Source organism: Xenopus laevis, chromosome 7S, assembly GCF_017654675.1.
Source record: "Xenopus laevis strain J_2021 chromosome 7S, Xenopus_laevis_v10.1, whole genome shotgun sequence".
Taxonomy (NCBI): domain Eukaryota; kingdom Metazoa; phylum Chordata; class Amphibia; order Anura; family Pipidae; genus Xenopus; species Xenopus laevis.
The window spans coordinates 39,812,433-39,864,926 of record NC_054384.1 but is presented as its reverse complement, the minus strand read 5'-3'; the positions used below and the strand labels follow the sequence as shown (position 1 = coordinate 39,864,926).

Sequence of the window (52,494 nt, the reverse complement as noted above, 5' to 3'; positions counted from 1 at the left end):
CTACCAGCCCTTTTTCTTTAAAAGCTTGTATCACGTTAAATGCTTTACACTTGATAAAGGGCTGGTAGCCTGAAACATGTTGTGTAAAATAAAAAACACTTAGCTGCAAGTTCTGCCTTGATTGCTTTCTCTCAGATCCTACTACTTGATTAAGCTTTCACACCTGGAGCTGGGGTGTTTTCACTGAGCCTATAGCCATACCCTATCCCAGTCACCTCTACATTGTTCATACTTTTTTATTTACATCATAATTCATGCACAGTTCATGCATAGCAGATCAGCTGGCATAAACTCGTGGGCCATGATTGCGGGTCTCTCAGAGTATCTTGTGTGGTTAAAGCATAGTTTGCCTATGCAATGTGCCTCATAGATATGGCCACCAGGCCAAGAGCATCAAAGCAAAGTTTTATCTTTGCACACAGATCCCAGACCTGTCACAGATTCCTTCATCTTAGGCTGGATGCTCTAGTCCAACTAGAGTATCCTAAATAGGCTATCTGCTTTGGTGCCCTTTCACTGAAGTCCTGTAATATCTTGGGGTATCCTGCAGTACTTTAAAAGATTGGTTAGTACAGATATTATAAACAGCAAGAAGCAAGAAGTGGAACTAGAAATGTCTGGCAGACTAGTGATCATGGATGTGCTCTTGAGCCCATCTTTCCTATTTTCAGGCCAGCCACTTGCCTAAACAACAACTTCTCCTTCTAGTTCCCACACATATGTACTTTCATACCAGGCACATGGCTAAGATAAAACACAGATACTTTGAGTGATATTTTGGATCAGACTTCTTGCAGAGGTCATCCTGCTTGATAAATTAAGGGAGGAAAGATAACATAGTCAATGACATCTTTCTCTTGCTTTGATGCTTCTTCTCATTTATCTGGATGACATTGGTTGGCATCTGCTATTTTCAACCTCCACCAAACAATAACGTTTATCAAAGTTTAGTCAAAGATTGCAGGAAATCCAAATCTTTTCCAGCAGGATTTGGACAAAACCAAGTGCCTGGCCAAACCGAATCAGAACCCTTAAAATTGTGTGACTTTTAAGCACATGTAGAATATATAGTAACTAGGCAGCAAGCCACTAGGGTGCACCCAATGTGAAATATTCAATTCAAAATGCATGCTGAATAGGTAATGTCAGCTACCCAATAAGTGAAAGGATTAAAAAGTGTGCCCACTCCTATTAATTCAACTTCAGCCATTTATCCTTCACTGATTAATATAACAGATTCTGGAGAAGCTGTGCTCATCCTTTACCTTCCCAATAACTATGTGCTTTATATTTATACATTGAGTTTGACCACAACCCAGTTTCAATGCAACATCTTTGAAGAGCACACCTACAACCAGATTACATACCTATATATACTTCAGGTCCAAAGTACCCTAGCAACCTTGCATTGATTTAAATAAGAGACTGCAATATGAATAGGAGAGGGCCTGAATAGAAAGAGCAGTAATGAAAAGGAGCAATAACAATACATTTGAAACCGTACAGAGCATTTGGTTTTTTAGAAGGGGTCAGCGATGCCCATTTGAAATCTGCAAAGAGTCAGAAGAAAAAGGCAAATAACTATAAAACTATAAAAATTAATAATGAAAACCAATTGAAAGTTGCTTAGAATTTACCATTAAGGAATACATGTACTGTCAATATGTATTGACCTGATTCTCACTTCCCGATCATGAAGTATCAAGCTAGTTATCAGGAGAAAGAAAGATGGCTGGTCTAATGTTCTTCTGGTTAGGAAAAACATTATAAACCTCAGATAACTTTTCTCACATCTTTCCTAACCAGAAGAATATCAGACCAGCCCTCTTTCTTTCTCTTGACAACTTCAGAAACTTTAGAGGCCAGTATTAATATGAGCAAGGATCTATACTTACACACCTACAACAAGATTACATACCTATATATACTTCAGGTCCAAAGTACCCTAGCAACCTTGCATTGATTTAAATAAGAGACTGCAATATGAATAGGAGAGGGCCTGAATAGAAAGAGGAGTAATGAAAAGGAGCAATAACAATACATTTGAAACCGTACAGAGCATTTGGTTTTTTAGAAGGGGTCAGCGATGCCCATTTGAAAGCTGCAAAGAGTCAGAAGAAAAAGGCAAATAACTATAAAACTATAAAAATGAATAATGAAAACCAATTGAAAGTTGCTTAGAATTTACCATTAAGGAATACATGTACTGTCAATATGTATTGACCTGATTCTCACTTCCCGATCATGAAGTATCAAGCTAGTTATCAGGAGAAAGAAAGATGGCTGGTCTAATGTTCTTCTGGTTAGGAAAAACATTATAAACCTCAGATAACTTTTCTCACATCTTTCCTAACCAGAAGAATATCAGACCAGCCCTCTTTCTTTCTCTTGACAACTTCAGAAACTTTAGAGGCCAGTATTAATATGAGCAAGGATCTATACTTTGGACCTCTATTCCTTAATGGTATTAAAACATTTAAACATTAAATAAAGCATATAGGATTGTTCAGCCATCAACATATATTTATGCAGCTTATTTGCCATCAAGCAATATTACTGTTTTTTTATTATGGAAAAAAAGAATAAAATTAAAAAAAAAAGTATTTTGCTTCCCTAGCTAAAATGTATTTGGACTTATTTTCTTTACTTTAAGATAAATATAGACTTGATTATGCATGGTAGATATATTTAGTCCATAGGTGTAGCCACATTTATGGTCATTTACATGAACATCTTTCAGTATTTTATCAAAACTCACAAATAGTCGTAATTACAAGCTTTGTCATTCCAGTAGCCATCTGTGTAAATTTTAACACAAGACACTGCTCCTTGACAATTGCGTTCATATACTCCCCAATTTCACCACAGCCTGGACGACTTCAAAATAGCAGTTGTTAAAGACAATTTCAAAACAGAAAATGAATGAAAAGTATGGAAATACAAACTTAGGCAAACTTTTAAAGGTCTGAAGACAGGGCTGAAATTAGGCCATGGAATTTTGGCTAATTACCTACACTAGGAACTATTGTATAAAAAAAATCTGTGGAGAGAACAAACTACTACTGTAATCTTCAATCCATCATATTATTGTATATGTGCCTTCCCTTTTGTTTCTCACAGTTTTTTGTGTGTACAAAATGATTTTGACCCGCAGATTTGTTGCAAAGACCGCACACCAATATTATTTTCTGCAAAATAGTGATTTTGTTTAGTACATTAATGGATTAATGTAGTAAATAAAATCACTATTTTGAAGAAAATAATATTGGTGTGCGGGTCTTTGCAACAAATCTGCGGGTCAAAATCATTGATATATATCTATATCTGTGTGTGTGTAAATCACAGCCAACATAGCTTCTTTGTAATTAGCTTTGAAGAAGGAACTGAAATGTTCTGAAAGCTTGCTATGGTTGTCATCTTAGCTAGCCAATACAAGTACCACCTTGTCCCCACTTTTTCAACTGGCTAACAAGGTACTGAACACTTTACATGGCACCTTAATAACATTGGGATATCTTGTTAAAATGTTGAATAAACTTGTTGTTAAAAATAGCAGTATCATGATATACAGCTAAGCCAAGATTAATATATCTACAATAACATATCTAAATATGAAGAGAGAAATATACAGAGAGAGAAAGGAAAAAGAGTGAGCAGTGTTTTACCTGGAGGTCCAATATCTCCTTTTAGTCCTTTTTCACCTTGTTTTCCAGGTGCACCCATAGATCCAAAAAGGCCCTCCAGGAAGAGATGGTCTTCGCGACAGCATTTGCCAGCAGCAAAACATGGAAATTTGCCACAAACCCATGCCTGCTGAATTTATTCGTGCATCACTAGGCAGTATTAGCTGCGAAACTGCGGCAAAAATTAGGCGGCAAAAAATTTGCTGTGTCAATATTGTCACGCGCATAAAAATTGTCGCTTATTCGGACACCCATTGACTTTAATACATTTGGACAATAAAGTCGTGCATATAAAAATTGACAATCACGTCAAAATTTTTTTGACGCCCATTGAGTTCAATGCATTTCGCAATTTTTTTCGCTGTTTCACAAATTTCACAACTGCATCTGATACATCAAAACAGACGCAACTGCATGTTTAAATCAGATACATTTTCGCCAAATATTTTCAAAGTCTGTCCAGTGTGTGGCATTTGAGTTCGTGGCATTACTAGTTATTCAAACTAGTAATAAACTATCATACCCTATAGTTACTTATATTTTGAAAGCAACAAAGAGAATTCAGCAAATGGTGGCTATCTCCCTACCTGCATCACTTTTAGGTCCATTGGCACCATCTATACCATCTCCTCCCTTTAAACCTGGAAGCCCTTGTACCACAGAGCACAAGGCTGGCATTTCAGAGCCAGCCTTGGATGACAGAGTCAGGAATACAGCAGTGATCACAGCAATCTGTGCAGATGTCTCATTTGATTACCCTAGAAAGAAAAGCAGCAGTTAATTAGTAAAATTAGCTCTATGAAATGTAATGAATTGACCTTTGCAAAACATTTACAGTAATATCTGTGTCGAATTTTAGTAGATTAGGTTGTTAGAAAGTAAAACCCTTACCTTTCACACAGTCTATTATTTATACTGTTTGGACATATCACAAGGAACTTAGTCCAGTTAAAGGTCAGTGACAGGCCATTTGCAAAAAGATAAGTATACACAACATTATGAAATTGTGTTTTGGGTTTTATTTTCACATAACTTATTTTCTAGAATCTTGCAGTACTGTAATGCTACCTGAAAACCACAGTATATCAAATTATTCACTCCATTTGTACATACTGTAAAATAGGGTTTTTCAAAAATTAATTGAAAGGAGCAGAGCTGTGGAGTCAGAGGCAATTTTCGGTATCCAAAGCTGGAGTGTCCTAAAATCCTAATAACTTTCAATTGCAATAATAAAAATGCAATATGCAATGTACTATTGATTGTACTATTGGATATTTGGTTGGGGTACTGTTAAGGACAGGGAGGACCACATATCATACGTTCAATATGGTACCAGTATTAAATGTATGTTTGCAAATAAAAGCAGTCTGACTGGTAAAATGGGAGAGATGGAGGTGCTGGTGCTGGAGGGGAAATATGATCTGATTGATGTAACCAAAACATGGCATTTAATATCAGCGCCTATAGTCTGTTTCGGAGGGACAGGCAATAGAAAAGGAGGAGGGGTATGTCTGTTTGTTAGGCAGGATTTAAAAATAAGAAAGGGGGCGATAAAGCTGATAAAGGAAGAGGTGATGTTAGAAAATGAGGGGGATGAAGTCTTATGGGTGGAGCACTTCAGCGCTTGTAAAGGGTCCAGCAAATTAATTGTAGGAGTATGCTATAGACCCCCTAATGTAAGTGAGGAGGAGGAGGAGGCTAAGCTCCTGATGCAAAAAGAAAAGGCTGCTAGTTTGGGGAAAGTAGTAATAATGTGGGATTTTAATTACCTAGATATTGACTGGAGTAACAGTACTGCCAGGACAGTTAATGGGAACAAGTTTATAAACTTGTTGCATGACAATTTTACAGCACAAGTTGTTGAGGAGCCAACCAGAAAAAGATCTATTCTGGATCTAATGATCTCTAATAACCCAGAACGTATAGCAAATGTGCAAGTAATTCAACCCCCGGGTAATAGTGACCATAATGTGATCCCATTTAATGTCTGGTGCAAAAAACAAATATACACTGTGACAACAAAAACCCTGAATCTCAGAAAAGCTAATTTTAGTGCCTTAAGGCCTGTCATTCAGAGCATTGATTGGGGTATTATGTTTTCAGCTAAAAACACAGATCAAAAATGGTTTTCATTTAAAATTATATTAAATCATTACTGTTCTCTAGCACTAAGTATCACCATATGTGGTTTAATATACTGTAGAAGAAAAGAAGTTAATAGGAAAGAAGAGAAAGGCATTTAAAAACTACAAGTCTGTGGGGACAAAAGCTGCATTTAATGAATATAAACACTATAATAAATGTTGTAAAATATCAATCCAGAAGGCAAATATAGGAAATGAGGAGTGCATTGCAGCTGAGGACAAGACTAACCCCAAAAAGTTTTTTTTTTATATTAATAGTAAAAAGATGCAGGATGAGAGTATTGATCCCTTAAAAAATTGTACCAGTATGGTTGTAACATATACAGACAAGGCAAATGTGCTAAATCAGTTTTTTCTCTCCAATGTACACAATAGAGTTCCTAGGCTCACTTCATAGCTTCACTGTTGGCTTAACTCAATCTAGTCAGTAGCTCAGGATATGATTCATAAAACTTAAATATGTTCACGAAAAAATTCACCATGAGGCTTGTTTCGCTTTGCACGACAAAACAAGAAAAGACATATAACAAAAAAAGATGCACATTCACATAAATATATGATTTATACATTTTAATGTGGTATACAAAGCACCTGGGCATTATGTGTTGGTGGTCAGATTTATTATTAACTGTGCCTGTGTTAGTAAGCTAGTAGTAATATATAATCAACAGAATGTACTTTTTGTATCAGACATAAAATTAAAGACATGGTTTTAAGAACCCCCTCAGGGCCCACCAGAAACCGTTGCAAAAATCGCCTTGGGAGGGGGGTGGGTGGTTCCGGCTGCGCTGCCCGCACCTGGGCCCCACATCATTTAGTTACATTACTGGTATCACAGAGTGGCAATCCCTGTTTTCCATACAAAAATCAAAACACCTAACATATACCAAAGACCCTATCTCTTAAATATATATTCTGCATAATAATAAGCAATTAAACATAGAATTCAAAAAATCAGGTGGATATGACAAGGTGCAAAATTTTTAACAGTAACATAGCAAACAAGCAGCATGTAGCATCTACTGGTCAGCTTTGTTTGCTTACTGTGGGTAACTAGGTTATTAGACTTGGGCCTACTGCACCTTTTACATAACCACATTAAGACCATATTCACTTGGAATTGCCTTGGAAGCTAAAGTGAAGATGGTTTGGTAAATATTTGAGCATTAATCTTAGGGAAATATTCATAATGTGCCATTGTTGTGTCCATGGGTCCCCCACACTACATTAAGGACCCCTGCCAGACATGAGTTGATGCCACAAACGCCTCCCCAGGTGTTCCTTTTATTACTCAGTTGTGAGCATGATTTTAGGGAAATCAGGGGGTAGCGCCAATAGTTTAGAGTAGTTAATGGGGCTGGGTTAGCCGGGCCCACATATTTTTTTCCTGTTGTCCCTCAGCCCAGCTTTGGGATTCCATTTAACCATCACATCATTTGTTACCTTTCTTAAAGTCTGTCAAAGGTGCTGCAATTGTGGCAAAATTTGGATTAAACCTTCTGTAATATCCCATAATACCCAGAAATACTCTGACCTGTTATAGGTTGTGCACTGGGGTTTAGTGATAAGCAAATCTTTTCACCAGGCATGCATTTGCAGTGAAATTCCACCAATTATTCGCTGTGACAAAAAAGTTGCTGAGACAAAAATGTCTCCACAAGAAAAAAACGTCCATTATCTATAATGCATTTGGAGTGAGAAAAAAAGTTGTTGCACATAAATATGTTGCCCCCTATTTTCAAACGTATTGCCGTTTCACAAATGTTTTAGCAGTTTTACGAATTTTTTGCCGAATCGGTATAGTACAGATTTGCTCATTTCTACTGGGGGTTAATGACCCACCTTCCAATACCTAAGACCCAATAACCTTTTTATAGCCCATCACTAATGGCCTGTATTCTCAGCTTTTCTAACCGCAGTGCTATTTAGACACCTTAGGAAACAGTATATATAACAATATATAAAAGTTATGATGATATGTGGAGGCTTATTTATTAAAGATCAGATTTTAGTGATTTTAGAGGTTTTTGATAACACAACTAAACTCACAAACTTAAAACTATGAACAGTGTGAGATTAATTAAAAATCAGAATAAAAAAGTAGGAACAAAAAAAGTGCTTATCTATGCATTCAAAAATAAAAATATCTCAAAAATATTTAGTTTTTTGTACAATTTCGAGTGGAGAAAAAAAATCAGAAAACCTCTAAAAGTCTGAATTGAGTTAAATTAGTCCAAAAGGATCAGCCCCCTTTGACTTCTATAGCACCTCAACAACTTTTACTTGGCAAAGTTTTGTTTTAGAGGTTTTCGTGTTTTTTTTTCACTTAATAAATCTCGCAGAGATTCGTGGAAAAAATTTAAAATTGGACTTAAAAATTAGACTTAAAAATTAAACACTGAATTCACTGGGGAATAGTAAGTCCTTGTGTGCCAAACCTGCTTGGGTGCTCACTGTGAGATAAAGTGCAAATTGCCAAATAATTTACTGCAATCTCCTCCAAAGGTAGTAAATTAGCAGTCCGTATATAGTGCGGGAGCCTCCTCTAAATATAGATGATTTTTTTAAATACACATACAACTCCAATTAAATGCAAGAGTATTTGAACACCACAAGAAGTACTGTATATACTGTAGCTGTTTCTCTGAGAGTCTCTACTACTCATGTTTACTGCAGAGCTACACTTCCCCTTTACATAAGTACATTGGGAACTTTCTCCCACCTTTAGGCCAGGATGTTGGTCCTAGTTCTAACGTGGAGAAGTCCACCCTTGTATAGATCCAAACTATACAGAAAACAACACTTTTTGCAGATCACCAGGGTTATGGATGCATCTATGCTTGCATACACTCTTAATTCTTTCTCATATGTGGCCACCCACATGCACAGTAACTTTAGTAATACATAGCAAAAAGAACAACAACACTTCATACTGTCTGTTCACTTGCACAACAAAATCTAAGCTTGGCTGAATCATCTAAAGAACTCTAGCAATTTACCTAAGAAAGAAAAGAATCAAGGTTTGGTTATGCAAACTGCAGACCTCAACACAACACAGATACCTTGAATGGACCATATGGCAGAAAACTGAATAACTGTAGCTGAAATGGAACAAAACACCACCAATACAATGTAAAAGATGGATAAATTCCACCTATGCCATTAATAAATATACACAAAACACTTTTTTTCTTACTGTTGCATCTTTTCTTTGTTAAATAAATGATGAAAAAGTAAATCACGTTTTCTGATATGAATTTTCTCACAAGATTAAAATAACTAATTTCTAAACAATATTACTTTTATCAATTAAATATAGTACAATATTTATTGACGCCTCAATTGGTGAGATTTCACATTCCTTTTCTTTGAAAGTAGACAATTATATATTGCTTAAAGGAGAAGGAAAGGTTAAAACTAAGTAAGCCTTATCAGAAAGGCCCATCTAAATATACCAGTAAACCCCCAAAGTAGTGCTGCTCTGAGTCCCCTGTCAAAAGAAACACAGCATTTCTTTCCTTCTATTGTGTACACATGGGCTTCTGTATCAGACTTCCTGCCTTCAGCTTAAACCTCATTGCCCTGGGCAAGAGCATGCTCAGTTTGCTCCTCTTCCCCCCCCTCCCTTCTCTACTGTAATCTGAGCCTAGAGCAGGCAGAGACTCAGGCAGGAAGTGATGTCACACCACATTAATACTGCAGCTCCTATACTAAACAAACAGAGAGTTTCTAGAGGTTTTTACTCAGGTATGGTAAAACATTCTACAGAATAAATATAGCATTCTAGCTTGCACTGCTGCAGCTAATCTATTGGCAATAAAATGCCTAGGTAGCTTTCCTTAAGTTAAAGTATGTAGATGATTAGAAATGTGTGCAGAACACTTTGTGTTTGAATAAGTCACATTAGAAACTTGATGAGAGTGTTACTATTTGCTATAGCAACAGTAAATACTTGAATTTTAGTTAAGTATACCCCTAATTAAATGTCAAACCTTAGTGAATGCCAACAATATTTTCTTTCATTTAACTTATGAAAGCCAATGACATTTTTTGTTAAACCTATTTCAAATGTATGCAGCCACAACCTATACTGAGATGCTATGATGTGCCTCTTTTATTATCTATTGCAGGAAGTAAAACATCATTTCTGACTTGAGTTGTATATATTCTATGCCTGGTGAAAATGAAGAAATTATAACTTTGAAATGACATATCCAAATACCTGTGAGTACTGAATATGTGGTTTATATATTGACCTTTGTACAATGAACTCTTATTGAAGGATGTTAATAAAGTGGAGAAATGCTGATGACTTAGACATATTCAAGTCATTGGTGAATTGCTACTGTGAAGGGCCAAATGTACTCATCAGACACCCCTAGGCCCACCGCTGCTCATCACCCCCACCACCTTCCCCTTGATACGTTCACATGCACACATTTTCTTCTTCAGGTCCAGTAAATTAAAGACTGGTGCTGGGGAAATTTAAAAACTATCAAATCAATTTATAACAGTTTACAGGTTCGGCGACCCCCCCTCCCAGAGCTGCTTTAGAATGTGAAAAATTACACTTTACACTTCAATATTAGAAAAAAGGTCACACATAGAAAATAGAAAGTCATTGGAAAAAGTTGTTTTTTCTGGTGATCTATCTGAAAACAACTAGTTGTTTGAAGGTGAACGACCCCTTTAATATACAAGTTAAAAAGCAAAGGACCAAGTACAGAGCCCTGCGGTACTCTGCTAACAGCGCTTGTCCAATTAGAAAATGTCCTATTTACCACCACTCTTTGTAATCTATCTTTTAGTCAGTACTCTGTCCATGTACAAATACTATGTTCCAGACCAACATTCCTTAATTTATCCAGTGACCTTCTGTGTGGCACTGTATCAAATGTTTAACATAACATCCACTGCCTTCTCAGAATCGATGTCCCTGCTCACCTTCTCATAAAAGGAAATTAAATGAGTCTGGCAATATCTATTATGCATAAAACCATGCTGGCACAAACAGCTATTATTATGACCAGTATAAATCCAGGTGTGAACAATAGAGGTGTCAAATGTGTAAACAATGCAGGGGGGATTACAGGTGTGAACAATGCAGGAATTCCTGGTGTAAATTTGAGGTGAAAACAATGCAGGAGCCAGTTAATGTCTGTCGTGATACCTTTTAATGCTTACATTAGGTAAGAGGTCACAACAGGCACTTTCATGTAGGGGGCCACACAAAGGGGGGTTGTGGGTCACATCCGCCAGTTGGACAGCACTGGAACTTTAGGGGGTATAAATTTATTTTGCTGTTTGGCCCTCTAACTTTTATTTGAACATTTTGTGCTCCTACACTGCTAATAAAAAACGCATTGCAGTTTGAAACATATTGACTGGAGCTGTTTTGATTCAACTGTTTTTTGTATAAAATATAGTAGAAACATAATATATTTTATACATGATAGTTCACCAGAAATAAAGACTTTTTCCAATTACTTTTTTATTTTCTATGTGTGATTGTTTTTCAAATATTGAAGTGTAAAGTTTAATTTTTCACCTTCTACAGCAGCTCTGGGAGGGGGGGGGGGGGTTGCCGACCTTGTAAACTGTTCTAAATGGATACATTCAGTTGATACATGTGTTATGTTTGTCCCTGCTGAGCAGAATCCCTGGGTTTCATTACAGGTAGCTGTTAGAATTGATACAATAGTTACTAATACTTCAGATGCGGTTGAGAAATGTAACAACTAAATGTTGCAAAATTGTATCAGTTCAGAATCTGCCCCTGAATTACTGACTTGTCAGACTCAAACATCAGACAGGGACATTACATTTAAACTTGTATTTTAGAAAAACAGTAAAAAAATAAAAAATGGAAATTAATTGACAAAAGTCTTTATTTCTGGTGAACAATCTGAAAACAACTGAACTGAAAAAAGTGTTTGAAAGGTGAACAATCTCAGAATCTGCACCTGAATTACTGAGTTGTCAGACTCAAACACCAGACAGGGACATTAAACTTGTATTTTAGAAAAACTGTAAAAAAATAAAAAATGGAAAGTAATTGAAAAAAGTCTTTATTTCTGGTGAACAATCTGAAAACAACTGAACTGAAAAAAAGTGTTTGGAAGGTGAACAACCCCTTTAAGCTGAACAATAGTAAGATCATTTTGTTTTTCCCCATTGTAAAACTGACATTTGCTGAAGTTACCACACATATGATTGGAATCTAGGGGAAACATACACTAAGAACCACTAAGAGCAAACAGAAAAAAATGAAAACTTGTATCAGTAGAAAACAGAGGGACCTACTCACCTACTCCTTATCAAAATGTGTTCCCTAACCTCTACCCTCTTGGGTACGGGAACCATTTCTAAAACCATAAATTGAATCAGACTTTTTATTATGACCATGTTTTTCTAATAGTAGACCGATGTTTGGAAAGGTGGTAAGTGTGGTGTGTGTACACGGTGTTGCATGATAAGTTTGAGCGCTGTACCTTTTTTTCATTTTTGATATTAATTATACCATCTGTGGCAGTGGTTGTGGCAGACACGTGAAAGTGTTCTGCATTTTTGATCTCATATATATATATATATATATATATATATATATATATATATATATATATATATATATATATATATATATATATATATATCTATCTATCTATCTATATATATATATATATATATATATACACACACACACCTTCCACACTTCCTCCTCATTGGGAGTGTAGACATTTTAGGAACTACATATTGATACATATTGTTTTGAGAAAGTGAAGTTCCTTTATGTTTTCACTAGGGTTAGCAATAGGTTGTAGGGTGGCGAATGGACTGTTTTGTGTGTTTTTTTTTAACATGCAGTCAGGACAGTGTGGATTGTGAGCCATTATTATAGTATGTGTTCTGGGCTGAATGAAAAGCAGTATTTTGAAAATACTGGCCTTTGCAAACAGCTAGTACGTCACGTGATGTCTTGGTTTGCTGTGAGAGGCCTTCTGCTTCCAAAAGTGTTTGCCACCTGTTAGATTTGTCATATACAGTTCTGGATCTGGATCTTGCATCTGGGGTCATAGTAAATGACCCCTAAAATTCATCTCTGGCTTAATTAATATGCCGTTTTAGAAACATGATTAAAGATTAAGCAGTGTTTGTTTGACATGTGATCACCCCGGCATATATCACTCAAAATTGATATTTAGTTATATATTAATTCATATATAATATATAAATAAGAAATAAATAAGAATTCAAGCTTATTGTTTGATACAGAAAGGCATATGTCTCACTACATAAAATAAATACAAATAAAAAGAGCATTACATTACAAGACATCGCAATTACAGATTTATAGAAATAATTCAGTCAGCCCCATCCAAAGTTTAAAAAAACTATATATATATATATATATATATATATATATATATATATATATATATATATATATATATATATATATATATATATATCATATGATATATCATATGATATATATCATAACAATATATAACATATAAACACAACTCCCAGTTCCTTGATTTCTGCAAATCACAATTTTAGCTACAAAACCTTCAGCCCCGAATGCAGTTTAAATGTCCCTAAATCTAAAAGAAAGTGGAAAATCAATCATGGGCATGTGTTCCACTGTGGAACTTACAGCCATCTTTGGGGGATATATAATAAAATTTGCAGAGAACAAATTTGCGAATAAAAATGTGTATATGGAGCGTAATATTCTTCATTTGGCTGCTATTGCATTGCAAATCTTAATTGCGTTTTGGGAACCTTTAAACCTGCTTGAAGGTGACAAACTTTTGGAGGAAACATAACTTTTTAATTAAGAACTTACATATACTGCACACTATAAAATTTGCATTTGCCATCCTACTGTCGTGTGAGGAGCAAAGTGTTCTCAAAGACAAAACTGTTCACTTTGCGAACATTCATTCTCATTGTGAATGGATTACAAACAATTTTTGCGTTAACAACCAATATTACATTCCCTCATTTGACTTTTTTACAGAAGTTTCAGCAAGGAAGAGTGAGAGGCAAAGCCGCATTGAAGCACTGGGAAAGAATACGTTTGTGCTATTTTGCTTGTGAAAGTGTAGGTGAGGTATAGCTTTCAAGCTGTCAATTTATCCACTGATCTTACTAGTAGTGATGGGCAAATTTATTTGGCAGGCGCAAATTTATGACGAATTTCCACGTTTCGCCACCGGCAAATAAATTCATGAATTTGCAGCGAAAATTCACAGGCAAATTGTCCCGCGACATAATAGACAATGCTGACAATTTAGACGCCAGTGACGATTAATGGACGCCCATTGACTTTAATGGGTGCTGGCGCCAATTTTGACTCTGGCGAATCGTCGTTAAAATCTGCATTTTGCGTTTTTTCTATCTCCCATCACTACTTACTAGCATGTCTGGGGTTAATGTAGTGCTCATTGTACATTTCTGCATTGATCTTACTGGCAGGTCTGGGTTTTTCTTATGTTTTTTAGTTGTTTTTTTTTTAATGTTTTTTTATGTTAGTATTTAGGGGTGTGACTAAAATGTGTGCATCATCAACATTTCGCTGTCATGTGATGGTCCCTCTCTGGTTTTTAAATTTTGAGAGGTACTAAATGTAAACAGAAGTTCATTATGCAGAGGAATTGTATGCGGATAATGATGAGCATAATGTTTCCCATGTACAGATTCCCACAAACTTCTGCTGGCAAAATGTTCAGGAAACTGTGCTAAAAATTCACCACGTGGCTCGTTTCGCTTTGCGCTTTGACATGTCATTTTATCATTCCCCTCTCCTTCCACATCAATCAATTTTTCACCATTTCACAAATTTTCCCACAGTTTAACAATTTTTCTTTTTTTAATAAACTTGTTTTTATTGTAAAGATAAAATGAAATCACATGATACAATAATATATGTTTCCATAAAGCAAAATTTGTAGTGATTATAACTACATTTCAACAATTTTTTTTTTTCAAACATTCAGCTCATTTGTGATATATAGCATGGGTGTAGGTCCTATGGGGATTAGTTAAAATAGGAGGTTAGCAATCTGTTAATCTGATGACTTCTGGGAGGTGCAGTATCAGGTTGCAATTGTTCTTGTTGTAACGCGGTTAGATATTGGGATGATTCCACAATCAAAGGGTGATCTTTCAAAGTTTCCATATCATACCACGAGGTATGTCTAAGGCTAAGGGCACACTAGGCGATAGCGCCGCGATTTGACTCGCGGCGATCTTTTTTCTATTGTCGCTCGAAATCGCCTCGCTAGGCGATTTCGAGCGACAATAGAAAAAAGATCGCCGCGTGTGTTTTTACGCTGGCGATTTGTCGCGATTCCCCATAGACGCCAGCGCCAAAGTTTCCACAGCGATTGCGGATTAAAAGTCGCGGCGAAAAGTCGCCGCGAGTCAAATCGCGGTGCTATCGCCTAGTGTGCCCTTAGCCTAAAAGTATAAATTGTGAGGTATTTGATTCATTGGGGGAGGTGTGTTATATAGGTCGTCCAGGCATTAAAGAATTTTGATGTATTGTGCTCTTTTCTGGTTATGGTTTCCAGCCAGTCCATGTGGAAAATATGGTGTAGTTTTTGTTTTACCAGTAGCAGTGGGGGAGGGTCGGAGTGTAGCCATTGTAGCAGTATAGTTTTCCTGGCTGCTGCTGCCAGTAGTCCAATAAGATGTTTATCTGTTTTTGTAATGTGTGTGAACGAGTTAGTGTTGCTGAATAAAGCCCATTCCATGTGTGGTTGAAGGGGTTTTCCAATCATCTGTGCACCGTAAGAGATAACCTCTTTCCAAAAAGATTGCATTAAAGGACAGGACCATATGGTATGTATTAGGTTTTCTTCGGGAGAGCGGCATTTCAAGCATTCAGGTGAGGAAAGGTTACCCATCTTAAATCTCCTAAGTGGAGTGAGATATGAATTATGGAGAATCTGCAGGGACATTTCCTGATATCTACTAGCCGGTAGTAGTGCCATAATTTTAGTATGTTGTTTCAGAATATCTGATTCTGTGACATTAGGTATCTCTGCAATCCAATTAAAATTGGGTTTATCTTTGTTATCTATGTCTATTAATGGTTTGATAGTTTGGTATATGTGTGAAGTTGTGAGTTTCTTGTTTTTGTTTTTCCAAAGTTGGTTTAATATGTTGTGTTTGTCGTTGTCTGTTAGGGGTCTTATCGCGGTGTTTGCAAAGTGAATGATTTGTAGACTTAAGTATATATGGGTGTTTGTAAACGGAAATTTTTCCGTCAGTTTAGTTAAAGAGAATACTGCATATTCGTTGTCTAGTATGTCATGTATGTTTTGCAAACCGTTTACACTCCAGAGATAAAGGATAGGATTTCGTATACCTTGTGGGAAGCTGTTGTTGCCTATCCATGGCAAATATGGAGAAACGTATTGTGAGATGTTTTGTTTTTTCCTAGCTGAGTGCCATGCTTTGTAGGTGTCTAAGAACAATGGGTTATTTTTTATGTGTGTTGGGATATGCTGTATAGGCGTGTGTAATAGATAATTTAATGAAAGGTTGTCAGTTTGATATTGGTCTAAAGAGAGTGTTGTGTATACGTTTCTATTAAGAATCCAGTCACCCGCATATCGAAGAAGGGCTGCTTCGTTATAAGCCTTAATGTCGGGGAAATTAAGGCCACCACGATTTTTAGGTTGTTGTAATTTAAAGAGACTGATTCGTGGACGTTTTTTGTCCCATATGAAAGTTCTGAATATTTGGTTCAATCGTTTTAGATCAGTTGGCTTAATGATGTACGGTAACATCTGTAAGGGATATAAGAGTTTGGGGAATAAAATCATTTTAATGAAATGTATTCTGCCCAGGAAAGTCAGGTTAATATGTTTCCATTGCAACGTTTCCTGTTGTATAGTGTCAATTATTTTTCTAATATTTAAGGAGTAAAAATCTTTGTGATGTGAAGGGATTTTAATTCCTAGATACTTAATAGTTTCTTTTGTCTTCTTAAAAGGGAAATGTGAGAGCCAATCTGTCTTTTCTGTATGATGTAATTGAAGGGCTTCTGATTTATCTAAATTGATTTGAAATCCTGCTATTTTGCCAAATCTCTGTATAATGCGCAAGAGAACAGGTATTTCTGTTTTGGGTTGATAGACAAATAGCAGGATATCATCAGCAAAAGCCGTCACTTTAAGATTTGTCTGACCTATTTGTATCCCCTGCAATTGTTGGCAATTCAGTATACTGTATGTCTTAACAAAGGATCTATTGCTATGTTGAAGAAAAGAGGTGACAGTGGGCAGACTTGACGAGTACCTCTGCTGATTGCAAATCTGTCTGAGTTAGCGTTGTTTACTGTCAGAAATGTAGTGGGCAAGGAGTATAATGTTTTATATAGGTTGAAGGTTTTGGATGCCAAAATGTTGGAATTTAAGTAGGCAACGTAAATGAGCGTGGGATATCCTATCAAATGCTTTGTCTGCATATAGGTTTATTAACATGCTGTGTTTTCTTTTTTCCAGGTTACTGTGATAGACTGCCGTTATTATCTTCCTGAGTGCCTGGACTGGGTGACGGTGTTTGATAAATCCTACTTGGTGTTCGGTAAGTATTGAGGGTAGTAGTTGTAATCTATCTGCCATTATTTTAGTCAGTATTTTGAGGTCTTGATTAAGTAACAATATTGGTTTGTACGAAGTTGGGTCTGTTAAGTCCCTTCCTTCTTTGGGAATCAGTATTATTCTAGCAATGTTGGCTTCATGCCATAAGGGTGTGCCTTGTAAAGTGTCATTATATAGTTTAGATAGAAGGGGTGTTAGAACTGGTGATAGGTGTTTATAAAATTCCACTGAAAGGCCATCAGGACCCGGTGTTTTCCCATTTTTTAATTGCTTGATAGTTAGTGATATTTCTTTTTCTGTTACAGGTGCATCTAATACCTCTCGGTCCTGGACTGACAATTTATGGAGTCCAACTTCTTGTAGAAATTTTAGACCGTCGTGCGGATCATCGGGAGATGATTCATAAAAGTTCCTGAAATGTTCGGCCATTATATCATAGATTAGTGTCATGGGTCCAACCATCAGGTGTCTTAATTTTGTGTATCTGCCATTGTTATCTTTGTAGGTTCGGGAGACCGTGCATTGTAAGTTTTTGCTAATTAATATCGCTACCCGTCGTGAGTTGGATTTATAAGAAGCATCTAGAGTAGTTTGTATCCATTTATCATATAGTTTACGGGTGTCTGTACGTTTCTAATGGGTTTCCTGTAAAAGCACTATTTGGGGCTTTTCCCTTCGCAATTTATCTAGTACCTTTCGTCTTTTAAGCGGGGTGTTCAAACCTCCTACATTCCAAGAGATTACTTTAAAGAGGTCAACAGGTTTCCCTAAAGTGGATGCGGAACTTGTACTTTGTAAAGGAAGCATATTTTAACCTATTCCCATTTTCAAATGGCTAATTGGTAAGATGTAGGTGTGATTTGGGAGTGGCCTGTCCCAGCGAGCAGACCCAGTCCCTAGGTTAGAAGCCATATAGAAAGAAGGGTGAAACCCTAAGACATACAATTGTTGCGCCTCTGGGAGTGGAATGAGCTGATATAAACAATAACTATTTAACTTGTAAAGAAATAAGAGTAATCAAAAGAGAAGAAAAAAACATAGAAAATCAAACATTTCACATCTTGCCCTTAATAATGGTGTCCGATTGTGATAGTTCACTTATGGTGAGGAGCTTGGTTTTAAAAAGAGTAGAGATATCGTCCAGTAGAACGTTGTCACGTAGGTCAGCAACGTTCCAGTTTGGAATGTGGTTATTTTTCACTCTAAGTCACAAAAGTATATTTTCCCCTATTGTTAGATCAAGTATGTTCTGTGACTCTTGTTTTTCCGTCATAATATTCCTTTGCAAGTTTCGGGTTTTCAAAGAACAGAGGTTTCCCATCGTCTTTGTCAATGATTTTGAGTTTTGCCGGGAATAACAGGGAAAATTTGTAACCAGAATTGAAGAGGGTCGTGCAGATCGACCAGAATTCCTTCCTTTTCGTAGTGACTGAGGCCGAAAAGTCCTGAAATAGCAATATGCGGTTGGTTTCATATAGAATTTTCTTTGTCTTCCTGTAAGCTGAAAGAATGTTCATTTTATCTGTGTAATTGAGGAGCTTGAATATGACTTGTCTTGGCTTTTTGGAGTTTGCGGTTATTGGAGGGCCGATTCTGTGGAATCTTTCAATCAGGAAATGTGAATGGTCCTCTTCCATTTTCAAGAGAGATGGAAGGGTGGAGTGAAGAAATAGTTCTAGGTCAGTCCCTTTGATCGATTCTGGGATGCCGATTATACAGAGATTATTCCTTCTACTCCTGTTTTCTAAGTCATCCACTTTATCGGATAGAATTGTAATTTCCCTTTGTTATTAGGGTAGTTATTTGTTGAAGCACTGCAGTCACTGACTCCTTTATTGTGTTCAATCTTTGATCCAGCCATGGGCCCAGTATTTTCATCAGGTCTTCTGCTTGGTTTGGTTCTGTTTCTGAGTCCCTTGGGTCAGCTTCTTGAGCTGCCTTCTTGGCTTTTGATTTTGTTTGCTTTTGCGATTTTGTGGTCGAATGACCGAGAAATTTATCCATGGTAGATTCAGTTTCTGAGTCTGTTGGGTCAGCTTCTTGAGTTGACTTTTTGACTTTAGATGTAGTTTGTTTCTGTGATTTCATAGTTGAGTGGCCTAGATACTTGTCAATGGTTGGTATCAGAAAGGCGTTGGACAGATAGAAATGGTAGAACACCAATGGAATTGTTATTGAGCAGCTAGGTATAGGAAAGAATTCTCTTCGTGTATAGTTTGTCTCCTCCTTGTGGGCAAGTTGGGAAAGCTCAGTCCATTGCTATCCCATTACATGTAATGGGTAGAGTTGAACGGTTTGTGGCATGCCCTGTTCCGGAGTAAAATGTATCCTGGTGCGCACTTCCGGTGTCCGGTAATCCTGGTAAGGCCCTAAGTTTTGTATCTCTCGCCTCCCGTAACCGGGTATCACACAAAGTTTTGGGATCGGGTGTATGTGCAGTTACTGATCCACACCTTGGCGGGGATTGATGAATATAATGATCTGAGTCGGGACCACGGGTTGGGCACACTGTTTGCCTGCCGACTGCCAGAGAATGCACGTGTTGTTTGGGCTAATGCGTATTAGTGACCCCGTGTGTGGCCTGTACTTCCGGTCCTTGGTGCTGGTTGCGTGGGGATCTGTAGCCGTAACCGGAGCGTGTTTTAATTTATGGGGAGTAGGAGTTGAGCGTATCACACTCTCCAATCTTCTCCCCGTTATGGCAGGGTGATGCGCAGTTGTGCTCCGGTTCAGGTCCGCACTTCCGGGCCGGGTCTGCGCCTTCAGCGTCTCCCAAGCGGCTCAGAGTTTCTTGCTGCCGATGTTTTTAGTCTTGTCCGTGGTGTTCCACAACCGGGATATGTCTGCCGGCAATGCGATCGGGTGGGTCTCCACACAGCGATCGGGTCATCAAGGCATGTGAGGTAGCCGGTCCGGGTCTGCGGGGTATGGATGTCGACTTCCAGGGCAAGCAATCGAGGGTTGAGCCAAATAGGGTGTAATATTGTTTCCCTTCACTATCCTAGCGTTGGGTGAGCTTTTTACAAGCAATCAGCGGTGTAGAGAGCCGTGATGGCTGCTGATTTCAATTCCAACAACGGATCTCTCTTAAAATGTGGCCATCTTTGGGCCGCCCCCCGGAAGTCCTCCGTTTAACAATTTTTTTAATGAAGGAAAACAGATTTGGGGACTATAAATCTATTTTAACAATCTACATGAAGGAAATCCAGTTTCCCTGTTTGCTCTGTTTAACTCAAGAAAAAAAAACATTTTCTAACTTTTTCCGATTAAAACAGTAGGCAAAAAGCACATTCAGCACAGGCTCTATTCATTGAACTTATGCTGAACAATGAGGTATACAGCCAAAAAATAGACATAAGATCACTTATTCTTGTACCCTGCATCCGTGTAGAGGCCTGCCCAACTAATATCTGGATATCTGATCCTCATTGGCTCATTGATATGGTCCTTGCCCCAATGGCCTCCATTTCTGTCATCATCCTTAAGGTGGCCATCTTGGGGAAAGATTTGTATGTCTGGTGACTTCGTAATATGAGCAGTTCTTTCAATGTATTGGCAGCTTTAAGATGCAAAAAGTGTTGTTTGTTTTTTTTATAGTGAGTGCTGTGAAGCAGTGAAATTCTCTCTAAAGGAGTTGTAATGACAGATGTATTCGATTATTTAAAAAAAATGTTCTAAATTGATATTAAGGCGGCCTTGGCACGCACCCGCTGCAAACAACAAGTAGGCAGAATGCTGGAAGTTGAAAGCGGCTAGGGAGGGGGAACTAATATACAGCAGACTATATGGATACCCCATGGATACCCTTTTCACAGCAAGCATATGCAAGGCTACTGAAATTAAATCTCACTGTAAAGTTGATCCAAGGATTATTCTAATTGTTTTTTTGGAATGAGGAAGAATTTTTGAGGGAAATTTTAGTTTTGTGCTGCTGTTTTTCCACTCTGGCTCAGCTAGAAATTTATCTTAGAGTTGAACTTAATTTTTTTAAATCTCATTTACTCTACTCTACTCTTTACTATAAATATGGAAAACAATTAAGGGGCCATACAGTATTTGAATTAAAGGCTAAATGCTTGTGGAGGGGGTTGACCTCTTAACCACGACAAAGCTGTGTCTAATTGTAACCATCAGCTTCCCACAGATATATTTACAGTAAATTCATAAAAATATAATAGATGTCTACGAGGCAAAATAAACAACTACATTTAATACATTTAAAATCTGTTTTCTTTATTTATTTTGGTTAGAGAAATTTGTATTCCTAAATGCTAGATTTGATAATTTACATTTTTAACAATAAGATGCCAAGTACTACCAAGTGCTAGATACATTTTATTAGCATAATTTGCAGTGTGTTCATCAGTTAGGATGAAAATTCACATACAATAAGACGGATCTCCTGACAACTTTTGTCATTCCATTTTCCAGTGTTATACATTTCAACACAGTCTTCTACACCTTTGTCATTATTGGGTTCACGTGCCTCCCAGTTAGCGTAGCCAATTGTTGTGCCGTCTGGGTACAGAAAAAAGGCTTCTGATTGTAAATCATTTATACCTAAGAAAAATTGCTTCTTGTAGCGTGCAGATAATACAGCGAGAGCTTCATTCTCAGCAGCATTCTTTGGGGAAGGCAGTTGACCACCAGCCTTGTTGCACATAGTTTTTCCTTCAAAATAATTTCCTTCTTGTTTATTCGTCACATAAAATGTGTTCCCAATACGTGTTCCGCTTGCAAAGAGAAAAGCTATAAGAAAAAATACAAAAGTATGCATATAAAAAAAGTATAGTTACTGTAAAAAAAGTAGGATGTAGAGAGACACACACATAACCCATAAGTATTTCAAAGGATATCTAAAGCCTATGTTACTGGGGGGTGTCAAAATGTTAGGCACCCCCTAGTGGAATAAACTGCTACATTTTCCCCCAGGGTCACTGCTCCTGTTCAGAGAAAACTGTACAAGCCTATGTAAAAAAATACATCAGCAACAGCATTTTACCTACCTTTTACCCGGCTTACCAGAAATCCCTAGCACTGATTATTGTTCATGCATGTGCAGTAGAACAGACCCAGCAAGTTTTACTAGCATGCACAATCGCCAATGACTACAAACTCAGGATTTAGGAATAATTAAAATGCTGGTACAGTGCTTATATAGTTTTTGCATGGGCTGATACAGTTTTCTCCAGACAGGTGAAATATATAGGAAATAATTTACTTTCCTATTGTGAAATATAAGCAATGACATAATGAGTTTCATAACCATATTTTAAATAGGTCATGGGACTCTAGGATGACTTCTAATATCCTCATACAGTGAGTTGTGCAACACAAATTACATCTGTAAGCACTGATTATAACCAATTACATCACTAAGTACTGTTTATTATTTATTGGGGGTTCAGCGGCTCTTGTGTATTATAATACAGTCAGAGACTGATAAACATCAGCAATTACTCCAATATATGACACAGCTCCATTCAAGATATTGAATTTAAAAAGCCTTTATTAGCATATGGCTTTTAGATCTGCAACAATATGACGTTTCTGGCTCACTTGCAGCACTTTTTCAAATTACTGACATATTTGCAAACTTACAATTTATACTTTTCTCACAGTGCCATCTCTTGGCTGCAATGTCTCATTTTTCCAACAAAACAATAAAAGATCAAAATTGTATCACTTATCTCTTTTTGTTACTTTTAGGTTTCTATTTCTGACTCAATCTCAATAGAAACCTAAAAGCAACAAAAAGAGATAAGTGATACAATTTTGATCTTTTATTGTTTTGTTGGAAAAATTAGACATTGTAGCCAAGAGATGGCACTGTGAGGAAAAGTATAAATTGTAACTTTGCAAATGTGTCAGTAATTTGAATAAGGGCTGCAAGTGAGGCCAAAATGTCATATTATTGCAGATCTAAAAACCATATGCTAATAAAGGCTTTTAAAATATATATTGGAGTATTCATGAAACGGGTTGAACTGTGGGCCACTGGATACATGAACCGCCTGAATAATTAAGAGGTGGACAGTGGGTGAGGGCTGACTACAAAACTGTTATTTGAAACATCAGCAATTACAATGATATATATCACTGGTGATGAAATTTAACTGTCAAACTCACAGTATTTTCTTGTCTATCTGGAATACGCTATAATCTGCTTATATATCAAATTTATGATTTAGCCCTATACATTTTGCTATTCTTTGCTGGGCAATTCTCACAGTCTCCCATCAGTATACCAATGTGAGTGATCTCAGCACTAATTTTTTTTATATCATTTACTTACTTGCTGAAATGGCTACCTGACATTAAAAAAAACCTGCAAATATATTTTATACAGATAAAATTTTCTTTTCAAAGACAAGAGACAAGGGCTCTTTAAGGCCTAAATGTGAATATATACTACTAGGGTAGAGGTAATTACTGTTTTTTTTTACATGTATATGATTAAAATCCACCTCACCAACCAAGTACAAGGTAAATATAGTGGTCCTAACTATTTTACACATAGACATATTTAAGAGGCAGACAAAAGTCTGCTGACCAATACATTGGCACTAAAAGCTGTGAAAATTTAAATATATGACCAGAAATATTTATTTTATATATATCTCAAATACATTGCCGTCTCAAAAATATATTTTATTTAATGTAGCTGATATATTTGAATTGTTTGAATATGCTAGAATAGGAGGTTTATTTACAGTATCTAAACACTTTGTAATATACTTACCTTTCCTCTGAGTGTCAAGTCTAGACTGCAATGAACTCAGCCGTCCATCTAGTGAGGATATTTGGATTTTAACAGCTTCCACTGCTAATAAAAAATAAAAACATGTTTATGAAATGTTATGTGAATGTTAATAGACTTTAGACAGAAACGCATTCATTAAGCTATTGCATACAATTCCTTGTGAAGAGGTTGAGCCTCTAGAAACATTGTACTACTGAATACTAAATACTAAATAACGTAAACCGGTTCATCCATTTGTTTTATATTATTCCATTTCTCTCTAAGACACTGGGGTCCTGACGGGGGTGCAATCGCTATTGCCATGAGCTAAATGCATTATTGAAGTTAAGGGAATAACAAAAAAAAAAAAAATAAATAACAATTTCATGTTCTATTACAGACTATTCTACTTACAATGACCTTATTAAACAGGTGGTGTAATAAAAAACCTGCATTTACTCAGTATGACTTTAAAAATGGAATGTTTAGTACCTGAAGCAGAACTTTCTCCTCGGTCACCCTTTGGACCTGGTGGACCCTGTTCTCCTTTTGGCCCCATTAGCCCCGGAGTTCCTTGTAGCCCCTCTGGACCTCTTAGTCCTTGCAGTCCTAGAAATGAAGGAATATTTTGAGCTAATCAATCTAAATGCTGCATTTGCAGCTGTGAAACAAATGTCATTTTAATAAATAAAATCGTTAATGTGTTTTGTCTATGGCTGTGTGTTCAAAAATGATCTTTTATAAGCACCTTGTTCTGTAAAGGTTTGGTGGACCTAAATTAATATTAATTAATGTAGTTCCATACCCTTAGTGGGCACACCACTATTTGTTGTATGCACTGGACACAAAACTTGCATGTGCATGATTTAGGGAGAACACTTTCCAAAATATATTGATTTTGACATTGGGCAGTAATGTAACCAAATTCTGTTTACAGCCCAATAAATGTGGAAAGATCATCTTTTTTGCAGACATCTTATGAAATTGGTCAGGCTCCTTTACATTTGCGGAGCCCACTAGCAGTAACAGAGTTTGTTTCCTTATTGTGATACCCCTTAATAGGAAAAGAAGACATACATGTTCTTTGTTTATCTATATCTACATTTAACATAAGTAATTACATTAATCATACTACATACCTCGCTCTCCTTTCTCTCCTTTAGCTCCTGGCAATCCATTTTTGCCTGGAGGTCCCTCTTTTCCCGTGGATGCACATGAAATGAGAGCGCATGCGGGATCCTTACTCATCTGGGCATTGATTGATATTATTGATACACCACAAAAAAGAGTGAAAGTATGGAGAAAGGACATCTTGCAAACTTCTCACCTTAAGATGGAGAGAAAAAATCAATATCGGATATATATATATATATATATATATATATATATATATATAAAATTGCAGTTTTATTTTATGAAAGTTGGATCAAAGTCTTTCATGTGATATTAGCTAGGCACCAGCATATGATATAATTTTATGCATGAAATAATTAAGTTATCAATTGAAACCAAGTAAATGAAACACAAAGAGAATTTCGAATTGTATAACTTACCTTTGTCTGCTAACAAAAGTGGATAGCTATGAAATTATTAGACTTGGCTATTCTGTCCCATCCAAATAAACCTTCTATTGAGCAGCTGAATTTCGGAAATATATATATACACACCAAGTGCAGCAAACAAACGTGATAAGGTCAGGGTGATTGTGTAGTCTTATTTGGTTAATTCTCTTTAAGTCTTTTGACAATAACTAATTAGGCTTCTTAGTAACATTGGCAGTAACATAATATATATATATATATATATATATATTTCTTTGAATTATATTTTTTTTATTTTGGCAAGCTAATTCATTTCCCTTCAGTCTATAACAAAGGTTGTGTATTTATGAAACTATTAAAAAGGGTGCACCTATTTTTTTAAATGTGCATATAAAATAAAATTATTTCCTTCATCACCATCTCCACCATCATTGCAGCAATTTTTAATGACTAATTAGAATGCTGGGTTAGTATCATTTATTTCACTAAGGGCTTTCATGAAATCAAAGACATTTTAGTGGGGCCCATGACACCAACCTATACCTCATGTTTCCTCTGCCCATACTTGCATCTCTAATCTGGTGTATTTATATTTATTTGCAGCAACCAAAGAGAGTGAGCAGTGCTGCATTCAGACCCAACACTTAAATATTAACCTTTCAGATAATATATTATACTACCCTTAGTCTTGTTTTGGTATATGAACTGCACCTTGTCTTTACTTGATGTTGTTTATGCCTAAAAAAGGTACTGGATGTAGATTTGGGATTTTGCATGTGGGTGCAATTTAATTGTTTAAGGCAGTTTTGCTTTCTGTTGCCCACAGGTGCCACTGTTGGTGGGAATTGATAACAAATGATATTTATAATATATTAAATAATTGTTCAGGCCTATTAAGAATAAAACCAGTATACGCTTCCTATATTATATAATCTCCCACCATCAAAACACTTTTCCTCACAGCAGTTTGACTTTTGACAAAAGCAGTCCCTTAAAGATCTCTAAATATAGGCAGATGGAAGACAGGTATGTGGTGATTAATTCTCCTGTTTGGCACATTGAATCCCCTTCATGCTCCACCTCAAATGAAATACAAAAGAAGAGAGAGGCCAAAAACACCTAAAAACACCGGATCCCTGCTAGATTTGTACTTACAGGATCACCGGTGTTCAACTCGCATGTACCGTAGTTAACTCCGGCGATCCTGTAAGTACAAATATAGCAGGGATCCGGTGTTTTAGTATATAGAAGCGCACATTGGCCTCTCTCTTCCTTTGTATGTCATTTGAGGTGGAGCACGAAGGGGATACGGTGTGCCAAACAGGAGAATTAATCACCACGTACCTGTCTTCCATCTGCCTGTATTTAGAGATCTTTACGGGACTGCTTTTGTCAAAAGTCAAACTGCTGTGAGGAAAAGTGTTTTGATGGTGGGAGATTATATAATATAGGAAGCGCATAATGATTTTATTCTTAATTTTGCTTTTTGGGGCAGAATCCCCATTTTGTTCAAATCCACTGGTTGCATCTGCGCAAAGTTGAAACTAATTTCCAATTGTTCAGGCCTGTACTATATCCAGAAAATGTGTACGCTTTGCAGTAAAACAAAATGTCTCTTCAAGTTCATTATGTACTTGGTTAAGTCTTCCTAAACACTGAACCACAGTTCTTCTACAGAGTTACATCATGCACAGTATGACTTACAATGCAGCTTCATTTTAGAGTAACGCAAAGCACAACATAAGGCCCACCTGATATAGATATCCAGTCTCCAACTCCCTCCCTCTCTGGTTTGTGCAAGCCTTATGGCGCTACATTTTCTATTCCAAATCATTATCCTTACAAAACTCAGTGGGGAAACTGCTGCACTTGCATGCTAATCTAGCTCACCCTCACCTCCGAAGCAAGATATTACAGACTTATCCTGCCACTAGTTTATTCTAAAGTCTAGGCTTCTGGACCTTGGCAGAAGAATGATTTTGCTTTAATGCTCCTAGTATTTCAATCTAAGGTCTTCTGTCAGTCATGCTCATGTGTCCATAGATAAGAGCCTGTGACAAGTGTCTGTGGTGCAATAAGGATTTACCAAACACTTCACAGGGTCTGTGGTGGACATTTAAGTATGTGCAAATATATTATGAATATGTCGTTTATGCATCGATTTTATAGTGTTTATGAGTACGAAAGCACAGAGTTTGTGGGCACTTCATATTTACATGTAATAAACATATCTGCAGAGAGTGTTGGATGATTTATGATTTATAATATGTTGTAGTACAATGTGATACTGTAAGTGCCCGTGGTTATATGGTGTGTGTGATACAGTTAATGAAATGTAGCCATTATATATTTACCTGGTTTATGGTGCGCGAATATAGTCTAATGCATCCAAGGTAAAAGTACAAAAAAATCTCTTACAGCAATATCATACTGTATACTATACTATATTATTCTCAACAATGTTTGCTACTAGCCATGATGTATCTGGTGACATCACTGTGTATGATCAAGAGAAAAAAAATAGTTTTTATATTTAATGAAGTGATTTTTGCCATAATACCAACATAATTGCATAACACAATTATTCCTGGTTCATCAAAATACACTCAAGTGTACTTGCATTCAGTGTAAATAGCATGCAAGTTGCATCTATAATGTTCAGCTAGGCAGTTGTGTCAAGTACCCATTTAAAACAGCATTTGCATCCAATTTGCTGGTTTCAAGTCTGGTTAAGTTATTGATGCAACCTGATGTGGGAACCCTGGATGGAGAAGTACTCATTCAAAACAGCATCTGCATCCAATTCACTCTGTGCAGGTTTGGTGCGCTTATTGATGCAGCCCAGTGTGAGTTTCACCCTAACCTATTTGAAGTATTCCCCAGTATTCACAATTTTAGTTCAGTCTTGCTTCATACTTTAGTGGAAACAGGAACCAAGTCATATTCCATGTTCAATCCATTTGGTGACAGACTAATCTAACTTCTGAATCCACCAGGCTTCTCTGTACAGTAGTTTTTTTAGGCGATTACCACCCCTTCTCATCCTTTGTACTGTCTCCACTATTTGGAATTTTAACTGATTAACAGCATGTCCCATCTCTGTAAAGTGTCTAGCAACAGGTTGTTCAATTTTTTTGTTTTTAATAGCAGATTTATGTTCCCTAATCCTATCCCTGGCCATACGTGATGTCTGTCCGACATATACCAAGCCACACGGGCATTTAATTACATACACTACAAATGTAGTTGTACACGTATATTGGCCAGAGATAGGAATAGGGACTCCATTTCTCGGGTGATAAATCACTTCACCTTTTTGAACATTGTTGCAACAATTACACATACAACAAGGGAAAGTGCCTTTTTTAATTGGACGTAACACTGTCTGTTTACATTTTATTTCCGAACCAATGTCAGCTTTTACTAACAGAGATCCAATAGTGCGAGCTTTCTTGTAAGACATCACCGGTGGATTCTGAAAGCTAGATATCTCCCCTAGATTTGTTTGTAAAACACTCCAATGTTTTTTTAGAATTTTTCCAATCTGACTACTCAATGTATTATATGTCGATACAAACGGAATTCTGGACATCTCTCGTTTAGCTGTTTTAGTCAGTAAACTGTTTCTATCCAATTGTTCCAATCTCTCTTTTTGACTTTGCACCACCTTTCTAGGGTATTTTCTACTTATAAATTTCTCAGTCATCTCTTCCATTCTTGTTTGTGCCAGTCCCTCATCTGACACTATCCTTTTTACCCGGGACAATTGGGATTTGGGAAGTGAATTTTTTGTCTGGAGTGGATGAAAGGAAGAAAAGTGTAAAAGAGTGTTTCGGTCTGTCTCTTTGGTGAATAAGTCAGTTTGCAACTTGCCATCAGACACATAGACTTTAGTATCCAGGAAAGCTATCTCTTTTGGATCAACATGGACTGTAAACTTGATATATGTACACACTGAATTAATCTCCCAAAAAAATTGATCAAGAGACGAACGAGGCCCCCTCCATAGCATAAAAATATCATCAATAAAGCGCAACCACTTTAGACAATGCTTTTTAAACCACCAATTTGTGTAAATAAATTTTTCTTCATATTTACCCATGTAGATATTTGCATAGGAGGGGGCGACATTCGACTCCATGGCCGTACCCCTGATCTGTAAAAAGAATTCATCCATAAACATGAAGTAGTTCCATCGTAAGATGATTTCAAGACAATTTAGTACAAGATTTTTTTGGGCCCCATCAAGGGTCTCCTCTTGTTCCAAATACATGTGGACCGCCTCTACACCCCCATCATGTGGGATGGAGGTGTAGAGGCTCTCCACATCCAATGTGACCAGCCAGACCTCATCACTAGGCAATTCAATTAATGCCAATTTCTTCAAAAAATCACTAGTATCCTGTATGTTTGAGGTCTGCGAGGTGACATATGTTCTGATAACTGTATCCACAAATCTGGCTAAAGGGGAAAAGATAGAGTCTATGCCCGCCACTATCGGTCTCCCTGGTGGCCTATTAAGGTTCTTGTGGATTTTAGGCAGGACATAGAACACAGGAGTCACTGGTTTGTCCTGTATCAAATATCCCGCCAATTCTCCATCAATCACTTCACATTGCCTAGCATCAGAGACCAACATTTGAATTTTCTTTTGAATCTCAAAAACTGGATCACCAGCTAGCTGTTTATATGTAGTCTCATCTGCCAATAATCTCCGAATTTCACCAACATAGTATTCCTTAGTCATTACAACAACTGCACCCCCTTTGTCTGCAGCTTTGAGTATTAAATCTTTTTTGTTGGTCAATCTTTTCAAAGCTTCATTTTCAGCGCGAGACAAATTGAGTGGAGTTGCTGCAATTTCCCCTTTTCTATACATCGATTCTAGCTTTTTCATATCAGCTGTCACCATCTTAACATAAGTTTCTACAGAGGCATTTCTAGCATCAGGCATATAATTACTTACTGGTAGTGATGGGCGAATTTATTCGGCAGGCGCGAATTCGCGGCGAATTTGCACGTTTCGCCGCCAGCGAATAAATTCGCGAAACGCCCGCGAAAATTCGCGGCAAAAATTCGCCGACGTCAAAATTTTTTTTTTCGAAAAAACGGACGCCGGCGCCAAAAACGGGCGCCGGCGTCAAAAACAAGACGCTGGCGCCGTTTCGCGAATTTTTCGCCGTTTCGCGAATTTCGCGCGAAATTCGCGAATTTTTCGGCGAAGCAAAACGGCGCAAATCCGCCCATCACTACTTACTGGCTTTAAGCCCATTGTTTTAGCACAGAAAGTGTTAATACACATGTCCTTAGTAGATGTCTCAGTATCTACAAATTGTACTTTTAGTCTCAGAGTCCTGAAAAATCGGAATAAGGCCAAATCAAGTTCAAAAAAGTCTGGACCAGAAACTAATGCAAAAGAAAAGCCTTTACTTAATACCTTTTGTTCATCTGGGTCCAATTCCACTCCTGAGATGTTTACCACCGTCGCGGCCGATGTTTCTTCACATACTTTTTCTCTTTTGTTCTTTGCCCTCCTGCCTCCTCTCCGCTTACGTCGCTTGTATTCAGCGATGTCTGGGAGCTGGATAAAAAAGCCGTTGTCGGTACTGTTGACCTTTGACCTCTCTGCCTCGCCTGCTCTTCCGCGGACCGCTCCCCAGTCTCATTCCTTGTCATGCGAGTGCGGGTATACTCACGTAGAACCGGTTGTCGCTGCTCTTGTGAGTTGCGCCACTTATAGATAGTACCTGCGCTGTAGTCCTCCGCATCTCTGCGAAACTTCTCCCGCTTGCGAATCTCTAGAGTGGCACGGAACGCCGCGATGGAGTTCGTCAGTTTAGTCAGTCCCTCCGACAACTCCCGCTCTGCATATTGGTTCCGCATTTTTTGTTCCTTCTCCACAATCAGCGCCGACACACTAGGTGTTTCTTTCTGGATTTGTTCCAGTAACGCCACCATTAAATCGAAGGAACATTTATTGAGAATGGATTCCCACTTCGTGCGGAATGCTTCATCCCCTCCAAACATCGTGGGTCTTAAGTGGGAGCGCAAATCTCTGGGGATTCTTTGTACTTTCACATATTCAGCGAGCGTCATGGAATGTAAGTCCCAGGCCACTTTTTTTCTTTGCAGCCTTTCCAAATCTTTAAGATCACATATAATATCATTTTGGGAGAGAAATTCACTGTTGCCTTTCACTGCACCTGTGATTCTTATAACATCTTCATTGGTATATGCAAACGTCATATTGCTTTTGTGGTGCTCACCTTGCGAAGGACGGAATCAATTCAATTCAATTTAGGTCGCACTCACTTGTCTGCAATTTTGTTCCCGGGTGCACTTTTCCCACGTGTCCTTCCACACGAATATAACTCTTGTTAGGAATTCAAACGGGCAGCACTCCGATTAAAATAAAAGCCTTTATTTCTCACATGCAGGGCAACAGCAGAGCAACGTTTCGAGCCACCTGGCTCTTTATGAAGCTAATTGACATGTGTACATTTCCTCCTTTTATCCTAACATAACACAGCAGCATCTAGTGCTAGACACTTTACAGAGATGGGACATGCTGTTAATCAGTTAAAATTCCAAATAGTGGAGACAGTACAAAGGATGAGAAGGGGTGGTAATCGCCTAAAAAAACTACTGTACAGAGAAGCCTGGTGGATTCGGAAGTTAGATAGTCTGTCACCAAATGGATTGAACATGGAATATGACTTGGTTCCTGTTTTTAGATAACTTATTGGTTTTAACATTGTTTTAATGTCCTTCCCCTTTTTTCACAGTTTTTTATCTCGATACAATTTGGCTACATAGAGAATGGAACATTATAACAAGATAAGTGAAGTCTTGTATCGTTTTTGTGATATATTGTTTCTTTACCTGTACCAATGTTAATGGAGCACTAGATGCTGCTGTGTTATGTTAGGATAAAAGGAGGAAATGTACACATGTCAATTAGCTTGATAAAGAGCCAGGTGGCTCGAAACGTTGCTCTGCTTTTGCCCTGCATGTGAGAAATAAAGGCTTTTATTTCAATCGGAGTGCTGCCCGTTTGAATTCCTATTAGATATGAAAAATGGCATAGCACTCACCCAATATTATAATTTAGTCTCACTCAACCAACAATTTTTGGCGGTGCAGGAGGCAAAAAAATATATAATTAGGAAGATATAGACAGTGTCTCCATTTTGCACACGGTGACTTATACTAACATATGGTCATTATGAGGAACTCCAGTACTTTTAGCCATCCATTTAAAATACCTATGACTCAATATAGTTTTTAAAAAGTATAAACTTTAATTCATCACTATTAAAAAAATATTTTTTTTCAAATCATGTGTACAAAGTTGATATTAATTCATTTAACCTTTAAAAATACAATATATAGAATATTACAGTTAATGAAACAATTGCGTATAAATTGGTGTATTAAGATTAATTGATGAGAAAGAGTTAATGCTTCAAGCTTGCATTAGACAGTCCATGGATTCCTATTTGAGGAAAAAGAGATTGGTGTGGGAAAGAAATGTCGGAGGAATAAATCACTGAAGGCACCCGCTCTAAATTGTTTGAAAAAAGTCTCTGAAAGAATTCCGCGTGCTGGAAGTAATTAGAATCATTTGTTACTTTTAAGAAACATAGTATCCTGTGTAGAGAAGAATGCTGAAAGCATGTAACAATGTAAGCCGCCTTCACTTCTTCTGCTGCCGTATCGGTTTACCAACAGCTTGTGAAGCAGTAAATTGATGGCTGATTGACTCACTGTGCGCCGGCTGCAATATAAATGCCTGCAAGTAAGCCGCCCCAAGTATACGTTACCCTCAGTTCAAGGTCTGCATTAATGTCTTTTTGTCCAGACTCGGATAACTCAGACGAGGGAATGCACGTGTGTCTCCAGATTTTTTACGGCTTGTTCAAGTAACATCCAGACTTATCGCAATCTTTGGTTAAGAGCGGTTGAGAGCGGGTGATTCCTCCATCATGACACGCCAACGCGCGTTTCACCAAACAGGCTTCGTCAGGGCGTAATGATGTCATTACCTGGCAACTTATTTAAATGCCTGAGAGTGAAGTACGTCAGGATATTAAGCCAATGAACTTGCTATTTGTACATACAACTTTTTTAACGTTTTTTTACACACAGATTAATTATTTAATATAATCCATTAATTATATTATAAAGTGTCATAGGTCATCTCCACATTTGAATTAATCAATTATCACTTAAATTTTTTAGTTTATGTTCATCACCATATTTAACTATGGCAAGTTATGAGAACAGAGCAGCTTTGCTTGCATAGGCTATAAGAAAAACAAAACAGGACAAAAAACGAATCATTAACAATCAAATGGTAATAGATAAACTTTTTCACAAGAATACTCCAAATTTAATGTCTTCATTTAAGCCATTAGGCCATTTTGTATTAAGCTCATAAATCCATTGTAACTCTTTTCTGAGCAAAATTTTGTCTATATCACCACCACGAATGCCCAGTGTGACCTGCTCGAGGCCCACTGCTTTTAGATTTTTTACATTACCACTATGTACAGAATTGAAGTGGCGGGCGACTGTGCTTTTTGTTGATTTCCTTCTTATGTCGCCCACATGCTCCAATATCCTTGTTCCTAATGTCCTCTTGGTTTTCCCAACGTATCTTATGGGACATTCGCATTCAATTAAGTATATTACTCCTTTGGTTTGACAATTAATAAAATCATGTATCTTGTACTTCTTTCCATTATTTATATGATTAATTTGAGTACATTTTTTTATAAACGTGCAGCATTTGCAATGGCCACATTTATACATGCCACGTTGTCGTTCGGGTAGCCAAGTAGTGACCTGCTCAGCTCTGGAGCCAATATAATGACTTCTAGTAAGTTTGTCTTTTAAGGAAGGGGCTCTCCTTGCTGTCATCCTCGGATAGTTTCCTATCCAAGTTTGAACATCTGGATCTGCCGAAAGAAGGTCCCAATTATTTTTCAAGATATTTTGTATATTTCCCCATTGATTGTTATATTCTGTAATGAATCTTATTACAGTGTTATCATCTTTTTTCTTTGATTTGTACAGCAACTCTGAGCGTGCTGTTCCTTTTGCTCTCATGAGCCCTGTATTTATGGATTTTTTGTCATAACCTCGATTGTCAAGTCTTTCTGTTAGTTCCAGAGCTTGAAAATTAAAATCGTCATCATAGGTACAATTTCTGCGAATACGCAGAAATTGTCCAATCGGTATACCTTTGATTAGGGACTCTGGATGGTGGCTTTCAGCCCTTAGGAGGGTATTAGTAGCTGTAGTTTTTCTATATGTTTTTGTGCACAAAATGCCATCTTTCTTGAAAATTAATAAATCCAAAAAAGCTATTTCTTGTTCATGAAAACTAAAAGTGAGTTTGATATTTTTGTCATTGGTATTTAACTCATCTACAAATCTATGGAGTTGGGGTGACCCACCCTCCCATAGTAGAAGTATATCATCCACATATCTCACCCAGAGAGCCACGTGTTCACCGGCCCATGTCTCCATTACCGTATGGACCTCTAGGTCCTCCCAGCGGCCTAAGTGCAGGCAGGCATATGTCGGGGCGCACGTGGCTCCCATTGCTGTTCCTCTAATCTGTCGGTAGAACCTATCATCAAACACAAAGACATTGTTATTGAGTATGAAATCCAAACATCTTAAAATAAAATCAGAATGTTTTTGATATTTATGTCCTCTGCTGTACAAATAATCACAGCATGCTTTTAAACCTATATTGTGCGGGATTGATGAATAAAGGCTTTCAACGTCTAAAGTTACAAGCAAAGTAGTTTCAGAGATGGGGAGTTGATCAATTTTTCTGATTACATCTGTTGTGTCCAATACAAATGAGGATAGAGTTGGAAGAAAAATCCTCAAACTTTCATCGACATATTTACTTAATGGCTCAGTGATACTTCCCATCCCTGAAACTATTGGACGTCCTGGTGGATTGTCTAAACTTTTATGTATCTTAGGGATCACATAGAAAGTGGGGGTAGTGGGATCACTTACATACAGAAAATCAAACTCCTTCTTCGAGATAATCCCTTCTTGTCTAGCGGTTAACAGTAGCTGTTCAAGCCTATTTTGAATAGTGATTTTTGGATCGGCTGGTAGGATCTGATATTGTTGTCTGTCACTTAATTGTCTCTTTACTTCTTGTTTATATTTACTTTCCTCCATTAGAACAACATTACCTCCCTTATCTGCCACCTTTATTATTAAATCTTTTTTCCTACCCAAATCGGCTAGTGCTATCCGCTCACCTCTTGTTAGATTGTCTGAAGTAATAGGGGTTACTGAAAGGGCCAGAATTTCTTTTTCAACTCTTTGTACAAATGCTCTAATAATGGCTTTTGTATTTAGTGACTCAGACTGGGAGTCCGATATAAATGAGGTGTTTGACAATAATTCAACAGTAGAGAGTATATCAGAAACAGAGGCTCAATCATTGGTTGCTGAATTCAAGGTATACAAAAAAACATTAATTCAACAGATGCGCCTAAGATGGGAGATTTCCAGTTTGGAAAATTATGTAAAATCTAAAATGGTCCCAAGAGGGCTACGTTTAAAAAAAACCCCAGGTCAAAACTTGAAAAAAAGTGGGGGTCAGGAATTTATAGATAAATGGAATAACATTCTGTCAGAATGTTCCTTGAAACTAATGCAACTAATGATTGATGAAAGCACAAGAAACATCTTACAGATTAACAAACAAGTAGAACTAGAAAAACGAACTTTAGAAAAAAAAAAGGAAGACAAGCAATTTGCAGAACTAAATGAGAATGTCAAAAAAGATTTAATGAAAATTCAGCAAGAGATAAAAATTCGGAAAAAGAGAAAATTTATAAGAGATACGGATGATTACAAAAAAGGTCAAGTTTATGCTTTACAAGAGTCTCAAAATAGCATGAGTGACAGTGAACAAGAGGTCAGTGAGGCTAGGTATAGAAAAAAGTATTCAAAAAACGGGGAAAAAGACCGACAAGGCGATCAAAGAGAAAAAGATGGCCAAATACAATTAAGAGACAGGACGAAATGGGGTTACCCGTCCAAGAGCAGATACAGGAAGAAGATTCAATAAATGAACTGCAAATAGTGAACCTGTCAAGCTTAGAATTATCCGATTCTCATATTTCATTATTGAAAAAAGGATTGAGTTTCTGTCCAACCAATAAGCTTGATAGGTTCAAAGTTGTAAAAGATCTTCATCTATTTGCACGCCGGTTAACCTTAAAGAAATTATATAACAATATGCCGGAACGAACGACCCTAACCACTAATGATAATTTAGGGGTTGATTTATTGCAGTCACTTTTGAGTGAATCTGACCCAAGGGAAGACGCAGATAGTAATGAAGAAGTGGGCTTTTCCTCTTTAAAGAAAAAGTCCACATACATGCCAAATTTGTCTCAAGTACCCAACATTAGAGCATTTGTACAAAGAGTTGAAAAAGAAATTCTGGCCCTTTCAGTAACCCCTATTACTTCAGACAATCTAACAAGAGGTGAGCGGATAGCACTAGCCGATTTGGGTAGGAAAAAAGATTTAATAATAAAGGTGGCAGATAAGGGAGGTAAGGTTGTTCTAATGGAGGAAAGTAAATATAAACAAGAAGTAAAGAGACAATTAAGTGACAGACAACAATATCAGATCCTACCAGCCGATCCAAAAATCACTATTCAAAATAGGCTTGAACAGCTACTGTTAACCGCTAGACAAGAAGGGATTATCTCGAAGAAGGAGTTTGATTTTCTGTATGTAAGTGATCCCACTACCCCCACTTTCTATGTGATCCCTAAGATACATAAAAGTTTAGACAATCCACCAGGACGTCCAATAGTTTCAGGGATGGGAAGTATCACTGAGCCATTAAGTAAATATGTCGATGAAAGTTTGAGGATTTTTCTTCCAACTCTATCCTCATTTGTATTGGACACAACAGATGTAATCAGAAAAATTGATCAACTCCCCATCTCTGAAACTACTTTGCTTGTAACTTTAGACGTTGAAAGCCTTTATTCATCAATCCCGCACAATATAGGTTTAAAAGCATGCTGTGATTATTTGTACAGCAGAGGACATAAATATCAAAAACATTCTGATTTTATTTTAAGATGTTTGGATTTCATACTCAATAACAATGTCTTTGTGTTTGATGATAGGTTCTACCGACAGATTAGAGGAACAGCAATGGGAGCCACGTGCGCCCCGACATATGCCTGCCTGCACTTAGGCCGCTGGGAGGACCTAGAGGTCCATACGGTAATGGAGACATGGGCCGGTGAACACGTGGCTCTCTGGGTGAGATATGTGGATGATATACTTCTACTATGGGAGGGTGGGTCACCCCAACTCCATAGAATTGTAGATGAGTTAAATACCAATGACAAAAATATCAAACTCACTTTTAGTTTTCATGAACAAGAAATAGCTTTTTTGGATTTATTAATTTTCAAGAAAGATGGCATTTTGTGCACAAAAACATATAGAAAAACTACAGCTACTAATACCCTCCTAAGGGCTGAAAGCCACCATCCAGAGTCCCTAATCAAAGGTATACCGATTGGACAATTTCTGCGTATTCGCAGAAATTGTACCTATGATGACGATTTTAATTTTCAAGCTCTGGAACTAACAGAAAGACTTGACAATCGAGGTTATGACAAAAAATCCATAAATACAGGGCTCATGAGAGCAAAAGGAACAGCACGCTCAGAGTTGCTGTACAAATCAAAGAAAAAAGATGATAACACTGTAATAAGATTCATTACAGAATATAACAATCAATGGGGAAATATACAAAATATCTTGAAAAATAATTGGGACCTTCTTTCGGCAGATCCAGATGTTCAAACTTGGATAGGAAACTATCCGAGGATGACAGCAAGGAGAGCCCCTTCCTTAAAAGACAAACTTACTAGAAGTCATTATATTGGCTCCAGAGCTGAGCAGGTCACTACTTGGCTACCCGAACGACAACGTGGCATGTATAAATGTGGCCATTGCAAATGCTGCACGTTTATAAAAAAATGTACTCAAATTAATCATATAAATAATGGAAAGAAGTACAAGATACATGATTTTATTAATTGTCAAACCAAAGGAGTAATATACTTAATTGAATGCGAATGTCCCATAAGATACGTTGGGAAAACCAAGAGGACATTAGGAACAAGGATATTGGAGCATGTGGGCGACATAAGAAGGAAATCAACAAAAAGCACAGTCGCCCGCCACTTCAATTCTGTACATAGTGGTAATGTAAAAAATCTAAAAGCAGTGGGCCTCGAGCAGGTCACACTGGGCATTCGTGGTGGTGATATAGACAAAATTTTGCTCAGAAAAGAGTTACAATGGATTTATGAGCTTAATACAAAATGGCCTAATGGCTTAAATGAAGACATTAAATTTGGAGTATTCTTGTGAAAAAGTTTATCTATTACCATTTGATTGTTAATGATTCGTTTTTTGTCCTGTTTTGTTTTTCTTATAGCCTATGCAAGCAAAGCTGCTCTGTTCTCATAACTTGCCATAGTTAAATATGGTGATGAACATAAACTAAAAAATTTAAGTGATAATTGATTAATTCAAATGTGGAGATGACCTATGACACTTTATAATATAATTAATGGATTATATTAAATAATTAATCTGTGTGTAAAAAAACTTTAAAAAAGTTGTATGTACAAATAGCAAGTTCATTGGCTTAATATCCTGACGTACTTCACTCTCAGGCATTTAAATAAGTTGCCAGGTAATGACATCATTACGCCCTGACGAAGCCTGTTTGGTGAAACGCGCGTTGGCGTGTCATGATGGAGGAATCACCCGCTCTCAACCGCTCTTAACCAAAGATTGCGATAAGTCTGGATGTTACTTGAACAAGCCGTAAAAAATCTGGAGACACACGTGCATTCCCTCGTCTGAGTTATCCGAGTCTGGACAAAAAGACATTAATGCAGACCTTGAACTGAGGGTAACGTATACTTGGGGCGGCTTACTTGCAGGCATTTATATTGCAGCCGGCGCACAGTGAGTCAATCAGCCATCGATTTACTGCTTCACAAGCTGTTGGTAAACCGATACGGCAGCAGAAGAAGTGAAGTCGGCTTACATTGTTACATGCTTTCAGCATTCTTCTCTACACAGGATACTATGTTTCTTAAAAGTAACAAATGATTCTAATTACTTCCAGCACGCGGAATTCTTTCAGAGACTTTTTTCAAACAATTTAGAGCGGGTGCCTTCAGTGATTTATTCCTCCGACATTTCTTTCCCACATCAATCTCTTTTTCCTCAAATAGGAATCCATGGACTGTCTAATGCAAGCTTGAAGCATTAACTCTTTCTCATCAATTAATCTTAATACACCAATTTATACGCAATTGTTTCATTAACTGTAATATTCTATATATTGTATTTTTAAAGGTTAAATGAATTAATATCAACTTTGTACACATGATTTGAAAAAAAATATTTTTTTAATAGTGATGAATTAAAGTTTATACTTTTGAAAAACTATATTGAGTCATAGGTATTTTAAATGGATGGCTAAAAGTACTGGAGTTCCTCATAATGACCATATGTTAGTATAAGTCACCGTGTGCAAAATGGAGACACTGTCTATATCTTCCGTTTGAATTCCTAACAAGAGTTATATTCGTGTGGAAGGACACGTGGGAAAAGTGCACCCGGGAACAAAATTGCAGACAAGTGAGTGCGACCTAAATTGAATTGAATTCATACTTTAGTGGACCCTACAGGGCAGGTTTAGAGACAGCTGTAAACATCTTCTTTCTAGTCTTTGCCTTATAATCTATAATAACTGAAACTATAGAAGTAATTGCTGTTTTTCCCGTTCACTTTTCCATGTATTGAAGGCTTAAGCAAATTCTAAAATATCCTTTGTTTGTTCTGTCTGTTTAGCAATGTGTACTTCCAAAGATTAGCACATCAATTCATCCATGTCTCTATAAATGCCAGTAATGTCATATGTACCACTAATTAAAATCAGCTTAAGCTCTTATTCAATAGCTAAAATGAATTTACACTGAAATATATATTTGCATTTACCCAACCTTATCTAGATGAATGCATCTGAAATATGTTTACAATGCCAAAGCAGCATTATAAGCAGAATTTCTTTTAAATGGGTTGTTCACCTTAAAATTAGCTTTTATGAATAGTGATAGCCTGAGACAATATTCAATTGATTTCATTTTTTTTGTGTTTTACATTAGATTTGTATTCAGCAGCTCTCCAGTCATCAATATAGTTACCAAGGTTCAAAGTACCCTAAAAAAAACTATAAAAAAATAAAAAATGAAGGCCAGAAGTTGCTTACAATTAGTCATTCTATATCACATTAAAAGTTAACTCAAAGGCGAGCCACCCCTTTAAATAGAAAATTATGGGCATACATATGAGTGAAGGGGGAAGACTCGCTGGTTAAGCCATTGAGTTTAATTATTAGAGTATTGAACACCTGCAGTATGGAACACCTGCAGTATAGAACAGGGCGATTGCCTCTTAAAGGTTTTAGAAAAAGCCCTTCCATATCCCAATCTAATTATCATCTAATATTACTGTCACTTGTTTTAATGCTGCTCAAAAACAGACACATCTTTCAGTTTCCACTAATTTTTGTGCAGTTTTTGCCATTTTCTTGTATCTATTTGTACCAGCTGTCCTAAATTTTGTGCTTTGCTTTGATGAAATCCCCAAATTATTGAACTATTTAAAATATTTTCATAAAAAAACAGCATTGTTTTTTATGTGCCATTTAACATGATCCAGTCTATTGAAGACAATCTGGGAACAGCATTCTGGTTAGTAGCACCTATACTTATATCTAAGCAATTAAAGACAGACAAGCGCTTGAAGCATGGAGATCAGCGGGATGGGGGGTTGGGAAAAGGGGGGGGGGGTAAAAAAGAAAAAAAGGAAGTGTAGTAGATTGGTTTACTGATTTATAATAATATATTTAAGTGATTTGTACCATCACCCTCCATAGTACATGCAGATAATGATAGTTTAACAACTACTTTAGTTGTCAGATAATAAAGTGCAATGTGTATATAAATTAGTAGTTACAGGTAGGTCCATAAATATTTGGGCAGAGACAACTTTTTTCTGATTTTGGTTCTGTACATTACCACAATGAATTTTAAATGAAAGATGCAATTGAACTGCAGACTTTCAGCTTTAATTCAGTGGGTTGAACAAAAAGATTGCATAATAATGTGTGGAATTAAAACCTTTTTTTTAACACAATCACTTAATTTCTGTGCAGATTCTGTCCAGTGGAGTTCACCGGTGTCATCTTCAGACACTTCAGTAATCTTCGGAATGAGACTGGCAATTCGGCAATTTTTGTGAGTTTCGGCGCATGCGCAGTTGTCGCTGAACAGAAAATGGCTCCAACTGTGCATGTGCCACTTTGCCGGGCTCATTCAGAAGATTACCGAAGAGAAGAAGATGTTGCCCGTGAACTCGCACTTGCCGCTCAGTTCGGAGGAGGAGAGCACTTCGGACTCGGACAGCAGTTCTGTCTCCAGCCAGGTGTCGGAGGAGAGCATTCGCTTTTGCTGAACCAGCATCTCCAGTCCGACCACTAAGTCACCCTCTCCGACCCCCTTGGTAAAAAGTCCCCAACTCTCAGCGGATTTCCCCATGACCCTCCCAGTGGCCTCAATGTGGGGGGCCTATGCACCGATTTCCCCTTTCTGCACGTCCGCATTAAAACCGAGGATAGTAGCTCATGACGACAGGTAGAATGTAAATGCTGTGTGTGGCATTAGCAACAGGATACAGCACAGACTCGCTGCCTCTCTTACCAGAAGAACATTTTGGAGCAGAAGTTGGCATTCTGCACTGGGTTAACTTTTCTTCCCTTTGGCACGGGCTGCATTCTCTTTGCTTTCAAATATTCCGCTACACGCAAAGGTAACCAGGCGCAGAGAAGCACTAACAGCACCGGCACAATTCTTGCAACTTAACACTTCAACTGGCCCAGCACTCAGGAACAGTATTGGCACGCAGCTTTACCCCATGTTTCATCTCTAATCTCCAAATACACTCCTTCACGAAACCTACGCTCTGCTTCTGATCTTCGCCTCACTTCTCCTCTGATCACTTCTGCCCATTCTCACCTACAAGACTTCTCTCGGGCTTCTGCTTTTCTCTGGAACTCTCTGCCACAAGCTGTCAGACTTTCTCCTTCTTTCCAAACTTTCAAGCGTTCCTTAAAGACCCATCTGTTTAAAGAGACTTATTCAATGTACCTTAATTAATCATTGCTGTATCAAAAATGACAAAATGTTTATATAATCCTAATGTCTCAATTGTACCCTAACCTTTTAATTTGTAAACTCTAATCTCTAGGTCCTTCTAACCCTATTGTATTCTGTAATCCTTGTTTGTTATCTACCATTTATTCCCTGTTTGCTATAACTGCAGTAAAGCACTGCATATCTTGACAGCACTATATAAATAAATGATGATGATGATGATGATGTCTCCGTCTACCCTTGTATCCTAGACATCTGGTTGGCTGCCTGCTTCTTACCAAGGACCAAACTCCTTCACATGCTGTCATTAGAATATGGGAGATCCAGCACCGCACGATGGATTATTGCCATGTCACCTTATCTGAAGATGAGTAGAAGCGGAGTTTCGGTGAGTTTTTTCTTAATAAAGGCTTTGCGATTTTAAAGTTTAATTTGTCATGGTGTTTTTTTTTAACGATGTATACTAACGAATTTTTTCAAAATAGTTTTTTGATGTTACTGGTCCTTTACATCCCTTTTAACCACAATCTGTTTAGGCCTAGCTCTGCTCTCTTCCTCACCACTGCTAGAGTTAGTTGCAGCAACTTTATAATCACTAATTCAACAGCTGCTCAGAGTCCGCTGAGCATGAGTGTCGCAGACACTTTCCATGATGGTGACCCCCTGTGAAGTCTTAGATCATTGCTGTTACTGAGATGCTGAAACTTTAGGCTGGTGCAATAAATTCATAATATAAAATATAGCATTTTAGCCATATTAATTTTAAGGGTTTAGTTCTCCTTTAAGTCTACTAAAAATCATTGATGAATTAAACCCAATAGGATTGTTGCCTCTAATAATGACTAATTATATCTTACATCAAACAACAGCCAAAACACTATTTTATGCCCTTATTCCCCATAGGCTTGGCTAACTTTTTTTGGTCGAAGGATAATCCTTCGATCATTGGATTAAAATCCTTCGAAAGTATTTGCGCAAAATCCTTCGACTTCGATATTCGAAGTCGAAGGATTTTCATTCCCCAGTCGAATATCGAGGGATAATTAACCCTCGATATTCGACCCTTCATGCATCTGCCCCTTAATGTAGATTAATATTTTTAAAAGAAACATTTTAGTGTCAGTATCTCTTTAAGATCTGAGTCCTTATATGAGCTCTGTGTACTGTGTATATTTATTGTATTTATTGCTTGACTTGTCCTCCCTGCTTGTACTTTTTATACATGTACTTTTATTTATATTCATCATCATCATTTATTTATAGCGTCGCAATATAATGTATGCATTATACGGTGTTGTGGCTCCTTAACAGCTCTCTACAAATAAAGTTATAAATACATACAAGTACAAAAAGGAAATCATTTTTAAAAATATGAATTATTTGATTAATTGAGTCTGAAAGTTGGCCTTCCCATGATTAAGAGCTTTTAGGATAATTGGTTTCAGTAACGTAACTACGCAGTGCGGGGCTTGGGTGCAGACTTTGCAGTCAGGCACCCACCCCCCTCCAAAAGAGGACATGTCAACAGATTCACGTGTGCATTAACCGTCATCAGGCCCCCAAGGGGGTGCGGGCCATTGTGCAGATGCACCCCTCAGTATTTCCGCCACTGATGGATTTCTAGATAACAGATCCTATACCTGTATTGAGTTTAAGGGCATTTTTTTAAGTTTGTTTTTGTCAGTTTCTAATGCAACAATTTATTCTACGAGCTTTTAAACACATATCAAGCACAAGAAAATGCATCAAATTGTATCTAAAAATACCTGATGAAACGTGAATGGAATAAAATGCATCTCTGACTGCTTATGAGAACATCCAGCCAGAATATAATGGAATAGGTGTGCTCAAACCCGTATCTCAAATGTACATCAAATGCATAAAGAAAACCTGTGTTTAAGAGGGTTTCCATACAAAGCATGCAGTAGTAATAATAATCTGTGGAAGAAGTTGGTAACTTAGAATTTTAAATATCTAACTCTGAAATGTGTCATCATAAATGACCACATGGTGGTGATATAACCATGTATATAATGTTTGGCTTGACTCTAGATAAAATACGTCTTGAATGGATATTAGGCAACTAGTGCATTTAATAAAAAGTCTTAAGTTTGTCCATTTCTAGTAACTCATAACAACCAACTAGATGGTTGATTTCAAACAGCTGACTAGTAGTGATGGGCAAATAAATTTGGCAGGCACAAATTTGTGGCGAATTTCCGACTTTCGTCGGCAGCATATGAATTCGCAAAACTGCGGCAGAAATTTGCTGACGAAAAATCCGCTGCGACAAAAAAAATTGTTGCGCGTTAAAATTATTCAGACTCCCGTTGACTTTAATGCATTTGGACAAAATAGTGGCAGTGGTATAAAAATTTCTACTTGTGTCAATTATTATGCCGCTCATTGACTACAATGCATTTCGCAAATTTTTCGCCGTTTCACAAATTTTGCAATAAATTCAAGAATTTTTCTGGCAAATCAATTAGCCCATCACTACTGACTAAAAATTGCTACCTCCTGAAATCACACTTTATGCACCCTAAGTGCTGGTCTTTGTTTTCTAGTATGGTCTAAAATACAGATGAAAGATACAGTGCAGCTGTAGCTGTGTAGTATCAATATTGCTTTGCTTTGCAACCAAAGTGCAAAAAAAGACAACAGGTCCTCTGCACTCACACATTATCAATAAATACTTTTGGAGCAAAACAAAAGCACACCATACCTGGATGCAGGTAAAGTGTGTAAAAAAAAAAAATAATGCTAAAAACTGGTTGTTTAAAAAAAAAAAAAAAAAAAAAAAGTACAAATAATTACATTTTTGAAGAATTCTGTATAAAAATTTTAATAAACAAAAAAAAATAATTGCTTCATAAACAAGTGTTTTTCATACCTGAGTGTTGCAGTACTCTTTTGTTGTTATATGTATGTATATATATATTTCTCTAGACTGGCCCTCCCTGTCAGTGCAGAACGCCTGGGGTTAAGTATCCACCTCCGGAGGCAGGACAGAAGAATAGAAAAAACTTCAGCTTCACCCTCCCTATATATAGCCATGCTCCTCCTGTATCCTGCAGTTTTTTTCTTCTGTCCTGCTGGAGGTTAGGACAGTCATTTTTTTTTTTTTTTTTTTTTTATTTTATTTGTTATTCTTTTTATTTTTTTATTGTTTAGGATTGCCTTTTTTTCAGGCAAGAAGGGTAATTCTGTCCATAGACAGTTCCAATTTCACCACAAACTACTCTAACAGCAGTGAGTAGGCTGGTGTTCAGGCGCAGTCAAATCTCTCAGAGATGAATACTGTCTGCCTGCATCAGGGGCAGTGTAGGCAGAGAAAGCGCACTGCACAACTCAAGGAATGTGTACAGCACAAAACTTGGGACCGCACGACAAACTCTAAGTCCCCACGAGTCTTACCGGAATAGCAGGCGCGCACACCGCAGCCGCATTTCCGGATTGAAATTGGCGCCAAAGCGTCTTGCGCAGCAGACGCGGCCGCCATCTTGGATTCACTTGGCGCGCTGATCACAGCAGCGGATCACTTGCGGCCACATTTAGGCGAATATTCAGGTTAGAGGCTCTATTAAGAGTGCTATTGGTCGCTAACAGGGGCATTAGGAGGAAATGAGGGGTAAATAACCCATCTCACCCTCGGATTAACCGTTGTGTTCTTCCTTATCTCAGGCCTTTATGTATACTAGGACACAGGCCTTCACATACTAGGCTGGATCTGGAGGGGATACTTGGGTCATTATTATGGCATAACAGCGCTAGATGACCATGTATATATTGCATGATACTTAGTTTTCAGTCACTAAGTAGGGTTTTGTTTTTCTCATACAGATAACACTGATACCTTAAAATGGATATAAATACAGCGCTTGAGGATATTAGGAAGGACATGTCCAGTACAGCAACACCAAAAACTAGAAAGCCTACTGAGCGGAAAGGCCACACCCAAAGCAGAAAATGCAAAGTTTGCAAACATACATTACGGAAAGGGGAACAAGGTACATGCTTGGATTGTTTACAACCACCGCTTTCGGCTCCAACATTATCTCCACAAATACTGTCTCAAGATATACAAGATAGTCCTCATATAGATCAAGCACAAGCTCCAAATCCCTCCACGTCAGCGAATCCTTCCACATCCTCCAAACCTCCTCAGTTAGAGGAGCTATTTGACTGGATTAAATCTACTATCCAATCATCCATCAGTCAGCCGTCTCTCCCTAGTAAGAAACGCAAAGCACAACTATCTCTAGACACTGACTCATCAGAGTCACATGAGAACACTGACCAAGATAGCGAACCAGAACTGGGAGAGCTTTCGCTTAGTGATAGATCATCCGATGACTCAGACTCAGAACATCAGTACCGCTCTATAGCAGGCCCAGACATAGCTAAGCGTCTGTTAAGGGAGATGTTAGCCACACTTGAAATTAAAGATGAGACGACCACCACATCAAAGGCGGATAAAGTTTTGGGTGTTCAGCCTCGAAAGTCGAGAGCTTTTCCTGTGTTTAAATCCGTGTCTCAAGTAATCGAAAATGAATGGTCAAGACCAGGTCACCGTTTTTCACTAACTCAGAGGTTCCAAAGTACTTATCCCATACCAGAAGAACAACAGACTTTGGGACAAAGCTCCCAAGGTAGATTCTGCTATTGCTCGCCTCTCCAAGAATACCACACTTCCAACTGAGGAAGCTGCATTTAAGGAACCCATGGATAAAAAAATGGAGGTCGCATTGAGGAAGGGTTTCACACATTCTACCGCATTGCTTCGACCAGCAATAGCGGCAGCAGGTCTAGCACGCACATCTAGGTTCTGGTGTCAGGAACTGCTCAAAACTCCCAAATCGCAGGAGGAACTGCAGGAGGAACTATTTCGTATCAGTTCAGCTCTAGCTTTTTTGTCCGATGCTGCAATGGATACAGTGAAACTAGCAGCCAAGGCCAGCATGGACAATGTTGTTGCCAGGAGGGCCCTGTGGTTGCGCCATTGGTCTGGCGACACAGCATCCAAAAATAAATTACTTAATCTACGTTTCATGGGAGATACACTTTTTGGACCGGATCTCAAACAGATCATAACGGAGGTTACGGGAGGGAAGAGCACCTTCCTCCCATCTGGGAAAAGACCTCGGCCTGACCAACAAGGTAGACCATACAATAGGCAATGGGGGTCCCACAGTCGCTCCTTTCGCCCCTTTAGAAACACTTCGTTTCGTCCCAACCAAACCAGTGGAGAATCCAAAAAAGGCAGACCATCCTGGTCCAACCAATCCAGGCAGACCAGAAAGCCAGGTCCACCAAAAACACCTTCCACCTGACTCACACACCACTCGCACAGGAGGGGTAGGAGGTCGCCTTCAAACATTCTTACCAATCTGGCAAACTCACACTCAAGACAGTTGGGTATTAACGATCATCAAAGAAGGCTATCACATCCCATTCAACGACCTCCCTCCTCGCTCATTCAAACGGTCCACCATTCCAAGAAACCAACACAAACTGCAGGCTCTCATTTCTGTCGTCACAGACTTGCTCCATCAAGGAGTCATCACCAAAATTCCTCCGCCAGAGAGGTTCAAAGGTTTTTACTCCAATTTATTTCTGGTCACAAAAAAAGAAGGAACTTTCCGACCAGTCCTCAATCTGAAACCTCTCAACATTTTCGTATCCAAGCAAAAATTCCGCATGGAATCAATTCGTTCAGTTCTGATGTCAATGACAGCAAACTGTTACATGACCAAAATAGACCTTCGAGACGCCTACTTACACATCCCCATCAGGGAACAATCTCAACAGTACTTGAGATTCACGATTCTAGAAGACCATTACCAGTTCAGGGCACTTCCCTTCGGACTGTGCACAGCACCAAGGGTGTTCACCAAAATACTCAGTCCACTCCTGGCACACCTCAGGCGCATGGGGATTACACTGACTGTGTATCTGGACGATCTTCTCATTCGCTCCACGTCATACGAACAAAGTCTGAAGGACACCAGTCTATGTGTCCACGTACTCCAACAACACGGTTGGCTCATACATCAGACCAAGAGCCAGCTCATTCCAACACAACGCATTCAATTTTTGGGGATGTGGCTGGACTCTTCGTCACAGACAATCTCTCTCACGGAGGAGAAGATCCATACCATCATTTCCAATGCACAACAAGTCTGCTGTCAGCAGACAGTCACGTCAAAGTGTTGCCTGACATTGTTGGGGTACATGGTAGCAGCCTTGGAAGCACTTCCTTTCGGCAGATTCCACATGAGGGAGTTCCAAAATAATTTCCTCCGCTGTTGGAACAAAGATCATTTCGATCTCACACAACAGATTCCTGTGACCAGTCCTGTCAAACAGTCCTTACGAGGGTGGACATCACCTCAGACCCTCAGCAGGGGGAGATCCTGGGTCTTACACCAGTGGACTGTGGTGACCACCGATGCCAGCCTCAAGGGCTGGGAAGCATGGGTGTCCGCAGAAAATTTTCCAGGGTGGGGCAAGGAGGCATCTGTGGGCAGGCCTGTGAGATAGGTGGGTGTGTCACTGCCATCAGGGGGTGGAGCTATGCCACGGCGATCAGCCGATCGCCCGATCGCCGGGTCAATCAATGCAATCCTGCACAGTTTCCCTAATTTGAAAAACCATCCAGGAAGTTTTGACCTGGGCAACCCTTCAAAATACCGGTTGTCTGACAAGTGGCAAACCTAGTTCACACAAAGATGGCAAAGTGGCAAGTTCATGTATAAATACCCCCAGAACTCACAAACAGATGGTACAGGGGGCAAGTTCATGTATAAATACCCCCAGAACTCAGAAGTACAAGGCTGCAGACTGCAATAGATAGGGCTTTCCTTCCTTCGTTTTCTCCCTCGCTGCAATCTGTGCTACTGGCCAATCAGATGCTCCCTGGCTGCTCTCTCTCTGTCACAGCTGAAGTAATACGATCCGGCAGCACCGTGACAAGGGAGGGGGGGAGCGAGCACCTAGGGAAGGAGCTAAAAGAAAACTCTGCTGCACAGAAGAAAAATCTTTGAGGGATCGCGACAGAAACCACAGTAAGCTGGGGCCAATGCACGAACAGGTGGAAACTTATGTGCACAGTCAGTGGCGTAATTTCGGATGCCAGGGCCCCCCTGCAAAGAAATTTTCAGGGCCCCCCTCTGTACAAAATAGTGGGAGATATGCTGACTGAACAGTGAGGAATAACAGTTGTGTTTTAGTGATTGTATTTGCCCATGGAAACAAAAAGCTTTTCACATAGCAGCAATGCGATTTCTCCTACCTCAGCTCTGTGTAAAAGCTCTTGCCTTAGCTCCCTGAAACTTCTTTAAACTGCAGCATTAAATAAACCCAATAGGCTTATTTTTTCTCCAATAAGGATTAATTATATCTAAGTTGGGATCAAGTACAAGCTACTGTTTTACTATTACACAGAAAAAGGAAATTATTTTTATTTCTATAAAATGGAGTCAATGGGAGACAGTTATTCTGTAATTTGGAACTCTCTAAATAACGGGTTTCCAGATAATGGATCCCATACCTGTATATACATTTTTTTAAGAAACTCTTTTCACACACTTTTTTTTTTTTGAGAAAAACTATGAATTCTGGTGGAAATCAACAAAAACACAAGTAGCATAGAAGCAAGCACAAGCTCCTCTCCTTCTGGAGCTGCCAGCTCCCCCCTCCCTCTCAGAAACTAAAGGTGGACTGGACTCCTTGACTGTGACTTACTTCCCTGCAGCTGCTGCACATTCATTTCTATGTGATCACTGAGACACTTGTTAGATAAGCAGGATCAAGCTGCAGCAGCACATTCACTTCTCACAAGTCTCAGTGATCACATAGAAATGAATGTGCAGCAGCTGCAGGGAAGTAAGTCAGTCTATGAGTCCAGTCCACCTTTAGTTTCTGAGAGGGAGGGGGAGTGACAGAAGTTTAGTGTGTAACGGAGAGAGAACAGAGAGCTTTAAAAACTCACGGAGGCTGCTGGCTGCTGCAGTGGGAATGGGGAGGCGGGTTGGTGTGCCTGTGCTGTGGCATCATCGTAAGAGGTCGGATCCCAGTCGGCAGCAGTTTTCTCAAGTGCAGCAGGCGCGCTGTGACGTGCTGCTGCGACGTTCTGCTCCTCTTCCGGCTCCCTCTCTGGCTTCCTGTTCACCGCTGGCCACTTCCACTGCACCGACTGGGGAGGGGGGTGGTGCGAAATGCTGCAGCCTAGTTTGGACACCCCTGCCCTAAATGATCCTGGCTGGTTGCACATACTGAGGAAGCAGGCCCCTGCCGGGCCCCCTGTACCTCCGGGCCCCCCTGCGACTGCGGGGTCTGCTTCCTCAGTAGTTACGCCACTGTGCACAGTCCCAGGGGGGGGGCACTGCCCCCTCTTGCCCCCCTCTGTGGACGCCCATGCTGGGAAGCAACTCTTCCACCCCTCAATTGCCAAGGTGTTTGGTCCCCAAGGGAGGCCACCCTTCCAATAAATGTGCTAGAAATAAGAGCGATAAGAAATGCTGTCCGACATTGGTCAAACGAGCTGCATGGCCTCCCTCTCAGGATTTAATCCGACAATGCCACGGCCGTGGCCTACCTAAACAAACAAGGGGGCACGCGCAGCGACAGAGCCATGAGAGAGATATCTCACATACTCGCATGGGCGGAGCTGAATGTTCCAGCCATATCAGCGGTCTTCATTCCGGGAGTTCTCAACTGGGAAGCGGACTACCTCAGCCGCCAACGCTTAGACCAGGGAAAGTGGGCACTACACCCAGAGGTGTTCGAGGTGGTCACATCCCGGTGGGGTCGACCAGACATAGACATTTTGGCATCAAAACACAATTTCAAGGTACCTACTTACTGCGCCAGGTCTCACGATCCGGGAGCAGTGTATGTGGACGCCTTAGTCATTCCTTGGAATTTCAGGATAGTCTATGCATTCCCCCCAGTGGTACTGTTGCCACGGATAATCCAGAAAATCAGAAGGGAGGGCGCATTGACGATCCTCATTGCTCCAGACTGGCCGAGGAGAGCGTGGTATTCAGAACTTGTCAAAATGTCAGTAGCTCCTCCTTGGAGACTACCTCTTCAGCCAGACCTTCTCCTTCAAGGTCCAATCAGACACGAAAACCTATCCATTCTACATTTAACGGCATGGCTATTGAATCCGAGATTTGGAGAGCAAAAGGGCCACGGACATTTTCATGAAGGCCAGAAAGCCAGCCACCACAAAAGCCTACTATAAGACTTGGAGGCGGTTCATGTTGTGGTGTGATTCTAAATCTTTACACTGGCACCAAACTTCCATTCAGATGATAGTGGAATTTCTGACTCAGGGTTTCCAGTTAGGGTTATCGCTAGCAACTCTAAAAGGCCAGATTTCAGCCCTTTCCTTGCTTTTACAACACCAGTGGGCAAGGGAACCTGACATCATCCAGTT

At 38.5% G+C, this 52,494-nt stretch overlaps 1 protein-coding gene across 4 annotated transcripts; it reads right to left on the bottom strand.

Moving 5' to 3' along the window:
* Window positions 1-21,657: 21,657 nt before the first annotated feature.
* LOC108703393 (pulmonary surfactant-associated protein D) lies at window positions 21,658-51,121 on the bottom strand. Of its 4 annotated transcripts, none has more exons than XM_041571147.1 (5): window positions 51,043-51,121; window positions 25,327-25,514; window positions 24,680-24,796; window positions 24,188-24,271; window positions 21,658-22,194 (listed from the first exon to the last, which is right to left on the bottom strand). In XM_041571147.1, exons 2-5 carry the CDS (start codon window positions 25,496-25,498, stop codon window positions 21,812-21,814), a joined length of 756 nt encoding a protein of 251 aa, XP_041427081.1. In that variant the 5' UTR covers window positions 25,499-25,514; window positions 51,043-51,121; the 3' UTR covers window positions 21,658-21,811. The 4 variants fall into 4 exon arrangements, with proteins under 4 accessions (XP_041427081.1, XP_041427082.1, XP_041427083.1 ...); XM_041571148.1 differs by lacking the exon at window positions 51,043-51,121 and adding an exon at window positions 29,827-29,914; XM_041571149.1 differs by lacking the exon at window positions 51,043-51,121 and adding an exon at window positions 25,741-26,680 and having other exon boundaries at window positions 24,188-24,268.
* Between the last annotated feature and the right edge of the window lie 1,373 nt (window positions 51,122-52,494).

Excerpts from the sequence above, each read along its gene's own strand:
- LOC108703393 (XM_041571147.1), bottom strand. The coding sequence starts at position 25,498 with ATGTCCTTTCTCCATACTTTCACTCTTTTTTGTGGTGTATCAATAATA. Across the intron at positions 24,272-24,679 it reads AGGAGAAAGTTCTGCTTCAG|CAGTGGAAGCTGTTAAAATC; the intron begins GTACTAAACATT and ends ATTTTTTATTAG. Across the intron at positions 22,195-24,187 it reads ACTTGACACTCAGAGGAAAG|CTTTTCTCTTTGCAAGCGGA; the intron begins GTAAGTATATTA and ends TTTTTCTTATAG.